The 72,089-nt window shown below is 37.0% G+C and overlaps 2 protein-coding genes and 2 pseudogenes across 2 annotated transcripts; 2 read left to right on the forward strand and 2 right to left on the reverse strand.

The window, feature by feature from the left end:
- Positions 1–23,936: 23,936 nt before the first annotated feature.
- On the forward strand, positions 23,937–24,795 carry LOC132426235 (olfactory receptor 10R2-like; annotated as a pseudogene).
- A 12,013-nt stretch (positions 24,796–36,808) lies between these two features.
- Positions 36,809–37,753, reverse strand: LOC132423153 (olfactory receptor 10K2). The gene has a single exon (XM_060008542.1). It carries the CDS (start codon positions 37,751–37,753, stop codon positions 36,809–36,811), a length of 945 nt encoding a protein of 314 aa, XP_059864525.1.
- Positions 37,754–61,923: 24,170 nt separating this feature from the next.
- On the reverse strand, positions 61,924–62,892 carry LOC132426337 (olfactory receptor 10T2-like; annotated as a pseudogene).
- Positions 62,893–70,009: 7,117 nt separating this feature from the next.
- On the forward strand, positions 70,010–70,951 carry LOC132423158 (olfactory receptor 10K1). The gene has a single exon (XM_060008555.1). The coding sequence runs from the start codon at positions 70,010–70,012 to the stop codon at positions 70,949–70,951; it is 942 nt and encodes a 313-aa protein (XP_059864538.1).
- Positions 70,952–72,089: the final 1,138 nt, after the last annotated feature.

Here is a 72,089-nt window from a genome sequence, read left to right on the forward strand (position 1 = left end):
TCCAGAGTCTCGATATGGCTGTTCTTGAAAATATTCTCATTTTTCATTCTTTTGGGGGAGAGAATTAGCCAAGGTCTTTACTCCACCACTGTGAAAGTTCCTCATACTAGAGAAATTAGGGAGTCAGAATTACTGCAGCACCTCAGTCTGCATAGTGTTAGGATGAATTCTGAATATTCCCACTTAACTAAGGGCTTGGTGTCATTCACAGAAGCAAAAAATTTCAACAGAGGCATTGGAGGCCTCCTGAATAGTGGTGGGTGTAACATAAGTGAATTATTCAAGTTTTAGCTCATGTCTGCTCTACATGGTGGGGGTAAGGGAGGAAGTCGCTATGTTACCCAGATGTTACATAAAAGACTATTATTCTGAGAGTGTTGGCTGACCAGCACATAGGCACCTGGCACTTTAATGAATTGATAGAACAATGAGCTCTGACATGTTCATTACTGAGTTTGAGACTTGCAGATGTTGTAGACTATTATGAGTGGACTGCATTGTTATTAGATGATCAGCCTCCTGAATATACTACCTTGCTGTAAACATGGTACACCATTTACTAGTGTACTCTATGAGGTTCAGTTCATAATCATGTCGAGAAATATCTTTTGTCCATTTTTCGAGAAAAGATATACTTAAAACAGAGAAGTAGATTTTAATGATATTTGAGAAATATTGTGTTATGAAATACATAAATTGTGGCCTTTTTAGTTTCTCAGATGAGCTATATTCCCTCTATTTACTGGGTCTTTGCATGTAATGTGGCCTCTTTTCCAGGCTAACTCCTAATCTTCCCTCAGAATACAGGTCTGTCATCACTTTCTGGGAACACTTTTTGGATCTCCCTGACTTTGTCCATTCCTCTTATTATTAGTCATCATAGCACTGTGTACTTCTAAATTCAGTGTTTATGACAGCTGTGCTTATCTATTCATCTGTATTCACGTTAAGCTCTACCAGGACAAGGACTATATCCCTTCTTTCTTACTCTTCTCTTGCTCTACCATTATATTCTCAGCTTAGTAAAATGCCTGGCATATAGGTAAGTTCTCAATAAATATTTATTTATTAAAAATATTTTAAACTCTTTATTGAATTTGTTACAATATTGCTTCTGTTCTATGTTTTGGTTTTTTGGCTGTGAGGGATGTGGGATCCTAGCTCCCCAACCAGGGATTGAACCTCCACCCCTTCCATTGGAAGGCAAAGTCCTAACCACTGGACTGCCAGGGAAGTCCCTCAGTAAATATTTATTTAATGAATGAAGGAGATAATGAATAAATGAACAAATTCAAGAGCCTTGACCATTTTCTATGACACAGATAATACTGTTTATTAAATTTAACTTAAAAATATAATTTGAAAAAGAGGGACAGATTTATAGCCATCTACACGTCTTTCTATAGTACCACATGCTTGGCAGGTTCTGTGTTATCCACAACACCCCCTTGCGACAGCCCATGTGCTGGGAAACACTTGAATACCTCCAACTGGAGCCTTAATCTAACATGACCCAATCTGAGCTGTGCATCTCCATGCCATCCTTCCCAAGCTTGTGCTGTCTACCTTCATGAATGGCCCCGTTTTATCTCCTCCTGGTCATACTTCTTTGTTTGATTACTCCTGATGACCTCCAAGCTATCTTTTGTTATTTCCACACCTCTCCATTCTCACTGCTACTACCTTTGTCCAGGTCACTAAGGTCATGTGCCATCATGGTCTCATCACTCTCTGTTACAATCTCCAGTGAATTTCCTTGGGATTTAGGAAATTTTCCTAAATGTCATTTTAACCACAAAACTCTCATGTTTAAAATCCTTCGCTTGCTTGAAAAACTAGACAATTCTTCAGTATGGATCACACATCAGGTCGTACCAGCATCTCCTGCTTTGCCTCTTTTCCTTTCTCTGGTTCCTAAGCTCCAATATCCACTTTCCTATAACAAGTTTCTGTACATTTTCAACCTGTTTTAACACAAACTTTCTAGTATGTTTTACTTTGTGGTAAGGCAAATACTCCCTTCATTACTCTTTAGCTAAAAGATGTAGGATCTTATACTTTTAAGTTTTTCAGATAAAGTTGAAAATAAATCTGCCTGAACTTTCCATAGAACTAGGAAAATGCACCCCTGCCTCCCTCTGCTTTTCTCTGCAGATGATGCAATTGATTCTTCAGTTTGTAGCAAGAACAAAGGAGGTGCTGTTGGGGGGTCTAGTTGCCTTAGTCCCTGATCTGCTTCCCCTGCAAGTACAGTGCCTGTTTTCAGGCTGGAATATCTCTCCAGGCAAACATATCGCTCTGCTAAGAGAGAAGTTCTTGGAATACTGTCATATGACAAAATGTATTACAGCCTGAAACTCAGTAAAACAAGTTGTAATAAATAATTATCTGATTAGTTTTCATAATATTTTGCATGTTTTTATTTATGTTTATAGTATTTGCAAGCATCTTCTTATACTAGTGTTATTTTCCTTCTGCACATGTTTTGGGCGGTGGATTTTGAAGCCATTTCATCTGCTTTTATTTTTGAAGGATTTGTTTAAAATTTCTCTTCAGCAGTTGGATCTCTTCCTTGTTTTCCAGTATGATGAGTTATTCATCTTTTTTAAACACAGATTTTAAACATTTTAATTGTTTTAGAGATATGAGCTAAATGTACTCTCTGTCATCTTGTTTCAATCTAGTTTTTTATAAACAACATAATTTAAACAATTTTTCTAACTGACTCCATTTTATTTTGTGCTCTTATGATCAATAAAATATGATTTGAAATAAATCTTATTTCTTTCCTTTCTTTTCATCTCCCTTCCCAGGTTTTAGTGATGTAAAATGGAATTTAATTATTTGGTTGTTATTAATATTTTTCCTAAAATATTAAACAAATGTGTTAAATTTTACAAGCTCATTTTAAACAATTGTTTAGAGTTAACAATATATTTTATTTATTTATTTATTTATTTATTTTGTGGTATGCAGGCCTCTCACTGCTGCGGCCCCTCCCGCCGCGAAGCCCAGACTCCGGACGCGCACAGCCGCTCTGCGGCATGTGGGATCCTCACGGACCGGGGCACAAACCCGCGTCCCCGGCATCGGCAGGCGGACTCCCAACCACTGCACCACCAGGGAAGCCCAACAATATATTTTTAAAATAATTTTATTCCAGAATGTTTTGCAACATTTCCTGAGTTCTTTATGCAAGCTAATTTTTGATTTTACTTAGATAATTTGTTTAATAAAAGGTGTTAAATGGCACATTCTTTGAGTTTCTGAACGTTCAAATATGGATTAATTTTGCCCTCATTGGAGAATGAAAGTTTGCCTAAATAAAACATTTTAGGATTATGTCATTACCTCAAAATTCTGAAATCTCTCTCCACAGCATTGCACTAGAGGTATTTGAAGCCAGTGTCATTCTCTTCTTCTGTAAGCAGTCAGTATTTTGTCTAAAAATTTGGGATTTTCTTTTTGTCCTGGGAATTCAGAAACAACCCCAGAAGAGACCTAAAACAAGAACAAGAAACACATAATGCAGTATCTGGGGGAAGAGCATTCCACGCAAAGAAGCTACAAATAAAGTAGCATTATACTGGATGTGTTCTAATATCTATAAGAACTTCAGCATAACTGGATTGGAGTAAGTGATGGGGGACATAGTAGGAGATGAGGCCACTGAGTTGGAGTCGCACCATGAAGGAGCCTTATAGGCCATTGCACAGGCATTGAAAGTCACTGGAGAGTTCTGAATTAAAGTATAGCACTTCTTAGGTAAAAGAATATGAGTCCTAAAACACAAATGATACCTGGTCTCACCATCAAACGACTGTAAAATCGGGCACAATTGTATCTATATGCAAATTACAGTGACCCTGATTTGCTTATTGGGGACAAACTTAGCCTTACTAAAAGTATGTCTCACTTATGCTTACAAACCAGATTTTCAGCATCAGTTATCAACTGGCTTCTGACTTGTTTTTTTTCTCTCCAGTTCATGTTTCCACTTGCCAACTATCTTCTGCTCACAAGGTTGCTTGGAGCAGCATTATAACTTCCACTGCTGCTCATGTACCCAAGGTGAGAAGATGATATCTTCTCACCTGTTTCTCCCAAAGCAACCAAACAATGCTCAGGTGCCTTTTGGAGGGATGTATGGCCTATTTTTCAGTTCTATGTCTCATTTGATACCTAGTTCCAGAAAATGTTTTGCTTGTGTCTAATCTCCTAAAGCCTCTTATGTACAATAGCATCAGCTCAGGCTTTTTCACTTCTCTTGGGATTTAACAAAAAATCTCTTAACAACTTTTCCTTCAGTTGCAGTTGACTGGCCAAATTAGATAGTTAAGTCATAGCAGCAAATAAAATCATATTAGTTGTAAAGGATTTACATAAACTCAATTAGAACTCAACATCTTAAAAGACCTAAAAATTATTCTCAATATTTCTCGTTATTAAAAGTGTCCCCAAAACACTAGTAGCAGCACCTTTGCCTATCACTAAAATACCGTATGTGTCCCAGAAACCATATTCTACATTTAAAGAAAAAAGAGAAATTCCTTTAGGAGAGGTAGTTGCTTTCATTTTGTATTAAGAAAATGATTAACTATAATTAATAATTTCTATTAATTATAGTTTCATTTGTATGCATGGCTATTTGTGTAAGCAGATAGGACTAAACAGGGGATAATAAGCCAAGTAGTCACAGGCAAAGTACACGTTGAATCAAATACAGGAATAATTGTTTACCAGCAGTAATCATCTATACAATAAACAGGTAGAAAAGGAGTCCTGCAGTTCATCATTATAGATGATCACACAAAATAACCAACCACAAATAAAGTTCAAAAGTGTCTTCCAACATGATGAATTGGTCAAATATTTTATTTTATTTTATTTTATTTGGAAAGAGACTCAATTTTATTTTACTTTTAAATTCAGAAAACGGAAGGATTAAATTTTATGAGAGATGTTTTCTGGGAAAAGCAGTATAAAATACATCACTGAGATAAACTTTATTCTGTAATTATTTAATAGTCTACAAAAATACATTATTTAAATATGGACATGACAGAGAATCATCTTAAAACAACCTAATTTTTTTAAACTGAGCATACAAATTTAGGGTCAAAATAAGTTTAATTAAAATTTATTTGATAAACAACAAAGATTTACCATATAGTACAGGGAGCTATATTCAATATCTTGTAATAAACTATAATGGAAAATAATCAAAAAATATATATATAAATATATATGTATAACTGAAGCACTTTGCTGTACACTTGAAACTAACACAATTTTGTAAATCAACTATACTTCAATAAAAAAATTTATTTGCATTTATTTGTGACCTAAAGTAACATTTACCACAATCATTTAATCTTGAATGTTTAAGAATCCAAGAAAGAGGAAAACAGCACTGTCATTTCTAGTTAATTCACTCAGCATTTAAGAACCTAGCAACATGGTTTACACCATGAGTCAAGTAACCATTTTGTCATTGAATTAAATTATTACAAAGAGACAACATACTATATTTAAACTATACTTAAGTCCTGAGTTGCTAAAACATTTCTCCAGTCCTCAGTGCCTAACGACCATGTAATTTATGTCAAGTGCAAACAATCAGAGGAGAACAACTAGGGACTCTGAACATTGGGACTTGGGGATGCTTTGCATCGCGCCCCATCCTCTGCTGTCCTCCTATCGCTGGGGGGCGATGAGACACCCTCACCTCCCAGCCCAGGATGCTGCCACTGTGGGTGCTGCTCCTTCTGGCTATTTTCCAAGGAAACTTAACTTTCACAATTTTTATTTTACACAAAGTCTAAGAACCACTTACACTTTCTTTTGTCTGAATATAGAACATATGTTTGCTTTTGGCTCATCTTGAAGTCACTCTTAAAGCATCCTTGGAACTGTGATGGCAGCATCTCCTGGCCTCAGACCTGAGGGGCTCAGGTGGGGATAAGAACCTTGAGTGTTTGCCCAGCACTATGCCACCCTGTCACCCTGCGAGTGTAGCCCAGGGATATAATGGTCGCTGGCTGTAGGGCTTTGCCCAATGCAGGGACCCAGGTGGTCTGTTTCTGGAGATCTCTGTCTCCTACCAGTTACTTGCCCCTAACCCTTGACCAGAGTTCACTTGACTAAGGTTCTGTTCCTTGAAACCTTAAGAGGTCTGCCCCTAGGAGACCCAGGGAGGTAAATTATGAGACATGCAGGAAGAGCTACAGCTGGTAAAAGTTCCTGTACAAGATAAGTACTGGTAGTGGGTCACCACACCACCAGCCGAAGGGCAGAATCCATTTGCTCAATGATCCCATAAACAAGCTGTCTAGTGCACCAGGCTATCCGCTCTGGGACAACAGGATCTTAACATCTCAGAGGGTGACTCAGGGCACATCTGCATCTGCGTGGTCGTTCACTAGTTCCACGGGTGACAAATACATGCCCACTTTCCATTCTCTCCATCTGCCTTCACAGAGATGGTAACATATAACAAGAGATATCTTTAACAGTTTGTAATTGGTTACTATGGAAAGTCACCCTCAGAGTCTCTAAGAATTGATAAGCGAAAGGAATTAGAAACAATAACACTGGAAGTTGCCGGAAGAAGACCTTTAAATGACCTTAAAGTCAGTTAGTGAGTTTGATGGGGTGGGGGAAAGAATTAAAAGCTAGAATACAGTTCATGCCTCCGGGCTCGCTCACATGGAACCAGGGCCCTGCCCAGTCCCCTAACTCTGCTGTGGTTTCTTTGCAGATGCACACAGTGTCACACGGGCTGGTGACAGGTTGTGTTTAGCAGAGGCTGTGGCATGATGCGTGAGATGGGGTTCTTGGGTCCCCTGGTGTTTGGTGCAGTACTCCACTCCCTGAGGACCTCTGTGGACACCTGGGTTAACAGCCCAAAGAACTGACAGGCTGCGCAGTGTTCACCAGGAATCACAGCACTCAGCGGCACTGGGTGTCTGGCTTTCCTCTTCAGAGTCATCCTCGTCCATCCGCACAGCCCTTAAAAGCCTGGGGTGGGGCTGGGGCTGGGGGTGGGATATGCGGTTGATGTGCTTCCTCTGGTCTCTGGAATTTCTCCTTGGAAATCATCTTTGGTGGCGAAAGTTTATAAGCCACAGAAGAAATCCAGCCTTTTGACTCTACTGCCACACTTCATTTTGGAATAAAAACTCTTTGCTAAGTGGCTTTCTGTAAAAGCCAGATGTCTGTGCTCAGAGGACAGGCTTGTGACCTGGTTCTGAAGGCCACTTTCCCACTGCTGAGGCAGATTTCCCTTCTCCCCCACCATGGCTCCAGGACACAGTACAAAGAGAGCTTCATCATTTTACAACCACATAATCCTATTTGAAACAATGCTGATTTTACAAGAATCGAAACAGAGGGACATGATACACAGCAAGCTGTTCTAGAAAACTTTGGAAACACTCTCTGCCTCACTGGGGTAAATGGAGAAAAGTTCCCTGTAAGCGCTTCTGCCATCTCCAGGGGTCTGATGGAGGAGCCTCAACTACTTCCAGGTCTGTGTGCATAACACCTCCCAGGACAGCTGCTTCTCCTCAGGGCCTGGACCTAGGGACCTCCAACAACCATGGCCCACTGGTCAGGTGAGGCCTTGGTAACACTGCAGCCAGCTTCCAAATAATTCCCATCAGTGGAGTCAAACTTTTCAAGTGAAATTTTATTAATATTTTTATTCTGTTCTCTTTCAAACTGGTATAATTCAAAAACACAGAGAACAGGCACACAGTGCTTGGCTTTAATATCACTTTCCTGAACAACAGCCAGCTTGGAATCCACAGTCAGGATGGAGACACATGGGCCTAGTGCACAAGGACCTGCTTTTTGACCTGATTCAGGTCTCAGTTACAGGCCTTTGGCATTTAGTCTTGAGTGAATAAGTTCTTCTTTTTCCTTATGAAAAATCAAATTCTGGTTTTCCCAGAAATGTTGGTTCCATTCTTGTGTTTTTTGACTTAATTCTCTTAGCTTTTGTTCCAATGGTGATTCATTTTCAGGGATGTAAAAGTGAACAGGTCGAAGGTTAGAATATTTATCTGGGGGTCTTATCCAATCACGGCAAGATTTCTATGGAGGGTTGGGGGGTGACCTTCAAGATGGTGGAAGAGTAAGACATGGAGATCACCTTCTTTCCCACAAATACATTAAAAATACATCTACATGTGGAACAACTCCTACGGAACACCTACTGAACGCTGGCAGAAGACCTCAGACTTCCCCAAAGGCAAGAAACGCCCCTGGGTAGGGCAAAAGAAAAAAGAAAAAACAGAGACAAAAGAATAGGGACAGGACCTGCACCTCTGGAGGGGAGCTGTGAAGGAGGAAAAGTTTCCACACAATAGGAAGCCCCTTCACTGGTGGAGATGGGGGGTGGGCAGGGGGGAAGCTTCGGAACCACAGAGGAAAGCACAGCAACAGGGGTGCAGAGGGCAAAGTGGAGAGATTCCTGCACAGAGGATCAGTGCTGACCAGCACTCACCAGACTGAGAGGCTTGTCCGCTCACCCACAAGAGTGGGTAGGGGCTGGGAGCTGAGACTCGGGCTACAGAATTCAGACCCCAGGGAGAGGACTGGGGTTGGCTGCATGAACACAGCCTGAAGGGACATAGTGCACCACAGCTAGCCAGGAGGGAGTCCAGGAAAAAGTCTGGACCTGCGTAAGAGGCAAGAGACCATTGTTTTAAGATGTGTGAGGAGAGAGGATTCAGAGCACCAAGTAAACGAGTTCCAGAGACGGGTGCAAGGCATGGCTATCAGTGCAGACACCAGAGACAGGCATGAAATGCTAATGCTACTGTTGCAGCCACCAAGAAGCCTGTGTGCAAGCACAGGTCACTACCCATACCTCCCCTCCTGGGAGCCTGTGCAGCCACCACTGCCAGGGTCCCGTGATCCAGGGACAAATTCCCCAGGAGAAAACATGGCATGCCTCAGGCTGTTGCAATGTCATGCTGGCCTCTGTTGCCACAGGCTCACTCCACAATCCATACCCCTCCCTTCCACTGGCCTGAGTGAGCCAGAGCCCCATAATCAGCTGCTACTTTAACCCTGTCCTGTCTCGGCGGGGAACAGATGCCTTCAGTTTATCTACACGCAGAGATGGGGCCAAATCCAAAGCTGAACCCCAGGAGCTGTGTGAACAAAGAAGAGAAAGGGAAATTTCTCCCAGCAGCTTCAGGAACAGTGGATTAGATCTCCACAATCACCTTGATGTACCCTGAATCTGTGGAATACCTGAATAGAAAACAAATCATCCCAAAATTTAGGTGGTGGACTATGGGAGCAACCGTAGACTTGCGGTTTGCTTTCTGCATCCAATTTGTTTCTGGTTTTATGTTTACCTTAGTTTAGTATTTAGAGCTTATTATCATTGGTAGATTTGTTTATTAATTTGGTTGCTCTCTTCTATTGTTTTTAATGTATATATATATTTTCCTTTTTCTCTTTTTGTGCGTGTGTATGTTTATGCTTCTTTGCGTGATTTTGTCTGTATAGTTTTGCTTTTACCATTTGTCTTACGGTTCTGTCTTTCCATTTGTTGGGTTATTTTTAGTATAGTTTTTAGTGCTTGTTATCATTGGTGGATTTGTTTATTGGTTTGGTTGATTTTATTTTTTAATAATATATTTTAATTTTTATTTTAATAATTTTTAATTTAATTTTATTTTTTTCTTCCTTTCTTTTTTTTCTCCCTTTTCCTCTGTCAGCCACATGGGGCAGCCACCCTGACCCATGTGGCTGACAGGGTCTTGGTGCTCCAGCTTGGTGTCAGGCCTGAGCCTCTTAGGTGGGAGAGCCGAGTTCAGGACATTGGTACAGCAGAGACCTCCTGTCCCCATGTAATATCAAATGGCAAAAGCTCTCCCAGAGATCTCCATCTCAATACTAAGACCCAGTTCCACTCAACGACCAGCATGCTTCAGTGCTGGAAACTCCACACCAAACAACTAGCAAGACAGGAACACAACACCATGTATTAGCAGAGAGGCTGCTGAAAATCATAATAAGTTCACAGACACCCCAAAACACACCACTGGATGTGGTCCTTCCCAACAAAAAGACAAGATCCAGCCTCATCTACAAGAACACAGGCACCAGTCCCCTCCACCAGGAAGCCTACGCAACCCACTGAACCAACTTAACCCACTGGGGGCAGCGACCAAAAACAAGGGAACTATGAACCTGCAGCCTGTGAAAAGGAGACCTCAAACTCAGAGAGTTAAGCAAAATGAGAAGGTAGAGAGACACACAGCAGATGAAGAAGCAAGATAAAAAATCACCAGAACAAACAAATGAGGAGTAAATAGGTATTCTACCTGAAAACGAATTAAGAGTAATGATAGTAAAGGTGATTCAAAATCTTGGAAATAAAATGGAGAAAATACAAGAAACGTTTGACAAGGACCTAGAAGAACTAAAGAGCAAACAAACAGTGATGAACAACACAATAAATGAAATTAAAAATTCTCTAGATGGAATCAATAGAAGAATAACTGAGGCAGAAAAATGGATAAGTGACCTGGAGGATAAAATAGTGGAAATAACTATTGCAGAACAGAATAAAGAAAAAAGAATGAAAAAATTTAAGGACAGTCTCAGAGATCTCTGGGACAACATTAAATGCACCAATATTCAAATTACAGGGGTCCCAGAAGAAGAAGAGAAAAAGAAAGGGAATGAGAAAATATTTGAGGAGACTATAGTTGAAAATTTACGTAATATGGGAAAGGAAATAGTCAATTAAGCACAGGAAATGCAGAGAGTCCCATACAGGATAAATCCAAGGAGAAACACGCTGAGACACATATTAATCAAACTATCAAAAATTAAATACAAAGAAAAAATATTAAAAGCAGCAAGGGAAAAGCAACAAATAACGTAGAAGGGAATACCTATAAGGTATTCTGCAACCCAGAAGAGACTGACAGGACATATTTAAAGGGATGAAAGGAAAAAACCTACAACCAAGATTACTCTACCCAGCAAGGATTTCAGTCAGACTCGACAGAGAAATCAAAACCTTTACAGACAAGCAAAAGCTAAGAGAATTGGGCTTCCCTGGTGGCACAGCGGTTGGGAGTCCGCCTGCCGATGTGGGGACATGGGTTCATGTCCTGGTCTGGGAAGATCCCACATGCTGTGGTGTGGCTAGGCCTGTGAGCCATGGCCACTGAGCCTGTGCATCCAGAGCCTGTGCTCTGCAACAGGAGAGGCAACAACAGTGAGAGGCCCACGTACAGCAAAAAAAAAAAAAAAAAAAAAAAAAAAAGCTAAGAGAATTCAGCACTACAAAACCAGCTTTACAACAAACGCTAAAGGAACTTCTCTAGGCAGGAAACACAAGAGAAGTAAAAAACCTACAATAACAAACCCCAAACAATTAAGAAAATGGCCGAAGGAACATACATATCAATAATTACCTTAAGTGTAAATGGATTAAATGCTTCAACCAAAAGGCATAGACTGGCTGAATGGATAAAAAGCAAGATCCATATATATACTGTCTACAAGAGACTCACTTCTGACCTAGGGACTCATACTGACTGAAAGTGAGGGGATGGAAAAAGATATTCCATGCAAATGGAAACCAAAAGAAAACTGAAGTAGCAATTCTCATACCAGACAAAATAGACTTTAAAATAAAGACTATTAGAAGAGACAAAGAAGGAAACTACATAATGATGAAGGGATCAATCCAAGAAGAAGATATAACAATTGTATATATTTATGCACCCAATATAGGAGCACCTCAATACATAAGGCAAAAGCTAACAGCCATAAAAGGGAAAGTGACAGTGACACAATCATAGTAGGGTACTTTAACACCCCACTGTCACCAATGGACATATCTTCCAAAATGAAAATACATATGGAAACACAAGCTTTAAATGATACATTAAACAAGATGGATTAATTGATAATTATAGGACATTCCATCCAAAAAACAATGAAATACACTTTCTTCTCAAGTGCTCATGTAACATTCTCCAGGATAGATCACATCTTGGTCACAAATCAAGCCTTGGTAAATTTAAGAAAATTGAAATCATATGAAGTAACTGTTCTGACCATAATGCTATGAGACTAGATATCAATTGAAGGAAAAAAACTGTAAAAAATACAAACACATGGTGGGTAAACAGTACACTACTAAATAACCAAGAGATCACTGAAGAAATCAAAGAGGAATTCAAAAATTCCCTAGAAACAATTGACAATGAAAACACGATGACCCAAAACCTACAGGATGCAGCAATGGCAGTTCTAGGTGGGAAGTTTATAACAATACAATCTTACCTAAAGAAACAAGAAACATCTCAAATAAACAACCTAACCTTACACCTAAAGCAATTAGAGAAAGAAGAGCAAAAAACCCCAAACTTACCAGAAGGAAAGAAATCATAAATATCAGATCAGAAATAAAAGAAAAAGAAATGAAGGAAATGATAGCAGAGATCAATAAAACTAAAAGCTGTTTCTTTGAGAGGATAAATAAAATTGATAACCAGACTCATCAAGATAAAAAGGGAGAAGACTCAAATCAATAGAATTAGAAATGAAAAAGGAGAAGTAACAACTGACACTGCAGAAATACAATGGATTATGAAAGATTACCACAAACAACTATATGGGAATAAAATGGACAACCTGGAAGAAATGGCCAACTTCTTAGAAAGCACAGCCTTTTGAGACTGAACCAGGAAGATATAGAGAATATAAACAGACTAATCACAGCACTGAAATTGAGACTGAGATAAAAAATCTTCCAAAAAACAAAAGCCCAGGACCACATGTTTCATAGGCAAATTTTATCAAAGATTTAGAGAAGAGGTAACACCTGTCCTTCTCAAAATCTTCCAAAATATAGCAGATGGAGGAACACTCCCAAACTCAGTCTACAAGGTCCCCATCACCCTGATACCAAAACCAGACAGATATCACAAGAAAAGAAAACTACAGGCCAATATTACTGATGAACAAAGATGCAAAAATTCTCAACAAAATACTAGCAAACAAACTCCAAGAGCACATACAAAGGATCATACACCATGATCAAGTGGGGTTTATTCCAGGAATGCAAGGATTCTTCAATATACACAAATCAATCAATGTGATACACCATATTAACAAACTGAAGGATAAAAACCATTTGATCATTTCAATAGATGCAAAAAAGCTTTTGACAAAATTCAACACACATTTATGATAAAAACCCTCCAGAATGTAGTTATAGAGGGAACCTACCTCAACATAATAAAGGCCATATATGGCAAACACGCAGCCAACATCATTCTCAATGGTGAAAAACTGAAACAATTTCCTTTGAGTTCAGGAACATGACATGGTTGCCCATTCTCACCACTATTATTCAACATAGTTTTGGATGTTTTAGCCACAGCAATCAGAGAAGATAAATAAATAAAATGAATCCAATCATAAAAGAATAAGTAACTCTGTCACTGTTGGCAGATGGCATGACACTATATATAGAGAATCCTAAAGATGCTACCAGAAAACTACTAGAGTTAATCAATGAATTTGGTAACGTAGCAGGTTACAAAAGTAATGCACAGAAATCTCTTCCATTCCTGTACACTGATGATGAAAAATTTGAAAGACAAACTAAGGAAACACTCCCATTTACCATTACAACAAAAAAAATAATATACCTAGGAGTAAACCTACCTAAGGAGACAAAACCTGTATGCAGAAAAGTATAAGATACTGATGAAAAAATTAAAGATAATACAAACAGATGGAGAGATATACCATGTTCTTGGATTGAAAGAACCAGCATTGTGAAAATGACTATATGACCAAAAGCAATCCACAGATTCAGTGCAATCCCAAGAAACTGCCAATGACATCTTTCACAGAACTAGAACAAAAAATTTCACAACTTGTATGGAAACACAGAAGACCCTGAATAGCCAAAGCAATATTGCCAAAGAAAAACAGAGCTGGAGGAATCAGGCTCCCTGTCTTCAGACAATACTACAAAGTTACAGTAATCAAGACAGTATGGTACTGGCACAAAAGCAGAAATAGAGATCAATGGAACAGGATAGAAAGCCCACAGAAAAAACCCATGCACATATGGGCACCTTACCTTTGATAGAGGAGGCAAGAATATACAATGGAGAAAAGACAGCCTCTTCAATAAGTGGTGCTGGGAAAACTGGACAGCTCCATGTAAGAGAATGAAAATAGAACACTCCCTAACACCATACACAAAAATAAACTCAAAATGGATTAAAGACCGAAATGTAAGGCCAGACACTATCAAACTCTTAGAGGAAAACATAGGCAGAACACTCTATGACATAAATCACAGCAAGATCCCTTTTGACCCACCTCCTAGAGAAATGGAAATAAAAACCAAAATAAACAAATGGGACCTAATGGAAGGTAAAAGCTTCTGCACAGCAAAGGAAACCATAAACAAGACAAAAAGACAATCCACAGAATGTGAGAAAATATTTGCAAATGAAGCAACTGACAAAGGATTAATTTCCAAATTTTACAAGCAGCTCATGCAGCTCAATATCAAAAAAACCAACAACCCAATCCAACAATGGACAGAAGACCTAAATAGACATTTCTCCAAAGAAGATATACAGATTGCCAACAAACACAAAAAAGAATGCTCAATGTCATTAATCATTAGAGAAATGCAAATTAAAACTACAATGCAATATCATCTCACACCAGTCAGAATGGCCATCATCAAAAAATCTGCAAACAATAAATGCTGGAGAGAGTGTGGATAAAAGGGAACCCTCATACACTGTTGGTGGGAATATAAATTGATACAGCCACTATGGAGAACAGTATGGAGGTTCCTTATAAAACTGAAAATAGAACTAACATACGACCCAGCAATCCCACTACTGGGCATATACCCTGAGAAAATGATAATTCAAAAAGAGTCATGTACCACAATGTTCATTCCAGCTCTATTTATAATAACCAGGACGTTGAAGCAACCTAAGTGTCTATCAACAGATGAATAGATAAAGAATATGTGGCACATATATACAATGGAATATTACTCAGCCATAGAAAGAAACGAAATTGAGTTATTTGTAGTGAGGTGGATGGACCTAGAGTCTGTCATACAGAATGAAGTAAGTCAGAAGGAGAAAACCAAATACTGTATGCTAACACATATATATGGAATCTAAAAAAAAAAAAAGGTTCTGAAGAACCTAGGGGCAGGACAGGAACAAAGACACAGATGTATAGAATGGACTTGAGGACACAGGGAGGGGGAAGGGTAAGCTGTGATGAAGTGAGAGAGTGGCATGGACATTTATACACTATCAAATGCAAAATATATAGCTTGTGAGAAGCAGCCGCATAGCACAGGAGTATCATCAGCTTTTTTGTCCAACTAGAGTGGTGGGATCGGGTGGATGGGAGGGACATGCAAGAGGGAGGAGATACGGGGATATATGTATACATATAGCTGATTCACTTTGTTACACAGCAGAAAATAACACAACGTTGTAAAGCAGTTATACTCCAATAAAGATATTAAAAAAACAAATAAATAAGTAAATAAAAAATTTAAAGAAATAAGATTTTTCTTGGAGTGCAGAATCTTGAGACCAGGTACCGCATCGCAGCACGCACTGCTACGCTCAGGGGCTATCTGACAGCAGCAGCCCTAGAAGGCGCAGCAGAGAGGAGGGAGAAGGGTCTTCCTCGGGGCCCGTCAGGCCACAATGGCTGCTCTCTGCTGCCTCCTTCTGGTGAAATATTTTAAAGCGGAGACCTAACTACCTAAAATGTTCATATCCTGAGTCGTATTGTTTAGACGTCTCTCCTAATTGTATTAAATACTAAGATCTTTTGTGTAATAACTGTAATAAATGCCGTAGTATATACATTTTACTAATGCTTACCTACTAAGTAATTACATCACAATGATAGTATAATAGCTTAGGTAATGCCAGCTCCTCACAGGTTAAAAATGTGGTAATTTCCAGAAAAAACATGACGTTTAAAAAATTTAAAAGATATGGAAGATATAGACCTGAAAATTCTGTGGTAAAATAATCAGAATTTTATTCTTAAATATTCCCAGCTGGATCTTCATTATTTTAATCCTTATTCTTATTCATATTTTTATTCTTAGTCATTTTCTACCTCTATTTGTGTTATAGAAGGAAATACAAATAAAAATTTAAAATGCTCATGCCACGGAGCAACTACACCCGTGAGCCACAACTACTGAGCCTGCAAGCCACACCTACTGAGCCCACGTGCCACAACTACTGAAGCCCACAAGCCTAGAGCCCGTGCTCTGCAACAAGAGAAGCCACTGCAATGAAAGGCCCGCTCACTGCAACGAAAAGTAGCCCCCGCTTGCCGCAACTAGAGAAAGCCTACACGCAGCAATGAAGTCCTAATGAAGCCAAAACTAACTAAATAAATAAATATATTTAAAAAAATAAAAGAAAAAGGCATATACCAGGCCAACTCTGGGGACACTCCAACCTGAGAGAGTGAAAGCATGGAGATAAACAATATTTCGGTTTTGAATGTTGTAGGGATTCTATGTATTTGGAAATATCTGAAGCACAAAGCAACGCCAAAGAACAGAAGGAGACTAGGGAATATTTGCTACTTGTCTATAACAAGATAAATATAAAAACTGAAAGTAAATGTTTAGAAACTTTTATACCAGTTCAACAGAGCGATTCCATGTATGTTAATCGAATAATAAAACAAGAAAATGCCTTGTATTCCCTTTTCATTTTGTGTTTGAAATCACTCTCATTTTCATTATATTTTACAAAATCTTTGGTGCGTAATAAATTTGGGGAAAAATTGGTCTTTCACCTCAGAAAGATTGAGAAGGACAGACATAGATCATGAAGAAGTAGGCGTGGTCATATAAAAGACTGGAAATAAGGAGTGGGACATAAGGTCTTTGCATGTCATGCTGCATTATTTTTTTTTTTAACATCTTTATTAGGGTATAATTGCTTTACAATGGTGTGTTAGTTTCTGCTTTATAACAAAGTGAATCAGTTATACATATACATATGTTCCCATATCTCTTCCCTCTTGCGTCTCCCTCCCTCCCACCCTCCCTATCCCACCATTCCAGGTGGTCACAAAGCACCGAGCTGATATCCCTGTGCTATGTGGCTGCTTCCCACTAGCTATCTACCTTAAGTTTGGAAGTGTATATATGTCCATGCCTCTCTCGTGCTTTGTCACAGCTCACCCTTCCCCCTCCCCATATCCTCAAGTCCGTTCTCCAGTAGGTCTGTGTCTTTATTCATGTCTTATCCCTAGGTTCTTCATGACATTCTTTTTCTTAAATTCCATATATATATGTGTTAGCATACGGTATTTGTCTTTCTCTTTCTGACTTACTTCACTCTGTATGACAGACTCTAGGTCTATCCATCTCATTACAAATAGCCTAATTTCATTTCTTTTTATGGCTGAGTAATATTCCATTGTATATATGTACCACATCTTCTTTATCCATTCATCCGATGATGGGCACTTAGGTTGTTTCCATCTCTGGGATATTGTAAATAGAGCTGCAATGAACATTTTGGTACATGACTCTTTTTGAATTATGGTTTTCTCAGGGTATATGCTCAGTAGTGGGATTGCTGGGTCATATGGTAGTTCTATTTGTAGTTTTTTAAGGAACCTCCATACTGTTCTCCATAGCAGCTGTACCAATTCACATTCCCACCAGCAGTGCAGGAGTGTTCCCTTTTCTCCACACCATGCTGCATTATTTAAATGTAATCTCATAAGAAATGAAAGGTTGTGTGTTTAAAAATATGTTAAAAATTGTTAGAAAAAATGATATCAAGCCTGTGTTAGAATTTACTACTGTACTAACAAGTAAATCAGCAAGGTGAAGGTGATGAAATCATTAAAAAGTGGAAGTTTCAGGGATGGTGCAGAAGAGGAGTGATGAATTTGTGAAACAGAACACTCATAAAATGAGTGATTATAATTTCATTTCACAGTTTCATAAAAGCATCATGGCCAAGTCTTTATTTACACAAGACGTCTGTACAAGGATGACCTGAGATACCAGGTGTACAGACATTAGGTCAGAATCAAAAAGAAAAAAAAAAAGCAGCAAACAATAGAGATACAACTTTGTCTAAAGCTGAAATATCATGTTTTTACTCCCCAACAACTAACATGAAAGCATAAAACTGTGTCAAACAGAGATCTGAAAGGACACAAGTTCTGATTTTCAGCATTGCCAGGGAATTTCCCCCCTGCCAAGCTGAAAACAAAGCTGATGACCCAGTTCACCCATTTCTTATACTGGGGATGTTTTATTTTATTTTGTTTCGACACTAAGAAGAGTTTTTGGTAAGGATGAAGTATGATGTTTTCATTTTGGAAAGTTAACTGGGTCTGATGTAGAGAATGGATTTAAGGGGTCAATAAAGAGATATTTTCAGTGATTACTGTGTACGTTGAGAAAGGACTGAACTAAAGCAAGGAAAGAAGATTAATCCTGGCTGCACAGTCTAACCTAAATGAGAAATTAAACAACACATCACTGGAAAACAAAAAACAAACAAACAAAAAACCAACAACAAAAACAAGCCAGTAACAAAGAAGAGTTACTTTCTATGGACTTTACCTTCACACTTCCTTGAAACTTGCCAGAAGTTTTGTCAATAGTAGCAACATAGTCCCAGCAGTCTCTGTGATGGAATTCAGAGGAGGCTTGGAGCCTGTACTTGGGTCCACAGTAAAGTGTGCCTCAGGACTATCTTTATGGGATGAGCACTATTGAAAAAAATTGTCTTAAGGGGACCTGCGAGAACAGGCTTCAAAGTATCAATAGAAGCAAGAGAAAGTTAAAGATAACTTGCAGTTTTGTTCTCGTTAAAGAAAGAGGCTAATTGAAGTTTAGGAATGTGGTAAAAGTAATTTTTCAATTACTTCAATTTAAGCATTGCCTATGATAAACATTATGGCCCCTATTCTTAAGGAAAGCAAGAACAGTGTCAATCAAAAGTGATAACATGGGCTTCCCTGGTGGCGCAGTGGTTGAGAGTCCACCTGCCGATGCAAGGGACACGGGTTCGTGCCCCGGTCCGGGAAGATCCCACATGCCGCAAAGCGGCTAGGCCCATAAGCCATGGCCGCTGAGCCAGCACGTCCGGAGCCTGTGCTCCGCAACGAGAGAGGCCACGACAGTGAGAGGCCCACATAACGCCAAAAAAAAAAAGTGATAACATTTAATAAATAACCTGTTGGTACTGTGTCTGCGGAAAATGGAAAAAAATTAAAGATATTTTAAGTATCAATATTTCAGCTAGAAATTAAGGAAATATAAAACATTAAAAGAGAATTGGTTACAGTAATTGATATTATTGTAAATGTCTACATTTGTCAAACATATGACAAAATTTTAGTTTTTCTCCAAGAAAGAATCTGTATCCACAATTTAAAAATGATCAGCTCCCCCAGTAAGTGGGTCCCAGGGAAAGGACTTTTAGTGTCTGAATTAACCTTTCAATTACAAGGAGCATTCTTCCAAATTAATTTCAGTTCATGAGAAGTTTCTTATCAACTTCAAGCTGAAAACATAATTGCTACCTCTCTTAATTAATCTGCCTGAAATTACCAAGTGTCTTAAGTGACTTATGCCAGAAATGTGGACCTAGATATAGGATGTGTCTACTTTGAAAACATTATGGGGGGATGTTTAATGTGGAATTTTGGAGGTGAAATTTTCCACCTTCCATTTAAAGGTGAACATCTGCAATAAAAGAAAAAAACTTTGTCCTCACCTTGCTTTTGTTTCAGAAAATATAACTCTCTGACACTCTTCACTTACTTATTTAAAAAATAAGGCCACCTCATACACTACGTTTATATTACCACAACAAACAAACAAAAATCAAAAGCCCTTCACTTTTCTGATAGTTGATACTTGGGACCTATAAGCATGTGGTACTTTTGTGGCCATGAAGAAGCCATATACTTACCTGTAGTGACAAGATATTGGGTTAAGCTCAGATAATTCAGCTGTTACTTGTGTGGCTGGGTGCCAAATGTTTTCACAAGATGCAAAGGGATTACAGGGAGGAGATAAGAAGAGACTCATGAGGTCTGAGAGACTTGACCACATTATCAACCAACTTGACCTTGTTAACATGAACATTCCGTCTAACAATAGCAGAAAACATATTCTTTTCAAGAGCACAAGGAGCATTCACCAAGAAAAACCAGATTCTGGACCATTAAGCAAATTTTCATATATTTAAAATGATTGAAAATCATATGAATAATGTTCTGTGATCACAATGCAATTAAACAAGAAAAAAATAATGAAAAATTTCTGGAAACTCTCTATATATTTGGCAATAAGCAATACTTCTGAATAATCCATGGTTCAAAGAAAATTTAAAATAAAGATTGGACAATATTTTGAATTAAACAAAATGAAAAGGCCACATATGCACATTTGTAGGATGCAGCCCAATAGTGTATAAAGGAAAATTTATAGCTTTAAATACTTAAATTAGAAAGGAACAGCATCTAAATTCAATGATTTAAATTGCCACCTTAAGAAACTAGAAAAAAAAAAAGACTATATTAAATACAGTGAAGTTGAAGGAAGGAAATTTTAGAGAAAAGAGTGAAAATGAATGGATGCAAATGTGAAGAATTATAGAAATCAATTAAATCAAAAGATAGTTCAAAAGATAAATGAAGCAGATAAACCTCCAGCCAGACTGATAAAAGAGAGAATATGAAAATTACTAATATCTGGAATGAAAGAGCAGGTATTTCTATTATTCATGGAGATTTTATAAAGAGGATAAGGGAATAATATGAATAACTTTATGCTAATAAATATGACAGTTGAGGTTAAATAAATAAAATCCTTGAAAGAAAGATCAGGGGTGGCTATTCTTATTTCAGACAAAATAGACTTTTAGTCAGAAAAACAGGAAGGAGAGATAAAGAATGTCTTTATATAATGATAAAATGAAAAAGTCATCAAGAAAATATAACAGTTGTAGATATTTATGTACCCAACATTGAAGCACCTAAATATATCAAGCAATTATTAACATATGAAGGCAGAATCACACAGCAACCCATAATGGTAGACTTCATTACCCCACTTTCAACAATAAATAGACCATCTAGAATGCAAAAACACTGATGAACTTGGAGGGCATAGTGCTAAGTGAAATAAGTCAGTGAAAGAAGGACAAATACTGCATGATTCCACTAATATGAGGTATCTAAAGTAGTCAAACTCATAGAAACAGAAAGTAGGATGTTGGTTGTCAGTGGTTGGAGGGTGGTGGAAATGGGGAGATTCTGTTCAATGAGTACTAAGTTTCAGTTATGCAATATCAAAAATTTCTAAGGATCTTCTGTACAACATTGGACTTATAGTTAACAAAACTGTACTGTACATTTAAAAATTTGTCACAAGGTTAGATCTCATGGTATGTGTTTTGTTTTTTCTTTTTAAATTTTTTTAACATCTTTATTGGAGTATAATTGCTTTACAACGGTGTGTTAGTTTCTGCTTTATAACAAGGTGAATCAGCTATACATTTACATATATCCCCAAATCTCCTCCCTCTTGCGTCTCCCTCCCATCACAATTAAAAAAAGACACATGCATTAGAGGTGTTTCTAAAAGTGCTTATTTTCTGTTGCATGAGTAGTGTTACTGCAGTGAATGCATGTGTTCACCACACTACAGTGCATATAATACACTATGTAGACACAAGTATAAAAGATGTTTCTAAGAGTGATAGCTGTGCATATGAATCAGGACTGTGCTGTTTCGGTGAAAGAGTATGTTCATCATACTGTGATGCATATAATAAATTACATAAAGAAACATGTTTTAAGAAAGGGTATACATGATTGTGGATCAGGAGTTAAGATGCTCTTTCTTTTCTTTTCTGTTTGAGGGTTAATTTGGCCCTAAACTTTTTCAAGGAGTATGAAGTCTGTTTTGTCTGATATGAGTGTTGCTACCCCTACTTTCTTGTTGTTTCCATTTTCGTGAAATATCATTTTCCAACCCCTCCCTTTCAGTCTCTGAGTGTCTTTAGTTCTGAAGTGAATCTTTTGTAAGTAGCATACAGATGGGTCTTGTTTTTTAATCTAATCAGTCACTCTTGTCTCTTGATTGGATCTTTTAGTCCATTGACATTTAAAGTAAATATTGATAGGTATTATTTGTACTTTACTAAGTTCTCTAACATAATAGGTGGATAAAGTCATATCAGAATTAAACACTGGAGTCATAGTCATGGAGTGCTTAATTGATTCCATAGTTGAGACCTATATACTCACACCATAATGGAAATTAATGACAGAATCCTTACTAATAGTAGAATAAACAGGCTATTTGATTGTCTGAGTTTATGTGACATCTAATTATAGGAAAGCCAGCTTCCCAATATATGGGCCCATGGGAATTTGAGTTTTCTACCCTTTCCTGCACTGGTAGAAAACCAGTGGTCTAGAGTTATAAGATTTAACAAATATGAACAGAGGATACCCAGTTATATTTGAATTCCAGATAAGCAACAAATATAATTTTTTAGTCTAAGTATGTCTCATGCAATATTTAGGGCATTCTTATAGTAAATCTGTCATTTTTGTTTGCCCGAATTTAAAATTAACTGGGCATCTTGTATTTTATATGGAAACCCCATACTGATCCCACAAGAAATAGAATTTGAATGCAGTCATTTTTGCTGGAAAAAAGAAGAACACTGGGGGCTTCCCTGGGGCTTCCCTGGTGGCGCAATGGTTGAGAGTCCATATATTTACATTTTATATGTAAATATAACCTCTCAACCACTGCGCCACCAGGGAAACCCCTAGTCTGCCCATTTTTAAACTGCATGCTTCTTTTATTTCAATTGTAAGAGTTATATGTATATTCTGGATACAAATCGCTTATCAGATATATGTTTTGCAAATATATTATTCTCTGTGTGGTGTTCTCTTCATTTTCACAGTTGTACTTTTTGAAGTGTGTATTTCTGGACTCTAAATTCTAACCATTGTCTATATGTATAATTATATGCCAGTGTCATACTTTCTTGATTACTGCATCATTAAGGTAAGTTTTGCAATCAGAAAGTATAAATCCTCCATCTTTGCCCTCCTTTTTCACAATTATTTTGGCTATTCTAATTCCTTTTCATAGTCATTTTGTGATCACTTTGTCAATTTTTACAAAAAAAGTTTATGATGAATATATAGATCAGTTTGCTCATAATTGCCCGTAGTAATGTTGAGTCTTACAACCCATGAACATGGATGTCTCTTTGTTTATTTAGATTTTCTTTAATTTCTCTCAACAACATTTGGTGGTTTTCTGTGAATATGTCTTGCTCCTCATTTGTTAAGTTTAATCCTAGTTTTTCATTCCATTAAATAAGGAATTATTTTCTTTTGTTCATTTTTGCATTGTGTGTTCCTCCTTGTAGAAGGCAGAATAATGTCCTTCCAAAGATGTCCATGTATCAATCCCAGAAACATGTAAATTGGTTAGGTTACATGAAAAACGGGAATTAAGGCTGGAGATAAAATTAAGTTTGCTAACCCTGTGCCCTTCAGATAGAGATTATTTTATATTATTTGGGTGTGACTATGTAATCACAATATTCTTAAAAGTGGAAGACAGAATCAGAGTTGGGGAAAGATATACAACTTTCCTGGCTTTGAAGAAGGCGGAGGGGGACCATGAACCAGAAGCTGCTAGAAACTGGTAAAGGCAAGATCTTTCCAACACCTGAAGAAAGACATATGAGCCTACATACCCTGCATATAGATTCCTGTATCCATGTACCTGAATGCATTTACTTCCCTTTTCTTTACAGGTCTTGGGAGAGAACCTCACCATGGTCACTGAGTTCCTGTTGCTGTGTTCTTCAAGCCTTGGTGAAATTCAGCTTGTCCTCTTTGCGGTTTTCCTTTTTCTGTACCTAGTCATTCTCAGTGGCAATGTCACTATTGTTAGTGTCATCCTCCTGGAAAAAAGCCTCCACACACCAATGTACTTCTTCTTCAGAATTCTCTCAACATCAGAGAGATGCTATACACCTTTGTCGTCTTACCCAAGATGTTCATCAATCTCCTTTCTGTGGCCAAGACAACCTCCTTCACCTGTTGTGCCATACAAATGTTCTTCTTCCTTGGTTTTGCTATTACCTACTGCCTGCTATTGGGAGTGATGGGCTATGATCATTATGCTGCCATTTGTCAACCTCTGCATTACCCTATCCTTATGAGTTGACAGGTGTGTGGAAAATTGGGAGCCACCTGTGGGATTGGTGGGTTCTTGGCCTCACTAACAGTAGTGTATTTAGTTTTCAGCCTTCCTTTCTGTAGTGCCAACAAAGTCAACCATTATTTCTGTGACAGTCATTCATCTGGCTTGCACAAATACAGATGTTCATGAGTTTTTCATATTCATCTGTGGGGTTCTTGTACTTGTGGTCCCATTTTTATTCATCTGTGTTTCTTATATCTGCATTCTGAGGACTATCCTGAAGAGTCCCTCTGCTGACGGCAGACAGAAAGCCTTTTCCACCCATGCCTCTCACCTCACTGTTGTTATTATTCACTGTGGTTTTGCTTCCTACATCTACCTGAGACCAACAGCAAACTATGTGTAATGGTGACATACACTTTTATCACTCCATTATTAAACCCCATGGTATACAGTCTCAGAAACAAGGATGTCCAAGTTGCTATTAGAAAAGTGTTGGGGAAGAAATGATCCCTAAAATTATTTAATTGAAATATTATATTTCAGATTCTGTAAAAAACATAGTTCTTCTACTATAAAGAATGTACTTCCAGGGCTTCCCTGGTGGCGCAGTGGTTGAGAGTCCGCCTGCCGATGCAGGGGACACGGGTTCGTGCCCCGGTCTGGGAAGATCCCACATGCCGCAGAGAGGCTAGGCCCGTGAGCCATGGCCGCTGAACCTGCGCGTCCAGAGCCTGTGCTCCGCAACAGGAGAGGCCACAACAGTGAGAGGCCTGCGTAATGCAAAAAAAAAAAAAAAAAAAAAGAATGTACTTCCACATCTTTTTAACTGAACATTTTTATTTTTTGAGAGTAGTTGGCACATTTTCATCTCTCAGCTTTTGTACCTCAATTGCAATACAGAAAAGCTCACATTAGTGTCACTTATGTGACACTAATGTCTGCTTTTCCTCTAGAATAAGATGTTATTATGAGGTTTATTGGTAAATATTGAGTTTGGAATGTTATTGTTTGTAAAAATAGTCAAATAGTTGGCCTGACCAGTGTTATGACCATAGTTAATCATCTTAATCACTCTAGTCCACATATTACAACAGAGAGTATTTTGAAAGCAATATCCAAACATGAAATTATCCTCATGAACATGAGTGGGAGAAGACTTGCTTACAATTTAAGGAGTTTACAGAATATCTAAACCCATTCATAGACCCAATTCATGATAGTCCTTGCCTCATGGCCAATCTTATCTAAATCGCTTCACTCTATTTTTACCATTTAATCTTTTCTTTTCTACTTTTGACATTTTGTTATAATGTTCCTTTTTACCTGTTTGAGAAATTATTTATATCATCCTGTCACAGATTTTATGTTTTATAATTTGAAAATAATAACAGGATACATTAATTGGCATTTTGCATCTACCCACTAGATTTTCTTCCTGGATGTAAATGTCCCTTCAATGGTGAATTTCACAAAAACTCACCATGGGGTAAAAAGATACTCTATTCTGGTTAGGACAGCACATACAATTAACTAGAGTAGTTCTGTTTTATTACGTCACATGCATTAAAAAAATTAAGAGGTGCAATCTAAAGTTTCTGAATATAGAGTATGTAGACATTAGGAAATTAAATTCTATACTGCAGGAAGTTGTAGTAGTTAAATAGAAAGCTCCAGAAACAGACTTTACACTTAATGCCTTGATCAACTTTCATAAAAAGTGGCTGAGTTTTGTGTCCAGCACTAGTGCTTGGACTATTTTCTACAGCAGCCTGATGCTAAAGTGCTTTTTAAAATTTTTTGTGTATCCTACTTTGTAGGTCTAATTTTCTATTATCCTCTTCACGTGTGGGCCCACTGAATAACTTTTTAATTTAGCTCTTATCTTTTTTTTAGTGTTTCTATAGTGAACAGCCTTAGAAGAGAGTGATATTGTTATTCTTTGGAGACAAGTGTGCTTATTGCCTATTCCCTATGTCAAAGCAAAAATGGTGCCAGACTGTGTTAAACAGGCAAGGAAAGCTTTCTTCAAGGTTATTTTAGTAAAGGAGAAAGACTATAACTAAGTCTGAACTTGGCAACTCTGACATCATTAGATGCATGGATAAAGAAGATATGATACATATATACAATGGAATATTACTCAGCCATGAAAAAGAACAAAATAAGGCCATTTGCAGCAATATGGATGAACCTAGAGATTGTCATACTGAGTGAAGTATGTCAGACACAGAAAGACAAATATCATACGTATATGTATAACTGATTCACTTTGCTGTACAGCAGAAATTAACACAACATTGTAAATCAACTATACTCCAATAAAAATCAATTAAAAAAAAAAGTTAGGCTTTCAAGAATGTACACATTTGTTTGCATACACAGAAACATCTTTTTCTCTCTATAATTCTAAAACTATCCATGTTTAAAACAATAAATTACTGTTTACCGAAACTTGCTAAGTGTTAGGCACTATTTTAGTTACAGGATACATTAGTAGACAAAAATAAAAAATCCTGCCTTCATGGAGCTTCTATTCTACTGCAGAGACATAAAACCTAAACGATAAGCAGGATATATTAGTAAATTTTATGTTAGAAGATTATGTGTGCTATGGGAAAAAAGTGGAGCAAGGTAAAAAGCAGAGGTGTTGGGGGTGATGATTTTAAATAGAGTGTCCAAGAAGACCTCTTTAAGAAGGGGCCATTCAAGCAAATACATGAAAGAGGTGAGGAAGAACATTATGGACGCATAAATTGTCCCTCCTTTTTGTCACCTTTTATGAGTTAAAATTCAGTATCCATCCATGAACAAGAGTACCTCTCAGGGAGTTGGGGGATCCAGTATCATACACCAAAGTATCCAGGAGGAGTTTTTCCCACCTGTGCATTGGATAATGGGTAGATAAACCTTTTTATGTGTTATGGAAATGGCAGATGTCTGTGAACTGGCTTCAGCCCCTCTTCATTGCAGTAGGGGAGCACCTGCAAAGTGTTGACTTGGACATACACCCATGGGTAAAAGAGGCTTTGTAGAAGTCCTGGTTTACAGAGGAGAGATACCAGCGAGCAAAAAACAAAAACAAACACAAAACAGGTGTATTGGACAGTGTAAGAAGAAATTTGTCAGTGCCACCTGTCCCCCAAGGTTGTACAGCTTGGGAATGAACTAGCTGACAACAACCTCTCCTGAGGGAAAAGGGAGAGAAATGACTGAGTGTCCAGGTTCCCCAGCTGTGAGGGATGTTGCTGGAGAAAACTTTCTCTGTCCCAGAGTACCCAGGGTACAGGCAAGACTTTCATGACTGGGTAGGGAGAGGAGATCAGGAAAATACAAGAGAGCATTTAAGGGATGTGGTTTCTGTTGACTGTGTTCAAGACTGTAGCAGCAAGTCCACCCACAAGCTGCTGGGGAAACCTCACTTGAGGATCCCCACAACTGGCCCATGGGCACCCCAATACCCCAAGTGCCAAGCCCAAATCTCCCCCAACTCTTCAGCCAGCTCCTTGTGAATGTTCCTGAAGTGTCTGTGAGAGTAACCTAAGGTAGACAGGGAGGGCAAACAGAAAACAGAAGAGCGTCTATGAACAAGGGAGAAAACACAAAGTTGAGCTACAGCACCACCTTCAGGAAAATAAAAGAGAAGTTTCCAATTATCTGATCTGACGTGTTGTAAGATCAAGAGAAGACATACAAACTTAAGAATTCTGCTACATAAAAAGAAATGAAATATTCATACAAGCTGTAACATTGGACGAACCTTGAAAGCATACTAAGTGAAAAAAGCCAGTCATGTAGGACCACATCATATATGATTCCATTTATATGACATGTCCAGAACAGGCAAATCTATATAGATGGAAAGTAGGTTAGTAATTGCCTAAGAATGAGGGTGGGGTGGGAAGATTGGGCATGTTGGCTAAAGGTGTGGATTAACTTCTTAGGCTAATAAAATGTTCTAAAATTAATTGTAGTGATGGATGTAACTATGTGGATGTAACTATGTAACTATGTGAGTATTCTAAAAGCCATTTAATTGGACTCTTTACATGGTTGGCATATATGGTACATGAATTATGTCTCAATAAAGCTGTTAAAAGAAGAATTCTCCTACAAGAGGGAGCATGGAGCAGGTGTATCCATGCAACGTCAGGAAAGCCCAGGGTATAAGTAGGACCAACAAAAAGTATCCTCCACCTGAAGATGGCTAGTAAGGAATGGGGAAGGTGACAGCTACTTCAAATGCGAAAGTAGCGATGTAAATCTTCAAGATATGCAATGAACCAAGGAAACATGACATGATCAAATGATCACAATAATCCTCTACTAAGTGAACCCAAAGACACAGAGATATGTGATTTGCCCAATAAATAATTCAAAGTAACTTATTTGAAGAAACTTAATGAGCTAAAAGAAAACACACAAAGACAACTCAACAAAATCAAGAGAACAATACAGAAATGAAATGAGAAATTTAACGAAGAGCTATGTCATTAAAAAAAGAGAGTCGTACAGAAATTCTGGTACTTAGGAATTTAATGAATAAAATTAAAATGCAGTAAAGAACATCAACAGCAGAGTAGACCAAACAGAAGATGGACTCAGTGAGTTAGAGAATAGGAACTTTGAAATAACTCAGAGAACAAAGGAAAATGTATGAAAATAGCAAAGAAAGCCTATGTGATCTAATGGACATCATCAAAAGAACAAACCTCAAAATCATCGGATTTCTAGAAAGAGAAGACAGGGGAAGAGGACAGAAAGTTCATCTGAAGAAATAATAGTTGAGACCTTCTCAAACCTTGGGAGAGACTTGGACACCCAAGTTCAGGAAGCTAATACATTACCCCATTATTTCAATTCAGAATGATCTTCTCCAAGACACATTATAGTAAACTTTCAAAAATCAAAAACAAAGAGAGAATACTAAAAGCCGCAAAAAAACAAAGATTGCAACCTACAAAATAACCCCCATTAGGCTATCAGCAGATTCCTCAGCAGAAAAGTTACAGGCCAGGAGACAGCAGAATGATATATTCAAAGTGCTGAATTAAGAAAAAAAGCCAGCCAAGAGTACTCTATCTGGCAAAGTTATTCTTCAGAAACAAAGGAGAAATAAAGATTTTTCTAAATAAACAAAAGGTGGGGGAGTTCATCAATCACCACTAGACCTGCCTTACAAAAAAATGTTGAAATGCTGAAAGGAGTTCTTTAAGCTGAAATGAAAGGGTGATGATTAGTAATATGAAAATACACGAAAATATACAACACACTGGAAAAAGTAAATATCTAGTCAGATTTAGAAATTTTGAATTTTGTAATATGATATTGTGTTAACTATTCAACTGTAGTATAAAAGTTAAAGAAGAGAATTAGAATGAGTATAACTACTATAATTTCTTCATGAATGCAAAATATAAAAAGGGTTAATTTTGACATTAAAAACTTAAAAGAGAGGGACTAAAAGAATGGAGGTTTTTATACAATCAAAGATATGTTGCTATCAGTGTAAGAAAGAAAACACAGTTTTAAAAATGGGTAAAGGATTTAAATAGTCTCTAAAGAATACATGCAAATCTCTAATAAGCACAGGAAAAAATGGTGAACAGTATTAGTCGCTGGGGAAATACTAATCAAAACCATTACATACAACTTCACATCTACTAGGATGGCAATACCACTACTACTAATAATAATAATAATGCAGAAAATACCAAGTGTTGGCAAGGAAATGGAGAAATTGGGACTCATACATTTCTGGTGGGAATGTAAATTAGTGCAGCTGCTGTGAACAACAATTTGATAGTTCCTCAAAAAGTTACAAATAGAATTACAATATGATCTAGTATTTCCACTCCTATGTGCATGCTCAAGAGAATTAAATACATATGTTTACCCAAAAACTTGTACATGATTCTTCACAGAAGCATCACACATAATAACTAAAAAGTGGGAACTACCCAAATGTCAACTGTTGATGGATGGATAAATAAATCTGGTATACCTATGCAATGAAATATTATTCAGCCATTAAAAGGCATGAAGCCCTGATACATGTTACAACATAGATGACCCTTATGCTAGGTAAAAAGAACCATATGCAAAAGACCACATATAATATGATTCCATTTGTATAAAATGTTTAGGATAGGCAAATCTATAGAGACAGAAAGTAGAGTAGAGGTTGCTGGGGGAAGAGGAGATGACTGCTAAAGCATATGGGGTTTCTTTTCAGGCTAATGAAATGTTCTGGAATTAGACAGTGGTGATGGCTGTCCAATTCTGTGAATATACTAAAATCCATTGAATCAACATTTTAAAATAGTAAATATTGTAGTATGAGAATTATCTCTTAACTAAAAAAATCAGATCCAACCATGAATATAGACTTGAAAGAGGTTCATAATATACTCTTGCAGAAAAAATAAGTTGCAGAATAATTTAAAGATAGATATCAGATATCTATTTTTCTGTCTACGTATCTATCTATCATGTCTCTCTCTCTAAGCGATGTGTGTTTGTGTGTGCATGTGTATATATTTATAATCAGTCTAACCATAAATAGTGGAAATTCAAGGATAAGAAAGTTGAGGAAGACAGGACATTTCAGAATCTATTTTATATATTCGTACTTTTTATTATTCTGAGGATCATATGTTATTTAGATAGTTTTACATTTATTTTGAAATAACAATATATTTTAATTAAAAAAATGCTAAGTAAACCACTAAGAATCCTGCTGTTAGAACAGAGAGCAAAGGATATTTTTTCACTGCAACTAAATAATAAAAATTTGTTTAATAGAAATGGGGGCTCAGATTCCCCATCCCCCTCCTGCTGACAACCTGCCTTCGCTTCCTGCCCTCAGGCATGTGAGAGGAGCATGTTTCTTTCCAATAAATACCAATATATCAAAAAAAAAAAAAGAAATGGGGGTATTTTAAAATGAAGAATTGTGTTACGGGTTGAACTGTGTCCCTCTAAAATTCATATGTTGAAGTCTTAACCACTGGTACCTCAGAAGGTGACTGTATTTGAGAATAAGGTTTTTAAAGAGCCAATGAAGTTAAAATTAAGTCATTAGAATGGTCATTAGAGATGACTGACATCTCTACAAGAAGGGGAAATGTTTTTTAAAAGGAGGAAATCTGAACACAGAATTATAGAGAGAATATGATATGAAGACATAGGCAGAAGATAGCCAAAAACAAGTCAAGGAGAAAGGCCACAGAACAAACCAGCCCTGCTGACATTTTGAATTAGATTTCTAGCTTTCAGACTGTGAAAAAATAAATTTTTGTTGTTTAACTAGCCAGGTCTATGGTACTTTGTTATGGCAGCCTTAGCAAACTAATACAAAACATGTGGTATAAATATGTTTTGCATAATTAGGAACTCTGAGTAGAATGAGATGGCTGGAGAGGCAGATGTGAGGAGAGAGAGATTTGAAGACAGTTCATGGAGGACCTTATGGCCATCCCTAAATGCTTACTTTTGTTGGTTGTAAATTGTGAAGTTTTGAGGAAGAGAGGAATTTGATCTGATATTTTCTTAGGTTGAGATCCATGAGTATGGTCAATTTAGTAGTGGAGAGACTAATAGCAACAGAGATTTTAAGAGCAGATTAGTGACCTAGGAAGATCAATTACTATCAAATAATTATTACACTTGACTGTTTATCTTTCTACTATACATAATACTATACAAAATAGTCTCATCTTTATCTCATTTAAATGAAGACATAGACCAATATAGGAGAAGGCACCAATCTCCTTATTTTACAGATGAGTAGTCTGGGGCCCAAAGTAAGAAAGTAATTTACTCTTAGTAATTTTCTAAGTCACAGAGTAACTTCATGACATAAAAAGGGGCCTCCTTCCTTGCAAATTTTTCCTTTGGATGGCCCCAGGCAGTGTGGGAAGTGAGGGAGAGGCAATAGTGCTGGTTGATTTATGAGGTTATCCACAGAATTGACTTCTATGTCACTGCACAGGGAGAGGGTCATGGTGTCCAGGGGTGTGTGTGACAAGGTATGGGAAATAGTTTTCACCATTGTTGGGGCAATGCTAGTGCCTTAGTCATAGCAGGAAGCAGCAGGGACAGTGGCACCGGACATACCCATGGAGTGAAAATTGAAATGAGCTCTAGGAAAGGGGTAAGAGAGTCAATTCTCTGCCATGTACCTGCAGTGTGATAATAAAATTTTATGTAATCTCTGCTATATTCAGTGTTTATAAATGTAGTAGGGGGCTGAAAGTCCTGACTTAGCTTATCTCAAAAATTTTAAAGAAATTGAATACACACAAAGACACACATACAGAAATATATTCCTCTATATATGTATATAAAGGGGGGTTGGGGGATCATGATTAGTATTTTATTTGAAATTTGAGAATATTTATCATATTATCTAGCAATGGATATTTGAGTGGAATTGATTTGGATTTAAAGATGAAATAAGGACAATTGGTATCGCTACAAAATTGAGACATCCTGTCCTTGTATAAAGTCTCTCTATGTTTATTCATTTTATTCTGTATCCCTTGGAAAAGTTTCCTTACAGCTTCATTTTAATAGGTCTCGACTAGAAATTATTAAATATATTTCTAAATGTTTTCCAAGGAAAATAAGTAAAATTTCCCATTTTTACAAACACCTTCCTTTGATCTTTTCACACAGTTATGTTGAGGTTCCAAAGGAACTCATATATCCCAGACCTAACACTTTCCTCTTGATATCTTCATTTGTAGTCTGTTTAGGGATTTACTTTTAAACTTTTCAGAGTCCTATAGACACATATAGGGTTCCTAGTACATCTTTCTACTACCCTGGATCACTCTCTGTAGAGTTCACTTCTACAAATTCCTTCTGAGCTGTTGAACCACTGATTGTTACCAGTGATGTCTTTTTTGGTCTCTTGCCAAACCCAGATAAATACAACATCTGCTCTGCAGTTGTGTTATCAAGTCCCCTGGAATGATTACTGCATTACGATTTTTTTTTAAATTTATTTTTTGATACAAGTTCTTTCCATCTTGCTAATAAAGATTGATCAAGGGAAATGGGCAACTTTCTTGGCTGGGACATAAGGAGTGAAAATGCAAAAACTGAAATTAAGTTCCAAAAGATTTTCCATAGGGAAAAGTGCAAGATGAAGTGAAATGGTTGGAAAATCATCTCAGGAAGTATGGAAGGTTTATTTTTTTGGTGGGAGGAAGTATAGGAAGTTACTTCATGAGTATTGAATGAGTTTCAATTAATGCATGAAAGTTGAGTCAGTGAAGAAAGGACAAGGGATATTTTGCTAGAAGTTGGGGATTTTTAGAGTCTTATTTTTGCAATGAGCTGATCACCTTCTTCCTATTAGTTATATACGGACTGTATTTCTGGTCACTGGGCTCAATGCCTTATTGAGACAAGTACACTTGTGCCACAGTCACATTTTAATTACAAGGATCATAGAAAGAGGATGGCTCTACACATATAAAAGTGTGCATGTGTGCTTTTCTGAGGAATTGTCTTCTCAAATGAAAGATGTCTAGGAGAAACTTGTGCTAGCAGAACTAAGCTAGAACAAGTAGAATTAATGTTTTATTTTATAATGGCTAGTTTTCTGAAAATGTGTGAAACTATTAGTAGCTCATTAAAATCACCAGGAAAGATAAAAGGACAGTCAGGAATTTAGAAAAAATAATGCATTGATTTTTTTTCTCTGAATGTATCTACCCAATCAACCTATCAACTCTTAATCTTTGTGAATGTTGTTTTCTTTTATATCACTGATTAGGAAAACAAAAATCTATGTGTTTTTAATAAACTTTCACTGACTTATATGGAATATATATCCTTGAGGCAGGAGAATCTTTGTGTTTGCTAAGCACAAACTTATTCATCTTTCTCAATGTAAATGTCTCTGTGGAGTTATTTAACTGTTGTCTCTCAGCTGTAATTCACTATTCTCTACTTTATATATAACTTAGGTTGAGATCCTGAAAAGTACATTTTCTTGAATCATAATTGGTTCATCTGTTCAATGATAAAGAGTGTCTTAGAAAATCAGTCCTAATATCAAGGCCAGCCTGATAGGTTACAAATCCAATTTCAGTGCAACTATATTATATCATGGCCAAGGTCACAGAAATTCCCTAATTCTGCCTTGGTTTAAGCTTTCCTACAGTGTATTCAAAAGATATATATATATACACACACACACACACACACACACACATATATATATGTGTATATATATATATATATATATATATATATAGGAGACAATTATGAATGGGAAATAAACATAGCAATTTATTATTATTGGATTTATGCCTGAAACTTAATTTATTTTTGTTTTTTTGTATTTTGTTTTTTTGTTTATTTTATTGAATTTATGCTGAAACTTAAGTGCAGATTTCTCTGTAAGTTCAGTTGGAATACATGGCCTAGTTGAAGGCTGAAGGGGCTTTGTTTTCTCGCTATAGCCAACCCCAAATCCAAAGATCTTATCTCTTTCCTGCAAGTTACATACGACTAAAGAGGGGAGCTAAAATTAACCAAGGGTGTGTGTGTGTGTGTGTGTGTGTGTGTGTGTGTGTGTGTGAAAAGAGGAAGGAGAGCAAGATGTTTAGTTCTAACCCATGAGCACAGGCCTAAAGCCAAATTAATTCTTTGGTCATGTGAAAAAATTAAAAGAGGCAGAATAAAATTCCAGAAGGAGAATCATTCTAATATACATAACCTTCTAACAAACACTGATCCTAACCACTTGTGGGTGTTCTGCTGACTCAAAATGATGGTAGCCACAAGTCTTGGAAAAGAACAAAGCAAAAGTTGGGAGTTTTTCTTGTTCCCCCTCCCTCAACACCATATTACATCAGGGTAGGGATTAACTATACCATATGATATAAAGGCCACTTACCTCATACTTATCAGTATATCTTTTCTACAGATGTCACATGGTTTAGCCTACTGTTGAAGATGAATACTTATGCATTTTGAACTCCATCAATTAAGAAAGTCATAGTCTTCACAAAGTGTCATGTGAGAGCATTGCAGGAGCATTAAAAAAGGAAGTGAGTGTTGTGGAATCAGTATTAATTCTACTCAGTAATAGGAAAGACATTTTAATTTTCTAAGTGTCAGTTTTCTCATCTATAAGAAGTAGGTTATAATATACACTTCGAAGGGATGCTCTAAAGTTTAAATATTGTGACATTTTAAAACAGAAGCCCATAAATGTAAATTTGAACAATTAACACATTAAACTGACTCACATTAAGGGTTATCGGTTTATTTCCTTTTCATGAGATGACTTGATAGGCTAGAAGTCTGGGTGAGCAATGGGCCCAAGGAAAAAGAGAAGTTGGTGGCCAAAGAAATTATATTTGTTTTGGTCTCTGTGACCTTCAGGACCCACCCTCAGGAAGTCTCAAGCTTCAGAGAATGGAAGAAATTATATTCTTAGCAGACAAGTTCAGCATTCCACAATAAAAGACGGTCCATGAATAAAACATCCAGTTCCTTCCTTCTTCCTTCAATCCCTGAAAATATATGTCATTGATGAGGAAACTGATGGAAGAAAAGACTAAGAAATGAAATGATTCAGCCAGAAGACCTTTATTAACAAGTTGATCTTGAAAAAAATATATAAAGCAAGGAAGAAGCTCTCTCCATGGAGCTCCTTGTTTTCTCTCCTTTCTGTAGGAAGGGGAGATAAGTAAAATGTCTAATTCGAATTCTGGCCTGAAATGCACATGACAACTCCGGAGATTCGTGAAACAGAAACTGTTCACTCTTCACACAGATTTTTCTATTTGGTTACTATTTAATAAAATGGATTTAAGCTTAACCTGCCTTTCTTGACAACTCTGCATGGTTTTAGGTCTTCTCTTTAACCTATGCCCTTGTGAATATCTTTAAGGAATGCTGACCAAATTAGATTTGTACCAATGTATAAAAAAATCAGAAAAAAACCCAGCTCCCAGTAATAGAAACATAGAGGTGGAAAACTTTTTGCATAATTTTCTTATTTGAACATTAATTAGATATAACTTATGCACCAAAAATTATAACTTTACAAATGTTATCTCATTTAAAAACTGTGATCTGACTATACTGAAAGACTGAGACTCAGGAAGCATCCAGAAAAGGGAGCGATATAGAGACAGGAGAGTTAGGGTTGTACAATATGTTGTAGGATTGGTTTCCATTCTGGCTGAGATTGGGTAATGGTATTTGCCAGAGCCTAGAATTCTGAACATGTAATTGTATTCCTACATCCTAATGTTAGCCATCCATCATTTTTCCATCAATTGAAAAAACTTCAATAGGCAATAATTTATGTGATCATGGCAAGAAGCTATTATTTTTTATTTTTATATTTGGAAATAAATGAGAAATGATTTCTGTTCTTGAACACTGTTCTCAATTGCTTGATCATTTTTGCTCAGGGAATTTTTTCCCACATACTTTATGTTTTATTACTTGAAAAGAGCAGAATCTAGATTAATGTCGCGGCAGAGAAATTGTTCTTCCCACAACTATTTGAAGAGCTGATTTGAACTCTTTATTTCTCAAGCTGTAAATCATAGGATTGAACAATGGAGTTAGGATAGTGTAGGATACTGATATGAGAGCATCCTGGCTTGAGGAGTAGTTGGACTTAGGCCTTAAGTAGATAAAGGAGGCACAGTCATAATGGACAATAACAATAATGAGGTGAGAAGTACAGGTGGAAAAAGCTTTGTACCTGCCTAATGTGGAAGGAAACTGGAGTATAGCAGAGATGATGTGAATATAGGATATCAAAATAAATAACAGGGGGATAACCAGGACCAATGCACAGAGCATGATAATGACAAACTGACTAAAGTGGGTATGGTGGGATGCTACCTTGAGAACAGGAGAAATGTCACAGAAGAAGTGGTGTAGTTGGTTGGAGGAGTGAAAGGGCAGGTGAAATACCAAGGATGTGATGATCTCTGCAATAGTGAAACCACAGAGATAGACAACAGCCACAAGTCCCACACACATCCCATGTCCCATGATCACTGTGTACCGCAGAGGGTTACAGATGGCCACATAGCGATCATAACCCATGGCTGCCAGCAGGAAGGAGTGTGAGCAACCTAGGAAGAGGAAGGAAAACATCTGGATAGAACAGCCCAGGAAGGAGATGGTCTTCTTCTGTGCTAGCAGGTCAACCAGCATCTTGGGTACAATGATGAAGGTGTAGCAAGTCTCAGAGCAGGAGAGTCCAGCAAGGAAGAAGTACATAGGGGTGTGGAGGGCTCTGTCCAGCACAATGGTGGAAATGATGACAGCATTGGTGCCCAGGGTGAACATGTAGACGAGCAGGAAGACAACGAAGAGCAGCCGCTGCAGCCCAGTCAGAGATGAGAAGCCGAGGAAGACAAACTCTCTCACCAAGGTCTCATTGACCCACTCCATGGAAGGCAGATCATCAGGAGACAACCTGAGAGAGAAGACAGTGCCAAGAAAACCCCCTGAAAACTAGAAGAATCATTAGAATGATCACTATATTGATCATCATATCATGTGATCTCAGGTTTTGAGTTCTAACTCATTCCTCCTCTTTCCAGTTTTTGTAAGACATGAAGAAGTATCTAAAATTATTCAAAGTGTGCATCCAACTTTGAGTCTCCCCAGTATTTTTAATACCATAGGAAAACTTTCTTGACATTTCCCAGATTTAACTATCTCTTCATCTCCATTCCCAGGATGAGGCTGCTATTAAAATTCTCAGCCTCTCACTCTAAGTTTACTCTGCAAAGCTAGCCCATTCAATTTTATGACCTTCAAATTCTCCCACTTTCCTGCAGCTGCAAAATACAACATCTGAATGCACTACATTTATATATTACCTTATTTATGACTTTATATATAATCTTCAATAGTTTTTCATTATCCCTCTGCTTATACCTAAATGTCTACTCTTAGTTTAATCTCTCCATATTCTAGACCTACATTCTATCCAACTCTTTTTGCCTTACTGCCTGACGTGGATCATTAACTCCACCTTCTTAAATGCTCATTAAGCTGACTCTTGCTTCTGTATATGTATTCTGTTCCCAAATCTGGAAAAAGTTCTCCAAGATGGAATACTTCTACACATCCTCCAATGCCTATCTCAGATTCTTTCTTCCTGCAGACAGAACCACAATCTTTCTTCAAGCCTCTTGTCCATTTTCATCACCTTTCATTAACGCCTACAAAAATCACCTTATGGTTATCTTTCTCATCACCATTCTCACATCTCTTCAGTCCATCTTTCCCCTGATGTCAGACTGATCTTCTGAAATATAAATTGTATCCTATTGCTCATCTCTGCAAAAATTTTACTCATGGCTATAGCACAAAGTGCAAAGTCTTTATGGTTTTTAAGGTCTCCTTTTGGGAGCTAAACAATGTTTCAGTGTTTACTCATAGACATTATGGAATGCATCACTATTGTGCAATATGTTGTATTCTTCCTTGCCTCTATTCGTTGCTCATGTTAATTTGTTAACCATTTTTTTCTTTACAAATATTTTACCATTATTCTGAAGCCTCAACCAAGTCTATTTTCTTTTTTTGGAAGCTTCCTTGGAATGTCCTCATAAAGGAGTTGTTTCTTCCTCAGAATTCACATAAGACATTGATTGCCAATTTGATTTGTCATTTATTTAATTTTGAAATAGTGTGTTGTTTTTTTCTTTTCCATTAAATTTTATACTTTTGAGGGTAAGAAGAGAATCGTAAGCATTTTAACCTAAATTCTCCTCAGCATCTAGAACCATTTTAATTGCCTAATAGTTTCTCAGTAAAACTTGTCATATAAATAAAAAAAGCTAACTTGGTATGTTGTTACATACCACATTCACATCACCGTGTTCTTCCCAGAACTCACAGAGTAAGAGAATCCTCAGTGTTCTCTGATCCTGGCCATGAAGATTGTACAAGATCATAAATTTCTAAATATTTCTGTACTACATGGAACTAAGTTTTACCCTTTTGAAGCAAAAGGAAAATCTCAGTTTATCAAAGAAAAATAGCACTGAAAAGAGCATCTGGTCACTGGAATTCTATGTACATAGATTTATTCTCAATTCCTAGTATGTTTGCAACTGTCTAGAACATACCAGAATGCAAATAAATGGGAGGGAGATTGTAAAGTGACCTTGAGTTTATCCCATTTTAAAAAGTATACCTTTCAAAATTATATCTTAGCTGATATTAATAACAAAAATTAATGTCATCATACTCTACCTTAGACAAGAACCACTAAATCAAGAATATCAGGCACTATTCAACAATTATTAATCAGAATGAATACAACCATGTGTCAGGCGCTAGGTATGTGTTAAAAATACCCATATAAAAGATTTGGTCCAAGGCCTCAAGTTGCTCACATTTCAAAGGTGAGATGTATTCAAAAGAAGAGATTGTTATAAAACGATGTGGTTGAAGTAATAGATATGCATTTGCAATTGTGAGAAAACTGAGGAGACAATTTCTTTTGTGTAGCCTTGGAAAAATTATTTTGTATTTATTTCTGAGTTATTGGCGTCTGTTATAGAAATGTTGAATTAAAGCATTCTTGGAAAAATATCATGAGTCTGAGCACTATTTAATTTCTATGACTTTTATACAGATGTGTAAGAGTTCAGGTAACCACAGTTACATCTCCTGCCTTCTGGAAAGTGCTGTCCTGTCCTTTATATATTCTGATTCTATAGTTATGCCTCCTCAGCCCCCGAACCCAAACCTTGTGAAAGGGACAAATCTTCTCTTTCTCCATCTTATCCCCCTGGTTCTTTGTTCAGTACTTAACACAGGATTTTTATTGCCTAAAAGGTATATTTATTAATAAATAATTACTGTTATCTTTCTAATTCCAGGATCCTCAATTCTCAGGACTACTAATAAACTTCTACATATATAGTCTTGAATTTTACCCTTACAAACACATGTAAAATTGAGTAATATAGGAATAAAATGTAGGAGTTTTGAACTTAGATATAAGCTTTAATCCTGACTCTGGCATTTTCTTTTGGTAAGATCTTAAATTATCTAAGCCCCATTTTCTCATTTGTATGGTGAGAAAAGTGATTCCTACCTTCCAGGTTACAGTGAAAATTAATTGAAATCATGTATACAGAAGAGACTAATTCAGTACATAGTGAGTGCTCAATAAATATTTCCCTCTAATCACTTTATTGTGGTTATACAGGGATTAAAATCAGAAATATTTTCATCGATGATATAATGAGCATTTAACTCATGGCAAGTTGTTGAAGCTGCCTTTCTGTACTTTCTCGAGGGTGGGGAGTGGATTTAAGAGAGATTAACATTTTTCTGAATTCTCCAAGCTTGGTTAGAAGTAACTTGGTTTTACATGGAGTCCTGCTCTGCACTGGAAGGGAATCAAGTGTTACTGATCTTGAAGTTCCAAGCAAGTTCTTTGGTATCTGGTTGTTCTGTAGTCAGAGTCACCCAAACAGTTATCCATACCTGGTAGAAAGCAAAGGAGGTATCCTAAATATTCTATTTTGGGGGTGGGTTATAGGATAAACATAGAATATAAAACTGTAGTTAAACTTAATCACATACAAATAACAATGTAGAGGTTTCTCATTATGGACACTCTATAACTATCAATGATGCCTATTTTATATATGTTTTAATTTACATATTTAGAAATCAACGTCAACTCTTTATTGAGCTCTTAAAGTTTGGAGTAGATTGTTTCATAATTTTCATATTTTATGAGTTTATCATTTTGATTATGTTTTAAGCACTGCGGTTATAAATGTGAATAAAATAATTTTTCCTTTCTCAGGGGAGAGAGAATCAAATAGTTAGCCATATTACAAGACAGACTATCATAAACACCATAAAGGAACAAGCAAAAAGTGTCTGAAAATGTTGAGGAAAAAGCAAACAATTCCATGGAAATCTTTGAAGAAAAAATAGTATTTGAATATTATCTGTAAACATTTTGATAAAAATGTAGACTGAGCCTCAGTGGCACTATTTATGTAAACATTGGGATAGAGCTGATTAATATTTTCCTTAATGTTGATTGGCCCTTCAGAATTGAACAAGTACCTGCTGTTTTGCTGTCATAGAGATACATCTCTTTTACAAAGGAAATACCTAAATTTACGCGGGGCTGTGAAAAAAGAGACACAACTTTTCTCCCTTTTTCTTCCTTTTCTTTCTTTACCAAAACCTTCACAATGGGGTCACAAACTCAAAAACAAACAACTCAATTCAATTAGCTTCTTTAGGGATCATTATCCCAAGTATCAGTACATCAGTATTGCTTTTAATATTTCCAGGAAGAAAAATAGGACATAATTTTGGTATTAATTTATTAACCAAAATTTAGATTCATTGTATAGAAATATAATGTGAATTATCATTTATCACACATTTTTCGTAGTGCAGACAGGGTGAAAATACTGTTATATATAGTCTCTCATTTGGTCATCATGATCTCATGAAGTAGGTATTACTTTTAATATCTTCACTAAAAAGAAGAGTAATTTGAGAGTCAAGGTGTTTGTGGGCTCCACTCAAGTTCACACTGCTGGGAAACTAGCACTAGACTATAGATCTTCTGATTGGCATAGGAGTAAAATGTTTGTGTGTGTGTATGTGTGTTGGTGAGAAAGGGAAAACAGTATTCTGTCACCCTCCTTTCATAGGAAGGTATTTAAAGAAAAGGATTCCTGTTACAATTTTGTTACAGGCTCAAGTCCCAGCTCCACTGTGTATTAGCTCCAGGACTTTAACATGTCTGAATCACTTTCCTCTTCTTTATAATGGGATTCATTCTGATATCTGCTAATCTAAATTTCAAGGTTTGTTCAAAATGAATGAGAAAATATCATTGCAATGGTTAAGTGTTACACAAATGTTAGTTTTGTAATTATAATTTAGAGTTGAAAAGGGGCAGACAGTTTTGAGAATATTACTCTCATACTGCTTGGTGTACTCCATTGATTTCAGGAAGGGTTTAATAGGATAAAGGTGATTTCCCTTCCCCCAAACTAGGGAAGGTATATTGCATTTTTTGTCCTCGTCTCTTACTCGAGGATCTCCAGAAAGCTGGGGTCATAAGTGTTATAGCTGTAAGATACCTTAAAGATCTAGCCTAGTAGTCTCATTTGACAGAAGAAAAAATTAAGCCTCAGTACTGTGAAGATCCCAAGACCAGAAAGCAACTGGGAGGATGTGTTAGCAATAGAACAGACGACTTTTGTTTTTCAGATGAATGGGATTCCCACAGTATTGTGCTGCCTCCTGAAGATGTTTATTATGTAGATATTGACTTGGCTCTCTTCCTGAGTCTGCTTTCTATGACCTTGTGCTAGTGTTTCTGACTGTCTCTGATTTTATGTTCCCCAAAGGCAGGGTTTCTGTGTCTTTATAACTGCCAAGTAAAATTATTTTCAGAGTACTCCCTAAGTTCTCAAACCTGGATTAGGTATTGTAATTTTTTTTCTAGATGTCACCTAATATAGCCATTTCTGAAAATAAAAAAGATTGTGATTTAAGATTTTGTAGTTTTATATATATATATATATATATATATATATATATATATATATATATATATACACATACAATGGAATATTATTTAGCCCTAAAAAAGAAGAAAATCCTGCCATGTGTGGCAGCATGGATGGACCTGGAGGACATTATGCTAAGTGAAATAAGCCAGTTACAGAAGGGCAAATTCCATTTGTATGTGGTATCTAAAATAGTCAGATTCATAGGAGAAGGAAGTAGAATGGTGGTTGCCAGGGCTTGGGGGAAGGGAGAGAGAGGAAGTGGCTGTTCATTGGATATAAAGTTTCAGTTATGTGAGATGAAAACATTCTAGAGATCTGCTGTACAGCATTGTGCCTATAGCTAACATTATGCTACTGTGTACTTAAACACTTACTAAGAGGGTAGATCTCATGTTAGATGTTCTTACTATAAGGAAACAAAAGATTTTGTGAGGAAAATGTTGAGTGCGCTGTTGAATTAAATCAGAACCAAGACAGTGTCTGTGTAAATTTAGGAAGAGCAGTGAGTCAGTTAATTCAGGATATGTATAAAATTTATATGCATAGTTTTATAAAAAATCACTTTAAAGCTTCATTAATCCTGGTTAACATTATTTGGAGTCCACATTCTTAGTTGTGGCTATCTCTTTCTTTCACTGGCATTGCACCAGCTTGGGCCCACCTCCCTTCTCTGTCTCTTACCCGAGCAGTGAAAGGACAGGTCCTGCTGGGGGATAGATGTTTACTCTTATTCCCTCTCCACTGTCCAGTTTCTCATTGCTGTAGGCGCTCAGTCCAACATGGTTGCCTGTTATTCATGGATAGGCCCCCATTTGCCACTCCCTCTCCCTAAGAGAAGCCAGAGGCACAGAGGCTACAGGAGGTAGAATGCAAGTTGAAGGGAAAATATCAAAATGGGGCAGAAGCTACTGATCTCTACTCAGGGGTAGAGATATGATGATGGTCTGGGGACTTAGATCCCGACCAAAATAAAATGTAACCAGTTTCTTCTCAACTTTTTGTGCCAATTGACCAAAGACCACAAGTCATATCTAATAGTGATCATAGAGCAGTTGGCACTTTCATTGAATTTATTGGTAACGGGCGGTTCTGTGGGTCTCCTGATGCCAGAGTCATTGCCATGGAGATGTTGCACTGGGTTTAATTAAACGGCTGAGTTGATTGTGGAAAATAGAGGCAAGTCATCAAATGCCAAACTGCTCCAAATTGAGCCCAGGCATTAGGGCTTGGGGAGTAGAAGGCTCTAAGCCATGCTCAGATGCAGCAATTTTTGAAAATTTGACGAATTTTAAGTTGGTTTCTCAATTTTATGTTACCAAAGGGATGAAAAGGTAATTACACACAAAATTCATGATGATAGGTACATTATAAAATATGTTTGTTTAGCTTAAAATGTCCTTTTGCACTTACAATTAGGAATGTAGCTTTCTGTCGGGCTGAGAGGGCCAATTGAGCAAAGCTGCTTTCTGTAGTGAAGGTCCTGGTCAGAATAAGCTGAAAGGAGACTCATTTCACCATTAACCACTGAATTCATTTTTCTTTCTACCTCTCTATTCCATTATCCAGAAACTAATGCAGTGTATTGTTATACATAGGAGTCACTAAATAAATATGTGCTGAATGTTGGGTGAATGAACGGTCAGAGACAGCGATACCCTGATAATATAAATGGCCTTTTGGTTTAAACAAAAATACCATTATTACTTTTCTAATCTCCAAAGTTTCTAGTTTCCACTTGCCTTGTGGCTAAGTCAGGAATTAATGATTTAAACATCACTCATGTCAATGAATGTTAAAGACACCTACCAATGTCTTGGTGCCTAATAAGAGCTCGTAAGTATCTGACAGATGAAGAAATAATGATATTAAGAACAAAGGTGAGAACAAAGTGAGAACAAAAGATAATTCAGAATAAGAAATAATGCCCATAAAGAAGTAAGAATTAAGAAGAGTGGACTTTAATATATCTGAATCTGAATGCTGAACATTGTTTTGATATTGATGTCCATCATTCAGTCCAAGCTCACAGTAGTTTTTCAAAAAAACTACTTCATTAAGGTATTAGTGACATGGAAAAAGCTGTCCATATTTAGTGTATATAACTTGATGAGTTTGATGTAAGTATACACCCATGAAACAATCACCTCCATCAAAGCCATAGACATATGCATCACCTCCCAAAGTTTTCTCTCACCAACGTTATTATTACTATTATTATTAATTGGGATAAGAAAACTTAACATAAGATCTATCTTCTTAGCAAATTTTAAGTATACAATACAGTACTATTACCTGTAAGTACTATGCTGTATAGTATATCTCCAGAACTTATCTTATATAGCTGAAATTTGGTACACTTTAATTAACATTTCTACATTTCCCCCCTCTTCCCCAGACCCTGGCAACCACGCTTGTACTATCTACTTCTATGTGTTTGACTATTTTAGGTTCCAGACACAAGGAGATCATGCAGTATTTATCTTTCTGTATCTAGCTTATTTCACTTAGAATTACATCCTTGAGGTTCAATCATACTGTGGCAAATGGAAGATCTCACTTCTTTTTTAAGGCTGAATAGCACTGTGTTCTATGTTTTTAATCTACATTTTTTTTTGTATCCACATTTTTTAATCCATTTTCTTTGATGTGTACCATTAAGCTGTCCATATCTTGGTCATTGTGAATGGTGTTGTAATGAACATGAGAATGCAGGTATTTCTTTGTGATTCTGATTTCAATTCTTTATAAATGCCAGTAAGTGGGATATCTGGATCACATGGTAGTTTTATTTTTAGTTTTCTGAGGAACTTCCATACTATTTTCCCTAATGGCTGTACTAATTTATATTACCACCAACAGTGTACCAGAGTTCCCCTTTCTCCACATCCTTACCAACATTTGTTATCTTGTCTTTTTGATGATAGTCATTCTAACAGATATAAGGCGAATCTCACTATGGTTTTAATTTTCACATCCCTGATGACTAGCGATGTGAATAGGTTTCATATACCTCTTGGTTATTTGTATGTCCTCGAAATGGGGAAACCATAACCTCTTCTATAAATGACTGTGGGAAAAACTGGATAGCAACGTGCCAAAGAATAAAATTAGACCCTTATGCTACACCATACACAAAGATCATTTCAAAATGGATTAAGATTTAAACATGAGACCTGAAACCATAAAATTCTTAGAAGAAAACATTGGGGGAAAGCTTCTTGACATTTGTCTTGGCAACAAGTATTTAGAAATGCCACCATAAGCACAAGTAACAAAAACAAAAATCAACAAGTGAGATTTCATCAAACTAAAAAGCTTCTGCACAGCAAAGAAACAATCAACAAAATGAAAAGTCAATCTGTGAAATAGGAAACAGATTGGCAAACAATGTATCTGATAAGGAGTTAATATCCAAAATGTATAAGAAACTCATACAATTCAATAGCAAAAACAATAACTTGATTTAAAAATTGGTAAAGAAACTGAGTAGAGATTTTTTTCAAAAAAGAAATACAAATGGCTACTCCCACTACTTATAGTACCTCAATTTTATTTTATTTTTAAAACATTTTTTCTCATTCTCATCCAACTAATTCATCCTGAAATTTCAGGGGGAGCAGATGATCTGTACTAAGTCAGTCAAGACATTGAGTTCTCTCTGTAGTGTTTGGCTATAATGTTTGGTTCACGATGGGCATATGATCCAAGTCTGTTCAATCAGGAACAAGATTCAGTCTCCCATCTTTTGTTTTCACATCCAAAGAAGTGAATTATTTCTTCCTCTGGACTAGATTTTGTGAGCTGTCAGAGACAGCCGAGTTTAGGCTAAAAATGAAGCCAAGATTGAATAAGAAGAGCTATGAGATGCATCCAGATGACCAAGGATGACTGAGTTCTACCAAATATAGTGCTAGAACGATTGTACCACTGGACTTTTCAGCTTTCTTAAACCAAGAGATTTATTTTTTGCTAGTTTGCCAGTTTAAGTTAGATTATCTTTTATTTGCAACCCAGAGAATCTTAAATTATAAGATTCTATTGCATTCCATGTTGGATTTGAGATGACTTAAAATATGTACTATTAAGGCAAGCATAAATGTATTATGTAAAAATATAAGAAATTAGAACCATAGTAAAGATATATTAATGTGAATTTGGGAAGGATCTTTATACAGAAATGTACATAGTGAAAAAATACATGTATTAAATTTACTCTCAAAATTAAACATCAAAGTTCATACTAGCTAATTCAAGAGACAACATAATCAAGTCATATTGTTCTCAAATATAAAACATCTGAAGGATGTGATTTCCAGCAGTACTTCCAGTAGAAGTACTGATCATATTAGTTAAACCATAAATCATCATTGGATATCCAAGCAGAATAAAAGAAGCTCTATCAAACAATGTGACCATATCACACATCAGTCTTATAGCCTAAGTGGAAAGTGTAGGCTTATTTATCTACTCTCAGTCCACCCAAGTCTCCAGTTTACATGAATTATTCCTCTGGATTAAGATGGACCAGAACTTCCCCAGGTGCAATTCCTACTATGCAACCTCTTCAAGGCCTCAGGAGTTAGGGATGACAAAACAAAACATCCCAGTCCAATTGCTCATGTCTCTTCTCCCTTCCACACCACCAACATGAGTGTGACTCTGAGGCCCTGTCATGTTTACTTCAATTTTTGTTATCTTGCTCCAATGTGCACTTCAAAATCATCTGATATCCCACATCACCCAACTTTCCTTTCCCTCCTCTTCCCAATAGTTTCTTCTTTTAAAGTTATTCTCAGTATTCTTCCACATTTTCACTTTGTCTTCTCTCTGGCAGTCTGAATTTGAGGAGTTTATCTTACTTCTTTGCTCTACAGGCATCTCCCAAGAGAAGCCAATAGGCTGAGAGTCAAACATGTTTTCCTTTACTCAGTTGTTCTGCTTCAAAATCCACTAGATTCCTCCTCCTGTGCAGTTAGGAGGATAAGCCACAGCCTGAAACGGGAATAGTTGTGAAGGAGGGGAGAGGAGGAAACAGGTAGTTCATTCTAAGTGTCAAATCTCTTAAGTTCTGTGTTGTCTCTGGGCCAAGATGGCCCACAGCCAACCAGTGTGTTATTAGGTGGAGGGCAGGTCACAAAAGATAACAGGAAGGAATGTCTAAAACAGCATACAAGTGGATATTGGTATAAGCTAATTTCTTATTAGGAATAATAGGAAGTAACTCACATTGAAACAGATTACAGAGGGAAATCAAAATTATTGTAGAAATTTATTTATTCACTCATATTTATTGTACCTAATTTTACTATAAGTGGAACATTAAAAAAATTTAAATTAAATATATAATTGGTGAATAACACTCTATGACTTACATTATTCTGAACATTCAGGGAATGTAAGGATGAATGAAGTATAGTTCTTGTCCTCATGGTGTTGTAATGTATTCATGGAGTAGGAAACAATTAGGAAATAATAATATTCTGTATATTAAAATACATAATTTATATCCATGTATCTTACATTGTCCACTAATCCTTTTCTGTTGTCTTTTCAATTTAGCCTTTTCAAGTTGATTCTTTCCTAAATTTTATGCACATTTTATTAAAGGGTAGCATACATCACAGAAATACACATCAAAGTGTATATGTGAATTCACAGAATGGTGTACCCATGTATCCACAACCAGATTTAGAAGTAGATTATTGCCCACCCCCTTGCCTGAGGAACCATTATTCTAACTCCTACCAGCATATATTGACTTCACCATTTAAAAAAATATGTGCATGCAATTATATAGTGTGTATTGTTTTTATTTTGGCTTTTTTCATGCAAATTATGTTTGTGAGATTTAGCCATGATATTAATAACAGTGGTAAATTTTTACTGCTGTATAACATTAGATTACATGAATGCACGTCAATTTATTTGTTAGTTGTACTAGTGATGAATATTTAGGTTATTTCCAGGTTAAGCCTATAGTGAAAAGTGCTGTTCAGAACGTAGTTATACTTATCTTTTAGTAACATATGACTCAATCTGGTCTATACTAGCAGTGGAATTGCTGGGTAGTAGATTACTGCTGTAGATTGAATTTTTAGCCACAGCTCTTTATCTCTTTCTATGTCTTCTGCTCTGTGACATTGTAATCACACTAATTAGATACAGAACATCATTCCCGACCCAAGAATTTTGATTTGGTATTGATATTTACTTTAGCCAATGAAATGTGGGCAGAAGGGATAAATCACTAGTTCCAAGTCTTGGCCAAAAGAAGCATTGTTGGTTTTCTGCTATCACCATAAGATAGCTCCCCTTGTCCTTTTAAACGTGGGATGTAGAATAGAAATGCTGGTGCAAATCTGATCCCAACCTATCAAAAGGGGTCAAACGCAAGAGACATGCGGCTTGAAGCAGAGTATTATGCTGAGCTCAGCTTAGATCAGCCAATCCTAAGGCAACCTGCCCACACAGCAAGAAATATTTTTTTTGAGTGAAGTCAAGGAAGTTGTGCCATGTTACAAAGCTAGTAAGAGAGGCAGAGCTGTGACTCAAACACAGGGATGCCTGTGTCTAGGGTCAGTGTTTTTAATCTCTATCTTTAAAGATAAAATTATATAACTAGAAGGACCTTCAAGATGGTGGAAGATTAAGACATGAAGATCACCTTCCTCCCCACAAAAACATCAAAAATACATCTACCTGTGGAACAACTCCTGCAGAACACCTACTGAACTCTGGCAGAAGACCTCAGACTTGCCAAGAGGCAAGAAAGTCTCCACATACATGGGTAGGACAACAGTAAAAAGATAAAACAGAGACAAAAGAATAGGAATGGGACCTGCACCTCTGGGAGGTAGCTGTGAAGGAGGAAAAGTTTCCACACACTAGGAGGCCCCTTCACTGGTTGAGGCAAGGGGATGGTCAGGGCAGAAGCATCAGAACCATGGAGGAGAACACAGCAAAAGGCATTTAGAGGGCAAAGTGGAGAGATTCCCACACAGGGGATCGGTGCCTACCAGCACTCACCAGCCTGAAAGGCTTGTCTGCTCACCCGCAGGTTGGGTGGGTGTTGGGTGCTGAGGTTTGGGCTTTGGAGGTCAGATGCCAGGGAGAGGATTGGGGTTGCCTGCATGAACACACTCTGAAGGTGGCTAGTGTGCCAAAGTTAATGGGGAGGGAGTCGGGGGAAAAGTCTGGAATGACCTAAGAGGCAAGAGACCATTGTTTTGGGGTACACAAGGAGAGGGGATTCAGAGCACCACCTAAATGAGCTCCAGAGACAGACACAAGCTGCGGCTATCAGTGTGGACACCAGAGACCAGCATGAAACACTAAGGCTGCTGCAGCCACCAAGAATCCTGTGTGCAAGCACAGGTCACTAACCACATCTCCTCTCCCTGGAGCCTGTGCAGCCCACCACTGCTAGGGTCCTGTGATCCAGGGACAACTTCCCTGGGAGAACAAACAGGGTGCCTCAGGCTGTTGCAGTGTCAGGCCGGCCTCTGCCATTGCAAACTTGCCCTGCATTCCATATCCCCCTCACCCCAGCCTGAGTGAGCCAGAGCCCCCTAATAAGCTGATACTTTAAACCCATCCTGTCTGGGTGGGGAACAGATGCCCTCAGGTGACCTACATGCAGAGGTGGGGCCAAATCCAGAGCTGAACCCCAGGAGCTGTGAGAACAAAGAAGGGAAAAGGAAATTTCTTCCAGCAGCCTCAGGAGTAGTGGATTAAATCTCCACAATCAACTTGATGTACGCTGCATCTGTGGAATACCTGAATAGACAACGAATCATACCAAAATTGAGGTGGTGGACTTTGGGAACAACTGTAGACTTGGGGTTTGCTTTCTGCATCTAATTTGTTTCTTTTTTTTTTTTTTTGCGGTACGCAGGCCTCTCACTGCTGTGGCCTCTCCCAGTGGAGCACAGGCTCTGGACGCACAGGCTCAGCAGCCATGGCTCACAGGACCAGCTGCTCCGTGGCACGTGGGATCTTCCTGGACTGGGGCACGAACCCGTGTCCCCTGCTTCGGCAGGCGGACTCTCAACCACTGCGCCACCAGGGAGGCCCCTGTTTCTGGTTTTATGTTTATCTTAGTTTAGTATTTAGAGCTTATTATCATTGGTAGATTTGTTTATTGATTTGGTTGCTCTCTTCCTTTAAATTTTTATATATATATATTTTTTCTTTTTTCCCTTTTGCTGTGTGTATGTGTATGCTACTCTGTGTGATTTTGACTTTATAGCTTTGCTTTTACCATTTGTCCTAGGCTTCTGTCTGTCCATTTCTTTCTTTTTTTGTTTTTAAGTATAATTTTTAGCACTTATTATCATTGGTGGAATTTTTTTTTTTTTTTTTTTGCGGTACGCAGGCCTCTCACTGTTGTGGCCTCTCCCATTGTGGAGTCCAGGCTCCGGACGTGCAGGCTCAGAGGCCATGGCTCACGGGCGCAGCCACTCTGTGGCATGTGGGATCTTCCTGGACCGGGGCACAAACCCATGTCACCTGCATCGGCAGGCGGACTCTCAACCATTGTGCCACCAGGGAAGCCCTGGTGGAATTCTTTATTGGTTAGGTTGCTAGCTTATTTCTGTCTTTCTTTTATACATTTTTTGATTAATTTTTAATTTTTAATAATTTTATTAATTTTTAATTTTAGTAATTTTATTTTATTTATTTTCATTTTTTTCTCCCTTTTCTTCTGAGCCACATGGCTGATGGGGTCTTGGGGTTCTGTCTGGGTGTCAAGCCTGAGCCTCCTGGTTGGAAGAGCTGAGCTCAGGACATTGGACCACCACAGACCTCCCAGGTCGATGTCATATCAGATTGCAAAAGCTCTCCAAGAGATCTCTATCTCAATGCAAAGACCCGGTTCCACTCAAAGACCAGCAAGCTACAGTGCTGGACACCCTATACCAAACAACTAGCAAGACAGAAACACATCACCACTGATTAGCAAAGAGGCTGCCTAAAATCATACTAAGTTCACAGACACCCCAAAACACACCACCGGACAAGATCCTGCCCACCAGAGAGACAAGATGCAGCTTCATCCACCAGAACACAGGCACCAGCTCCCTTGATGAGGAAACCTACACAACCCACTGAAGTAACCTTATCACTGGGGGCAGATGCCAAAAATAATGGGAACTACGAACCTGCAACCTGCAAAAAGGAGACCCCAAACATAGTAAGGTAAGCATAATGGGAAGACTGAGAAATACACAGCAGATGAACGAGCAAGGCAAAAATGCACCAGAACAAACAAATGACAAGGAAATAGGCAGCCTACATGAAAAAGAATTCAGAATAATGATAGTAAAGGTGATCCAAATTCTTGAATATATAATGGAGAAAATAGAAGAAACGTTTAACAAGTAGAAAAACTAAAGAGCAAACAAACAATGATGAAGAACACAATAAATGAAATTAAAAATTATCTAGAAGGAAACAATAGCAGAATAATTGAAGCAGAAGAATGGATAAGTGACTTGGAAGGTAAAATAGTGAAAATAACTATCGCACAGTAGAATAAAGAAAAAAAAATGAAAAGAATTGAACACAGTCTCAGAGACCTCTGGAAAAACATTAAACTCACCAACATTCGAAATATAGGGGGCCCAGAAGAAGAAGAGAAAAAGAAAGGGACAGAAAATATTTGAGGAGATTATAGTTGAAAACTTCCTTAATATGGAAAAGGAAATAGTCAATCAAGTCCAGGAGGTGCAGACAGTCCCATACAGGGTAAATCCAAGGAGTAAAACAGCAAGACATGTATTAATCAAACTATTAAAAATTAAATACAAAGAAAAAATATTAAAAGCAGCAAGGGAAAAACAGCAAATAACATACAAGGGAATTCCCATAAGGTTAACAGCTGATCTTTCAGGAGAAACTCTGCAAGCCAGAAGGGAGTGTCAGGATATATTTAAAGTGATGAAAGAGAAAAACCTACAACCAAGATTACTCTAACCAGCAAGGATCTCATTCAGATTTGATGGAGAAATTAAAACCATTACAGAGAAGCAAAAGATTAGAAAATTCAGCACCACCAAAACAGCTTTACAGCAAATGCTAAAGGATATTTTCTAGGCAGAAAACAAAAGAGAAGGAAAAAACCTACAATAACAAACCCAAAACAATTAAGAAAATGGTAACAGGAACATACATATCAAAAATTACCTTAAATGTAAATGGATTAAATTCTCCAACCAAAAGATATAGACTGGCTGAATGGACACAGACACAAGACCCATATATATGCTGTCTACAAGAGGCCAACTTCAGACGTTGGGACACATACAGACTGAAAGTGAGGAGATGGAAAAAGATATTGCATGCAAATGGAGATCTAAAGAAAGCTGGAGTAGCAATTCTCATATCAGACAAAATAGACTTTAAAATAAAGACTACTACAAGAGACAAAGAAGGACACTACATAATGATCAAGCGATCAATCCAAGAAGAAGATATAACAATTGTAAATATTTGTGCACTGAACATAGGAGCACCTCAACATATAAGGCAAATGCTAACAGCCATAAAATGGGAAATTGACAGTAACACAGTAATAGTAAGGGACTTTAACACCCCACTTTCACCAATGGACAGATGATCCAAAGTGAAAATGAAACACAAGCTTTAAATGACACATTAAACAAGATGGACTTAATTGATATTTATAGGAAATTTCATGCAAAAACAACAGAATACAGTTTCTTCGCAAGAGCTCATGGAACATTCTCCAGGATACATCATATACTGGGTCACAAATCAAGCCTTGGTAAATTTAAGATAACTGAAATCATATCAAGTATCTCTTCTGAGCACAACACTATGAGACTAGACATCCATTACAGGAAAAAATCTGTTAAGAACACAAAAAAAAATGGAGGCTAAACAATACACTACTAAATAACCAAGAGATCACTGAAGAAATCAAAAAGGAAATCAAAAAATACCTAGAAACAAATGACAATGAAAACATGACAACACAAACCCTGTGGGATGCAGCAAAAGCAGTTCTAAGAGAGAAGTTTATAGCAAGAAAATCCTTCCTCAAGAAACAAGAAACATCTCAAATAAACAACCTAACGTGACACCTAAAGCAATTAGAGAAAGAGGAACAAAAAACCCCCAAAGTTAGCAGAAGGAAAGAAATCATAAAGATCAGATCAGAAATAAATGAAAAAGAAATCAAGGAAACAATAGTAAAGATCAATAAAACTAAAAGCTGGTTCTTGAAGAAGATAAAATTGATAAACCATTAGCTAGACTCATCAAGAAAAGAAGGGAGAAGACTCAAATCAATAGAATTAGAAATGAAAAAGGAGAAGTAACAACTGACACTGCAGAAATACAAAGAATCATGAGAGATTACTACAAGCAACTATATGCCACTAAAATGGACAACCTGGAAGAAATGGACAAATTCTTAGAAAAACACAACCTACGAGATTGAAGCAGGAAGAAATAGAAAATATAAACAGGCCAATCACAAACACTGAAACTGAGACTGTGATTAAAAATCTTCCAACAAACAAAAGTCTAGGACCAGATGGCTTCATAGGCAAATTCTACCAAACATTTAGAGAAGAGTTAACACCTACCATTCTCAAACTCTTCCAAAATATAGCAGAGGGAGGAACTCTCCAAAACTCATTCTATGAGGCCACTATCACCCTGATATCAAAACCAGACAAAGATGTTACCAAACAAGACACCTACCGGCCAATATCACTGATGAACATAGCTATAAAAATCCTCAACAAAGTACTAGCAAACAGAATCCAACAGCACATTCAAAGGATCATACACCATGCTCAAATGGGATTTATCCCAGGAATGCAAGGATTCTTCAAAATATACAAATCAATCAATGTAATAAAACATATTAACAAATTGAAGGAGAAATAACATATGATCATCTCAATAGATGCAGAAAAAACTTTTGACAAAATTTAATACCGATTTATGATAAAAACCCTCCAGAAAGCAGGCATAGAGGGAACTTATCTCAACATAATAAAGGCCATATATGACAAACCCACAGCCAACATTGTTCTCAATCATGAAAACCTGAAAGCATTTCCTGTAACATCAGAAACAGACAAGGGTGTCCACGCTCACCATTATTATTCAACATAGTTTTGGAAGTTTCAGCCACTGCAATCAGAGAAGAAAAAGAAATAAAAGGAATCCAAATGAGAAAAGAAGTAAAGCTGTCACTGTTTGCAGAAGATGACATGATACTATACATAGAGAATCCTAAAGATGCTACCAGAAAACTACTAGACCTAATCAGTGAATTTGGTAAAGTATCAGGGCACAAAATTAATGCACAGAAATCTCTAGCATTCCTATACACTAATGATGAAAAATCTGAAAGAGAAATTAAGGAAACTCTCCCATTTACCATTACAACAAATAGAATAAAATACCTAGGAATAAACCTACCTATGGAGACAAAAGACCTGTATGCAGAAAACTATAAGACACTGACTAAAGAAATTAAAGATGATACAAACAGGTGGAGAGATATACTATGTTCTTGGACTGGAAGAATAAGCATTGTGAAAATGACTATACTACCCAAAGTAATCTACAGATTCAATGCAATCCCTATCAAGCTACCAATGACATTTTTCACAGAACTAGAACAAAAAATTTCAGAATTTGTAGAGAAACACAAAAGACCCCGAATCACCAAAGCAATCTTTAGAAAGAAATACAGAGGTGGAGGAATCAGGCTCCCTGACTTCAGACTATACTACAAAGGTACAGTAATCAAGATAGTATTGTACTGGCACAAAAGCAGAAATATAGATCAGTAGAACAGAATAGAAAGCCCAGAGATAAACCCATGCACATATGTTCACCTTACCTTTGATAAAGAAGGCAAGAATATAAAATGGAGAAAAGACAACCTGTGCAATAAATAATGCTGGGAAAACCAGACAGCTACATGTAAAAGAATGTAATTAGAACACTCCCTAACACCATACACAAAAATAAACTCAAAATGGATTAAAGATCTAAATATAAGGCCAGAGATTATAAAACTCTTAGAGGAAAACATAGGAAGAACACTCTATGACATACATCACAGCAAGATCCCTTTTGACCCACCTCCTAGAGAAATGGAAATAAAAACAAAAATAAACAAATGGGACCTAATGAAACGTAACCCCTTTTGCACTGCAAAGGAAACCATAAAGAAGGCGAAAAGACAACCCTAAGAATGGGAGAATATCTTTGCAAACGAAGCAACTGACAAACGAGTAATCTCCAAAATATACAGGCAGCTCATGCAGCTCAATATCAAAAAAACAAACAACCCAATCCAAAAATGGGCAGAAAACCTAAATAGACATTTTCTCCAAAGAAGATATACAGACTGCCAACAAACACATGAATGAATTCTCAATATCATTAATCATTAGAGAAATGCAAATCAAAACTACAATCATATATCATCTCACACCAGTCAGAATGGCCGTCATCAAAAAATCTACAAACAATAAATGCTGGAGAGGGTGTGGAGAAAAGGGAACACTCTTGCACTGCTGGTAGGAATGTGAACTGGTACAGCCACTATGGAAAACAGTGTGGAGGTTCCTTAAAAAGCTAAAAATAGAACTACCATATAACCCAGCAGTCCCACTACTGGGCATATACCCTGAGAATACCATAATTCAAAAAGAGCCATGTACCACAATGTTCATTGCAGCTCTATTTATAATAACCAGGACATGGAATCAACCTAAGTGTCCATCGACAGATGAATGGATAAAGAAGTGTGGCACATGTATACAATGGAATATTACTCAGCCATACAAAGCAATGAAATTGAGTTACTTGTAATGAGGTAGATGGACCTAGAGAGTGTCATACAGAGTGAATTAATCAGAAAGAGAAAAACAAATACCGTTTGCTAACACATATATATGGAATTTAAAAAAATGGTTCTGAAGAACCTAGGGGCAGGAGAGAAATAAAAAGATGCAGACGTAGAGAATGCACTTGAGGATACGGGGAATGGGAAGTGTAAGCTGGGATGAAGTGAGAGAGTTGCATGAACATATATACACTACCAAATGTAAAATGGATAGCTAGGGCTTCCCTGGTGGTGCAGTGGTTGAGAGTCCGCCTGCCGATGCAGGGGACACGGGTTCGTGCCCCAGTCCAGGAAGATCCCACATGCCGTGGAGCGGCTAGTCCCGTGAGCCATGGCTGCTGAGCCTGCGCATCCGGAGCCTGTGCTCTGCAACGAGAGAGGCCACAACAGTGAGAGGCCCGCGTACTGCAAAAAAGAAGGAAAACAATAAAATAAAATAAAATAGATAGCTAGTGGGAAGCAGCTGCATAGAGCAGGAAGATCAGCTTGGTGCTTTGTGTCGACTTCGATGGGTGGGATAGGGAGGGTGGGAGGGACACGCACCAGGGTGGAGATATGCGGATATATGTACATTTATAGCTGATTCACTTTGTTATACAGCAGCAACTAAGACAACATTGTAAATCAATTATACTCCAATAAGGATGTTAAAAATATATACATATATATAATTTTATTGTAGTTAAAACAAAACACTTTATATAAAATTTACATTTCACCACTTAAGTGTACAGTTCAGTAGTGTTGAGTATATTCATGTTATAAACAGATCTCCAGAACTGTTTCATCTTGCAAATCTGAAACTCCATAAACAACAATATCCCTTTTCCTAAGTGAAATAAGCCAGTCACAAAAAGACAAGCAAGACTCCTACCTACTGTGCTTTGAAGTGTTTCATTACACAGCAAATATCAAATGAGAATATGCATATATTCCATATGCTAGACTCTGCCAAACAGGTTTTCAAAGTGGTTGGACCAGTTTATACTCCGGCCAGTATTGTATGCGACTTCCGGTTGCTCCACATTTGCAACATTGGGTGAGAGTAAAATATGCTCTCCTTTCCTCAGTTATTCTTCCTCCACATCCTCTAGATTTTTCCTCTTGGTCAGTTAGGAAGATAAACCTCAGCCTGAAATAATATTGCAACTCATTTTCATTTGCGACATCCTGGTATGTGTGGGTAATCACACTTGCATTTTCATGATACTAATGAAATTGAACAACTTTTCACAAGTTTATCATCCAATTGGATTTCCTCCTTTTTGAGAGTTGTGTTCAATATTTTGCACCCTAAAAATGGGGGAATATCTCTGTTCCTTATTGATTAACAGAAAATTACAAACATTCTATAAATCGTTATTTAATTAGTCATGTGCATTTCAAATATCCTGGCTCTGAAAATTGCATTTTACTCTCTTAAGGTGTCATTTGATAAACAAGTATTCTTAATTTTAATGAAATATAATTTATCAATCTTATGTTTTCTGAGTAATGCTTTGGTATGCTGTTTAAATAATTTTTGCCTCCACAAGATCATAATTTTTTAAACTATTCTAAAAAGTTTATTGCTTACCCTTAAACATTTAGTTCTAATATCCACGTAGAATTGATTTTTGTATATGGTATGAGATAAAGGTAAAGATTAATTGTTTTGTCTTTTGGATATCCATTTGTCCTTGTACTATTTTTTATAAAGATCATGTTTTATACCAGATGTGGGAGGATGCACTTGAACTTCAGTGTCACTTTTGTCATGATCAGATGAATATATATGTATTGGTTTATTTCTGAATTATCTTTTTTTGTTGCATTGCTCAAGGTATGTATACTTGCACCAATACTGTACTCTCTTCTTCATATGAATTTCTTATATATTTTATATTGGGAACTATAATTCATCTAGGTTTGTGCTTCTTCAAGATTACTTGGCCTTTCTTGTTCTTTTGTATTTCCATACTTCATATTCCTAGACATAGAGATTTTCTTTTCTGCTGAAACTCAGAAATATAATTTATTTTTATATTATTGACTTTATCAGGTGATTTAACAAATGCATTTCATTTATTAATTCTTACTTATCTTTATATTCTTATGAAATTTCTATGTCCCTAATAATATTTTCTTTTTTATTAAAGCATAGTTTATATACAATATTATATTAGTTTCAGGTATACAACATTTATATACCTTATGATTCAACATTTATATGCTTTATGAATTACTAGACCACATTAGGTCTAGTAACCAACTGTCATCATACAAAATTATTATAATACTATTGACTATATTCCCTCTGCTGTGCATTACATCCTCATGACTTATTTATTTTATATTTGGAAGTTTGTACGTCTAAATCCCATTTACCTATTTTGCCCAACCCCTCACTTCATCCCTTCTAGTAACTACCAGTTTGTTCTCTATATATGACTGTTTCTATTTGGTTATGTTTGTTCATTTTTTTTTTATATTCTACAAATAAGTGAAATCAGACCATATTTGTCTTTCCCTAGCTGACTTATTTCACTTACCGTAACACCCTGTAGGTCCACCCATGTGGTTGCAAATAGCAAGATTTCATTCTTTTTTATGGCTGAGTAATATTCAGTTGTATATATATGCATATACATTAAGTCTTCTTTACCCATTCGTCTATCAATGGACATTTAGGTTGCTTCCATATCCCAGATATTATAAACAAAGCTGCAATGAACATAGGGGTGCATATATCCATTCAAAGTAGTGTTTTTATTTTCTTCAGTTAAATACCCAGGAGTGGAATTGATGGATCATATGGTAGTTTTATTTTTAATTTTTTGAGGAATCTCTGTACTGTTTTCCATAGGGGTTGTGTCAATTTACATTCCCACCAGTAGTGTATTAGGGCTTCTTTTCTTCTTCACACACTCACCAACACTTGTTATTTCTTTTTTGTCTTTCTTTCTTTTCTTTTCTTTTTTTTTAAATAATAGCAATGCTGACAGGCATGAAGTGGTGTGTTATTTTGGTCTTAATTTGCATTTCCCTGTTGACTAGTAATGTTGAACATCTTGTCATGCACCTGTTAGCCATCTGTTTGGCTTCTTTGGAAAAATGTCTATTCAGATCCTCTGTTCACTTTTTAATGGGTTGCTTTGCTTTTTGATGTTGAGTTGCATGAGTTCTTTTTTTAAATTTTAGATACTAAGCCCTTTTTGGATATATCATTTCCACATATCTTCTCCCATTTCGTTGATGCTCTTTTCATTTTGTTGATAACTTGTTTGTTTGTTTTTGTTTTATGCTGTGTAAAACTTTTTAGTTTGATGTAGTTCCATTTGTTTATAATCACTTTTGTTGCCCTTTGCTTGATGAGACATGTCCAAAAAATATTAATAGACCAATGCCAAAGAGAGTAATGCCTATAATTTCTTCTAGAAGTTTCATGGTTTCAGGTCATACATCTAAGACTTTGTTCCATTTTGAGTTTATTTTTGTGTACAGTGTGAGAAGGTAGTCATTTGATTCTTTTGCATGTAGCAGTCCAGTGTTTCTAACACTATTTATTGAAGAGGCCGTCTTTTTCCCACTACATATTCTTACCTCATTTTTCATAGATTAATTGCCCATATAAATATGTGTTCATTTCTGGGACCTCTATTATGTTCCATTGATCTATGAGTCTGTTTCTGTTCCAATGCCATAATATTTTGACTACTATAGCTTTGTAGTATAGTTTGAAATCAGGAAGTGTCATACATTCTGCTTTGTTCTCCTTCCTCAAGATTGTTTTGGCTATTCAGGGTCTTTTGTGTTTCCATAAAATTTTTACAGTTATTTGTTCTAGTTCTGTGAAAAATGCTATTGGTTCTGTGAAAAATGCCATTGATAGGGATTGCATTAATCTGTAGGTTGTGTGGGGAAGTATGGTCATTTTAGCAATATTAATTCTTCGAATTCATGAGTATGGTGTAACTTTCTATCTATTTGTGTGATCTTCAATATCTTTCAACATTGTCTTATAGATTGCTGAGTACAGGTCTTTTACCCCCTTAGTTAGATTTATTCCTGGGTATTTTATTCTTTTTGATATAATTGTAAACGTGATGTCTCTGGCTGCAGGGCCTAGGAACCAGAGCTGGTGCCCCTTACAGGTGGGTGAGGCTGATCCTGGGGCTAGTGATGGCCCACTGGTGGGAGGATCTGTGTTTCAAGGTCTCTGTCTGAGGGCCCTGGGCATCCTTAAGTTGATGTCAGACTCACTGGTAGGTGAGACTGGGTCCTGGGCCCTCTGGTGGTCAGGACAGGGTCCCTTAGGACCCAGCATGCTGGTGCATGGGCCTGTGTCCCTTGCTGGCTAGCTGATTGACCTGTGACTTCACAGTACAGTCTTGTGGGTGACCAAGTCCTGGTGCTGATAAGCTAGAGGGAGGATTCTAAAATGGCACTTGCCAGCATGAGTGTCCTCATGGTAGAATGAGCTCCCATAAATGGCTTCTGCTAGTTACTCTGTCCCCAGGGTGAGCACTAGCTGCCTTCTGCCTCTCCAGGAGACTCTCCAAGATCAGCAGGTGGGTCTGACCCAGGGTCATTTCAAATTACTGCCTCCTCCTGGGTCCTGGAGTGTGTGGGATTTTGTGTGTGCTCTTTAAGAGTGAAATCTCTCCTTTGTATAGCCCTCTGGCTCTCCCAAAAGTAAGCCCTTCTGGTTTTCAAAGCCAAACCTTCTTGGGTGTCATTTTTTCCAGGTGCAGAGATTCTCCATAAGAATTACAATTATCCTCTGTTTGTGGATTGTCCACTCAGGGTTATGGGTTGTTACTATACTCCATCTCTGTCCCTCCTATCCTTCTTGTTGCAGGTCGTTCTTTATATCTTTAGTTGTAGAAGATCTTTTCTGCTAGCCTTCCAGTATTTCTAATCAATAGTTTGTCTGTAAATAGTTGTAATTTTGGTGTGTCTGTGGGAGGAGTTGAGCTCAGAGTCTCCCTAATCCACTATCTTGGCACTCCAGTCAGAAGGACTTTACAATAAAAAAAGATTAAGGTGACTTGAAGGCTTTACTTCTATTTTTTGATTAAAAAATCAATTTGTTTATAGAATTGAAGTTTTATCTAGGACACTTTCCTGAATATAACCTCCCTGACATATTGACTCACTCATATAGTTTTGGTAAATAAATATCTACTGAGAACCTTTCTCAGAGCTGTTTCACTTCCTTATTCCTCAGTGTGCAGACAAGAGGGTTGAATAGTGGGGTGATCACTGTATAGGTCACTGCCACAAGTTGGTCCTTATAGGAGGAGAAAAGGGATGTGGGCCTCAAGTACAAAAAGGAGGCAAAGTCATAATGGAAAATAACCACAGTGATGTGGGAGACACAGGTGGCAAAGACCTTATGCTGTCCCTCCACTGAGGAGATCTTGAGGATGGTGGAAACAATGAAGACATAGGAGATGAAGATCAACACTAAGGGAACCAACAATACCAGAATGTTGAGGAAGAAGATAACCATCTCCTTCTGGTTGGTGTCTGTGCAGCCCAGTTTTATGACAGGGGAAATGTCACAGAAAAAGTGGTTGATTCAGTTGGAGGCAGAGAAGGGTACACTAAACACCAGGACGTTGGCAACCACAGAGATCAGGAAACCACAGAAGCCTGAGGCTAAAGCCAACTGCATGCAGGTGGCTCAGCTGACAATGAGTGTATAGTTGAAAGGGTTGCAGATGGCAACATAGCAATCATAGCTCATCGCAGCAATTAGGAAACAGTTGGTTCAAGCCAAGCCCACCGAGAAATAGAGCTGGGAAACATACCCAGAGAAACAAATAGTCAGACTTGTGGAAAGCCCTTGGTCAGCATTTTGGTACAATGACAAAGGTATAGCAGATTTCAAAGCAGGAGAGGCCAAAGAGAAAGAAGTACCTAGAGGTGTGCAAAGCCCAATTCAGATGAATGACAGTCATGATGGTTGCATTGGCCATCAGAATGGTCAGGTAACCCAGGAGGAAAATAAAGAAGAGAAAGATTTGCAAATGTCCCAGTTTTGAGAATCCTATAATGTTGGACTCAGTGATCGTATTCTGGTTCTGTCTCTCCAATAGGCACTGGTATTCTGACTCAGACATCCTAACATTCAGAACAGAAAGAGTTTGACAAAGGTGAAATGTTCCCATGGAAACCACAAATATGTTTCTGTACAAAGCTAATAATACTGGCATGAAAAAATGAGTAACAAGTTAAGCACATTGATCATGGAATGAGGGGAAAGCAGGAAGCATGAGGAGTAGTGATGTAAGTAATATCCCAATTCAATGATATCTGAAGAAATTTATTTTTGTAAGTTGTTTTCATTCTTTGTATTCTTATTTGCACAGAAGATTCATATAAAGTTCATTAAATCAGTAAGTGATTTCAAGCTCATCTCATCCAATCCTGCCATTTTATGGAAGAAGAAACTGAAGCTTAAAAAAATTAAACCATTTGCTTAATTGACCTGAGTTCACCTAAACTTAACAGGAGTAAAATGATGAACTTAGAGAAGAAATCAATCAAATATAGACTAGAAAAAGAACACAAAAAATCAATAAAACTGGGCTTCCCTGGTGGCGCAGTGGTTGAGTGTCCGCCTGCCGATGCAGGGGACACGGGTTCGTGCCCCGGTCCGGGAAGATCCCACATGCCGCGGAGCGGCTGTGCCCATGAGCCATGGCCGCTGAGCCTGCACGTCCGGAGCCTGTGCTCCGCAACGGGAGAGGCCACAGCAGTGAGAGGCCCGCGTACCACCAAAAAAAAAAAAAAAAAAATCAATAAAACTAAAAGCTGTTTTTTTGAAAAAATAAACAAAATTGACAAAGTCTTAGCTAAACTAAGTAGAATGAAAGAGAAGACTGAAATAAATAAAATAAAAAATGAGAGAGAAGATATTATAATGTGTGCCTCAGAATTTAAAAAGGGACATAAATGAATATTATCAACGATTGTGCACCTATAAATTGAATAATTTAGAAGAAATGAACAAATTTCTAGAAATATTAATCTACCAAAACTGTATCAAGAAGAAATAGAAAGCTTAAACAGACAATTAACACATAAAGAGATTTATCAGTAATCAAAAATCTCCCAAAAAAGAAAAGTCCAGGACCACATGGTTTCATGGGTGAATTCTACCAAACATGCAAAGAGTTAATACCAATCCTTATTAAACTCTTCCAAAAAATCAAAGAAGAAAGAACACTTTCCAACTCAAATTATGAGGCTAACATCACCCTAATACCAAGGCCATATTAAGACACAACAGAAAAACTACAGGCCAACATCCCTGATGAACATAGATGCAAAAATCCTCAACAAAATACTAGGAAATTATTGATAAATATAAGAGAACATTAAATTTATTACATATTATTCTTTAGATGCAAGGATGGTTGAAGATATACAAATCAATCAATGTACTATACCACATTAATAAAATAAAATAAAATGCATGATAAAATCTATAAATGTAGAAAAAGTATTTGACAAAATTCAACATCCAGTAATGATTAAAACTCTCTCCAAAGAACTTACCTTAACACAGTAAAGTTTATACATGAAAAGCCAAGAGCTAAAGCATAATCAGTAGGAAAAAACTGAAAGTTTTTCTCTAAAATTGGTTACAGTAGGGAGGGTTCCCACTCTCATCACTCCTAATCAGCACAGTACTAGAAGTCCTAGCCAGAACAATTAGATAAGAAAAAGAAATAAAAAGCATCCAAATCAGAATGAGAAAAGTTAAATTATTTCTATTTGCAGATGGTACAATCATATATGTAGAAAACGCTAACAATTCAATCAGAAAAACTATTAGAACTAGTAAACAAATTTAGTAAAGTAGCAGATACAAAATCAGCATAAAAATCAGCCATTTTCTATACACAAACAATGAGTTATCCAAAAAGGAAATTAAGAAAACAATCTTATTCACAATAACAACAGAAAGAATAAAATATTTTGGAATTAACTTAGCCAAAGAGGTGAAAAACTTCTACACTGAAAACTATAAAATATTGAGAAAGGAAATTAGTAAAGAAACAGATAAATGGAAAAAGATTCAGTGTTCATGGGCTGAAAGAATTAATATTAGAATGTCTATACTACCCAAAGTGGTCTACAAACTAAATGCAATCCCTATCCAAATCCTATAAGCATTCTTTACAGAAATAGAAAAAATTCTTGAAATTAATATAGAACCACAAAGGACACTGAATAGCCAAAGCAATCTTGAAGAAGAACAGCTAAGCTTGAGGCTGCACATTTTATGATTTCAAAATATATTGCAAAGCTACAGTAATCAAAATGATATGCCTCTGACAAAATCAAACACATAGACAACAGAACAGAATAGAGCCCAGAACTAAATTTATGCATTTATGGTCTATCTATAACTTACAGATCTATAATTTAAGTTTAAGTTTTTATATTAAGCAAAATATTTTCAGAAAAATAAAATCAAATATGTAGCAATAATTTAAAAAATATAGGATGAATTACCCTGCCTAGTGTAAAAGCCCCTTTCTGTCTGTAGAGTATTTGTACAATAGAACAAAGTAGACTGAAGTAACCAAAGGCAAGTCTCAATTTCTGTTTTTGTGTTTCCTGATAGAAACAACACTCCTTTGGAAAGCAACACCTCTAAACTACGAAGCTCATCATTATGAAGTCATTAGAGGTAATAATGAAAATAATCATTTCCGTCTCCCCTTACATTGATTCCCAGACTTACACATTATTGTTATTGGAGAATAGGCACAATACATTGTTTGCTAGTTCAAAATATACACTGCTTTGAGTAGACATGTGGGATTCCATCATGTGTTGTCACACAGGTGGTGCTCTATCTGAGCCTTCAGTAAGCCATTTAATTTTCTATATGACACCTCATAATGAGTGATGTGTACATAGAAGGAACCAGGTTTCCCATTATTATTTTCTAAGTACAGTCTCCTTACTGACTTATGAGGTAATTTCTATTAAAGACCAAGTTTCCAAATATACATAGATCAATTTCTGAGCTCTCCTTTCTGTCTCTTTGTAATATTTAACTCTTCCTGTTCCAGTAGCAAGCTCTCTTTATCACTAAGACATCTTACTATTGGGAAGAGTGAGCCTCTATATCACTTTTCCTTTTTCAAAAATGTCTTATTATTCTATGTAAACTTTAGAAATTTGTATTGTCAGGTTGCCTTCACAATTCATGCTGGGGTTTGGAATGGAATTATATTGCTTTTGGATTAGCTTGGATGAAATTGACAACTTTATATATATAGTTATTCTAGCCAAAAAAATTTAAGATAACAAGAAATTTAATGATAATGTTCAAATAGGTTTAAGACACTTGTTAAAAATTTAGGTTTTGGCAGAACACCCCAATGGTTCTAATTAGGATTTCTATGGACAAAAACCTGAGAAGATAAATTTGCAGTTAAGCCCTCTTTTGACTCATAAACACTAAATTTGAGAATCACTGGACAAATATACCAGTTTCCTGACTTAAAATTCAATGAAAAATTTCCACTTGGCCTCTGCATTACAGTCGTAACTGTGGTGATTTTTCCTTCAGAATCCATAACATATGCGCTCAACTTCCAGTGAAGACATGGGCTAATTATGCTTATGACTCCTACTCCTCAGGTACCTCAACTAAGGCTACCTTTGAGAAACTTGTGACATTATTTTCCAAAATAACCTTGACTTCTAATTAATCCCAGGGCAATGTCCCCCATGCAGTAGATCAAGCCTCAGGAGTCCAATGATCAGTATATACTTCTAATAACCATACCCCATGTTGGTCACCAGAATTTCTAAAGGTAATGAATTTGGCTGGACAAGTTGAGAGTCCTGATGGATAGAGGAGGATGCAGAGGAGAGCTTCTGTCTCAAGGCAGATTCACTCTCTTTTGCTGAGATTTCTTCAGGTTCTGGTCTTTGGCTTAGAATCTACTTGTCAAGGGATCCCAGATCCTGAATGTTGCTGTCTGAATTAAAAGGAGGAGAGCAATGTAGGTACTTGCTGAGCAGTGGGAATGTTGCTCTAGTCTGGGGTTTTGTGGGGTCTAGACCTGAGTGAGGGCTAGTGCTTGTGAACATTGGCACCCCATTGCAATTCTGGCAAGTGGCAAGGTTAAGAAGGAGAACCATGGGCTGCTTTTAACTCCAGGTACTAAAAGTGATTTGGCATGGTCCACATAGTTCTCTGAATTTTTCTTCATGATCAGATTGGGTCATTTTTGCTGTCAGCTAGATTTTCTTTTCTTTATTTATTTTTCTTTTTTTTGAACTGGTTGCCTCACGGACTAAGTGAAACACATACTTAACTAAATCCTCACTTCTCTATCTGCTGTGTACTCATGGATGCATATTTTTAGTTATAATCTAATACTTAAGCTCCATTTTAATAAGGCAATTCAGGATTTTCATGTGTCTCTAAGAATACAAAAATTCCACTTCTTTAATATCTGAGACTGGGTACATAATATCTCTCAGTTATTTGACTGATTTTTTTCCCTGAAAACATCAAAATTCTGCATCAGAAAAATTTGTAGATTTGCCCCCTTTTTGAGGTACCCAGTACCCTCAATTATTGAGTCACTATTTAAGCTTAAATTATATAAAACTTTTTGGAGCATCGAAGGAGTTAGAAAAATAAGGTGCAGAAGTGTCATCTCCAAGGATCATAACATGAATTCCATTGTTTAGTTCTAGAATATCATAAAGGGAATTTAGGGATCATCTAACTAGAGAATTTTGGAGTCTCTGAGTTGAAAATTTATCTTAAGGGTTAGTATTCAACTTTTACCCTAAGTCAAAACTTCTTCTGCAACATGTTATTCAAGGAGCCTCTGTTTAAGTACTTTCCAACAGTTTATTACAATTATTGCCATATCGCCTTTAATTTTAAAAAGAAAAAGACTGAATATCCAAGTTAAATACCTTGCCTGAAGTCACACAAAACTAGACCTGAAATATAGATCTTCTTACTCTAAACTGAGGGATCTTTTACCTTAATTTTATGGGCTGTGGGTATTTGCTGGAAGATCTTTTTATTCTGCCCTTATATCTTTCTATCCTTAGTACTGATATAACACTCTCTGGTGGTCTTTGATGTCTTCTTGAGCAGATGGGGGCTGCCTTCTCAGGTATACTGTGCCAGTGAGTCTCCATACACCACGAAAAGGGCAAATATATCAATCATACAACTCATTTAGACTGTGGGGTTATAGTAAATGTATGTAAAAATCCCCTTAACTGAAATCAGCTGCTCTCATGAGTTTGCGTGACAAATAATCTAAACAGTTTTCTTTTTTGTTTTTGGTATTGGGGAAAAACAGGTGCTCCTTCAGCATCAGATAATTCTACCTTCTGTGATCTACTCTATAATTCATACTCAATGGAGTGAGAATATAGTGGGGATGAGGTGTGGATTAGTTGACAGTAGATCCAGAAAAATCTTGGGAAAGTAATAAGAAAAGGATAAGCAATGATCATAAATTTAGATTTCCCTCAGTGTTTCGAAAGAAACAGGGTCCCTTTGTCCAGGTGGAGGTATTATACATGGAAACTGCCTTGTTAGTTTGCCTTTCTTCATATAGAAAACATATGTATATTATACCAATTTATATAAGTATACACATACAAATGTATGTATATAACAGGGATATATATGGTATTTACATTCTTTATATTTATATATAATGGAGATACCTTTAGAGTTACAGAATGAAAAAAAATCCTATTATTTGTGTTGAAGAACTTTAAAACCAGCATGTGTGACTATCCTAATATTAACTTCAAATAATTGCACCTACTAAGTTTATGACCAATTTCTAGTAATTAAGGAAGAACAAAACTTATCTTCAAATTCTAAGGATAGGTACAGTGAGTTTCAGAAATTTCCGATCACTTAACTTAAGGTCTAGAAAGCCAAGGTTTCCTATTATCATGAAAAATGCAAAAACAAAATTCTGGTAGCAGATGCAAACAATTCCTCAACACATAATGATGTAAACATTTAAATATACTGAAAAGTGTACAAATGAAGACTGGGTACAACCAATAAATGTTAAATGATTTTGCATACAAAGGACATTTTCTTTACTTCTTAGGCTTAGGCAGTTGGGAAATACATCCATGAAAAAATGATCTGATATAAGCTCTAAAAATGACTTTAGAAATATTTTTTTCTAACAGCTTGCAAACTGTGTTTAGTAGCAGAATATCCCAAAGGAATCTTACTGACATAACAATATGCAAAATATATAAAGCCTATGATTTGACCAGGAGTTGTAATCCTGGAAAACTGCCCAATTGTTATATTCTCTGTCGCTCTGTGTGACAAGGAAGGTCTTGCCATTTTTGGAAAACTCTATTATTCTGAGGCACCTCAGAACAAGAAAAGTGAAGTGTGTTTAAAATGCCACAAAGTAAATGAGACTCTTTCTAACAGTATGATGATTCTTCTCTTTCTAAAAAAAGGAGAAAATTTTCTTTAAACTAATGTTATCTTCTGTTCTACCCTTGTCTCAGTGCTCTAGTTTGTGGAACTTCCCGTAATGTTTCTAACTGGTCTGAAAACTAAAGTTTTTTTCTATTTTTCATATTGTTTTGCCTATTGACATAAAATTGTTATAATGAGTAGTTGACATAAGGTATATGATATTCTTGCCACATATCTTATCATATAATAAGTTGTCAATAAACACAAATCCCCTCACAGTTTTGCTCAGAGATAATCTAGTTCTTCTTTTCCTTCCCCATTTGTGGTTGGATAAACTGAAATTCACCTGCTGTGTCTGAACATTACTCATTCTTTCATTCCACTTTCTGATCAAGTTCAGATAGCTGAAGTTTACCATATTTTTCACTTTTGGAGAGCTGTTTTCCTTAGGCTTGTAGTGAGCAAGGAAAACACAATAATCCATAAGTAAGATACAAGGGGAAAAAACCAGATAATTCCTTAATCCTTAGCTAGAGAGATAATATGTTCTTGGTTTTGGAAAAAAGTCTTCTAATTGGTCATCAGTTGTTCTGTTCCATATTTAGCCTTAATTCTTATTTTGGCAGGTGTTTTTGGAGAAAATGAATGAGTTCCACCAAACATCTGGAAATACCTGCCACCTGTAGGCTTTGTGCTGAGTTCCCCGTGCATTTCTCCCTCCTTGGATCCTGGCCTCTGGCTCTGACTCTGGCTCTCCTAATAACATGACCATGGAATGGGTCAGTGAGACCTTGATGAGAGAGTTTGTCTTCCTTGGCTTCTCATCTCTGGCTGGGCTGCAGTGGCTGCTCATCATTGTCTTCCTGCTCATCTACCTGTTCACCCTGGGCACAAATGCCATCATCATTTCCACCATTGTCCTGGACAGAGCCCTCCATACCCCTATGTACTTCTTCCTTGCTGTACTCTCCTGTTTTGAGACTTGTTACACCTTCATTCTTGTACCCAAGATGCTGGTTGACCTGCTGGCCCAGAAGAAGACCATCTCCTTCTTGGGCTGTTCTATCCAGATGTTTTCCTTCCTCTTCTTAGGTTGCTCTCACTCCTTCCTGCTGGCAGTCATGGGTTATGATCGCTATGTGGCCATCTGTAACCCTCTGCATTACACAGTGCTCATGGGTTATGGGGTGTGTGTGGGACTTGTGGCTGCTACCTGTGCTTGTGGCTTCACTGTCTCACTGGTAACCACCTCCCTGGTATTTCACTTGCCATTCCACTCCTCTAACCAACTACACCAATTCTTCTGTGACATTTCTCCTGTCCTCAAGCTGGCATCTCATCACTCTCGCCTCAGTCAGTTGGTCATATTCATGCTTGGTGTGTTTGCCTTGATTATTCCACTGTTACTTATCCTGGTTTCCTATATCCGTATCATCTCTGCCATTCTAAAAATCCCATCCTCTGTTGGAAGATACAAAGCCTTCTCTACTTGTGCCTCCCGTCTCATTGTGGTAACTGTTCATTATGGTTGTGCCTCTTTCATCTACTTAAGGCCCAAATCCAATTACTCTTCAAGTCAAGACACCCTAATATCTGTGTCTTATACCATCCTCACTCCATTGTTCAATCCAATGGTTTACAGTCTGAGGAATAAGGAATTCAAATCAACCGTTCGAAGAACAATGGTCCAGACTTCATATCCTGTTAATTAAAGAGCCAGTTATTAACTGTTCAGTTAATTGTATGCCTTTTATGTGCCAAGTAAAATGTGTGCTTTCAAATATTTTCTCATTTAAATGTAGAACATGCTGTAATGTAAAGACATTTTTCATATGAAGCGAATGAGGCTCAAAGAAGATAAGACATTCTGGCTTTCTGCCATGAGTAATCCTCTGAGAAGGCTATGTAGATATGTGAAAAGATTACTCATTTCTAGAATAAATTTCATCACATTTTACTGCTGTAAAGATTTATTATTCAAAAACAAATAAATCCATTGATGAGAGCAAAGATGCACCAAAGCTGTCTAGTTCAAAGGAACAGAAGAATATATGACTATCTATTCCTACCCCTCCTGATATTAGTTCTTCCTTTCCAGAAGACAACAGGCAACCTTGGTCCCCTCCATTCAACAGCAAACTTTAGTGTCCCTTTTTGGTCCCTGATTCCCCCCCCTCCTCCCTACACACACCAAATCTACATATTGAAATGGCTTTGCCTTTACTTGGGATTGTTTTGTCATTTCCTTGTTTGAGACTGGAACCTTATTATGGAGTTTCCTTCCTATATACATATGCCCTTCTAATATTATCCTGTCATAGGCCCCAAATTCATTCCCTGAATATCATACCTATTTATTCTCTTCAAGGCAGCTGCTAACATGGAATAATTTCTCATATGTGTCTTGTTGTGCCCTCTGAAGCTAATCCACTATTTGCTGGTCCTCAAAGTAACATGATTCTGTAGTCTGCCATGTTTTCTCACGTGCTGCTTCTTCTCTGGAAGAATAATTTTAAAAAAAGAGTGGTGAAGTCACGTTCAGGTGTGTGGCTGCCTACATGGATGAACTGACATTCACCAAGACAGGACATGAAAGTGGCTGAGCCAGCTCGGCAGCAGAAGATGGCAGAATAAGGAAGGCTATTCATAGCACAAACTTCTCTTTAGTTCCAGGCATGGTACCAGGAACAGGGTCGACAAGGTTGCTTTTAATATAACGAATCTGAATTTCCTGAAGGCACAGATTTTATATTAAACACAAGCTTGTCAACACGGTTTGGTTTTCTTCAATATTCTTTATTGAAACTATTCTGAGATATAAAGGAATTTTTCCTTCAGGAGAAGTGTGGG

Source organism: Delphinus delphis, chromosome 1 (genome assembly GCF_949987515.2).
Source record: "Delphinus delphis chromosome 1, mDelDel1.2, whole genome shotgun sequence".
Taxonomy (NCBI): domain Eukaryota; kingdom Metazoa; phylum Chordata; class Mammalia; order Artiodactyla; family Delphinidae; genus Delphinus; species Delphinus delphis.

Coding starts and splice junctions, on each gene's coding strand:
- LOC132423153 (XM_060008542.1), bottom strand. CDS start 37,753: ATGGAGTGGGTCAATGAGACCTTGGTGAGAGAGTTTGTCTTCCTCGGC.
- LOC132423158 (XM_060008555.1), top strand. CDS start 70,010: ATGGAATGGGTCAGTGAGACCTTGATGAGAGAGTTTGTCTTCCTTGGC.